This window comes from Hippoglossus hippoglossus, chromosome 22 (assembly GCF_009819705.1).
Source record: "Hippoglossus hippoglossus isolate fHipHip1 chromosome 22, fHipHip1.pri, whole genome shotgun sequence".
NCBI classification, from domain to species: domain Eukaryota; kingdom Metazoa; phylum Chordata; class Actinopteri; order Pleuronectiformes; family Pleuronectidae; genus Hippoglossus; species Hippoglossus hippoglossus.
In genome coordinates, this window is record NC_047172.1 from 16,882,484 (window position 1) to 16,954,572 (window position 72,089).

General features: G+C 43.3%; 1 protein-coding gene and 1 long non-coding RNA gene across 2 annotated transcripts; both read left to right on the forward strand.

Moving 5' to 3' along the window:
* The first annotated feature begins 439 nt into the window (after positions 1 to 439).
* foxa2 (forkhead box A2) lies at positions 440 to 3,184 on the forward strand. Its single transcript, XM_034576976.1, has 2 exons — positions 440 to 856; positions 1,567 to 3,184. Exons 1-2 carry the CDS (start codon positions 785 to 787, stop codon positions 2,737 to 2,739), a joined length of 1,245 nt encoding a protein of 414 aa, XP_034432867.1. The 5' UTR covers positions 440 to 784; the 3' UTR covers positions 2,740 to 3,184.
* A 13,958-nt stretch (positions 3,185 to 17,142) lies between these two features.
* LOC117756427 lies at positions 17,143 to 20,634 on the forward strand. The gene is made up of 2 exons (XR_004612808.1): positions 17,143 to 17,238; positions 18,833 to 20,634. It is a non-coding gene; the product is annotated as an uncharacterized LOC117756427 (long non-coding RNA).
* The last annotated feature ends 51,455 nt before the right edge of the window (positions 20,635 to 72,089 follow it).

The window sequence follows — 72,089 nt, forward strand, 5'->3', positions numbered from 1 at the left end:
TGTATGTGCGCATTTCACTTCAGAAACGCTGTAACAATATTTAATGTTTTTATGTTACTGGTGTAAAAATATATATATATATGGTTTAGGGCTATAATTTCCTTGAACGCAATAAAAGTGGATCATGATTTGAGTTCAGACGAAGTGGAATGAGCAGGCTGTGCTTATTGAGGATGTGCGTAATGAAAGGCGCACCAAAGGAAGAGCGCCACACATTCCTTTTATGGCTCTCTTCTTTTTCTTTATCCTTTTCTCTTTTTTCTTTTTTTTTTTTAACCCGAGCCAAAATACAACAAGATTAGTTTATAATGACGCTTTTCATATGAAACTGTTCCTTTCAGGCAGCGCAGGTGTACAATTGGGGTTGGTTGTCGGTGGGTGGGTGGCTGTGCGAGGAGGTGGGGTGGGTGGAGGAGGAGGAGGAGGAGGAGGAGGAGGCGGAGGAGAGGGGGGGTGAAGCTTGAGGAGTCTCGCATCTAGGTGCGAGGAGATTATTCAAATAGGGCCCAAGGCGTAGAAGTAGGGATTGGAGGCTTGCCTGTGCGCACAGAGCTATATCACAGCGTTAGCAGGCAGCTCGGAGCGTCAGTTGAACTCCAGTCACCGCACAGACGCATCTCAGCGGCTGGCTCCGTGCAGACACCACATGCGCCAGTCCTCCACGACGGGACACGCCGGCCGACGATCCAAACACGCCCAGTGGTCCCCAGTCACCTGCTATTAGGGAGACTTTTGGGCTTTTCCTCAGCTGGGAGACGCTTCGTGGGGAAAAAAACGTTCCTCCATGATGCTTGGAGCGGTTAAAATGGAAGGACACGAACACACCGACTGGAGCAGCTACTACGGAGAGCCCGAGGTGGGTACCTTAAATATATATTTTTTCCCTCTCTCTCCCGCCGTCTAAAGCCGATCCCATTTTATACAACTCAATATTAGCCCTGAGATAATATTAACTTTGTGATCAAATATTGACTTGAGGCGCCTCCAAATCCTCCCCCATCTCCGACGCGGCGCACTATCCTAACAAAGTTGCTTGACATGTAGAGGGGGGGTGGAGGGAGGGCAAGGGGGGGAAATACTCTTTTCGCCGGGATTATAATTTCATAAATCCATTTTCTTTTTACTAAATCAGATTATTCCATTTGTCGCGTTTCCACTCGACAAACATCCGATTTGAGCGTGTGTGTGTGTGTGTGTGTTTTTTTTTTTTACGGAGATTGATTCAAATATTTGTGCTCGCTATTTGCTGTGTGAACAGTCGTGTTAGGTGTCAACATTTTCATCAACATTATTTAGCGGATTATTTAACCTAATATTAGCTGATTATTCCACATGTGTAACTTTGTTTTGATTCTCAAACCAATTCATTCAATAGGCTTTACGGTCATTTCAGCCTTGATCTGCCAGTGCGCATTCAAAATCAACCATTCAATTATTGTTGCACTATAAATAATGATAATAATCTGGTTTTATGGGGCTTGAAGGAAATATGACTCTGGTGTAAAGTTGTGTTTATTTGCCTGTGCCAGATGAAACTGATGATTGCTTCTTTCCCCTCGCTGGCAGTGTTACACCTCGGTTGGCAACATGAACACCGGCCTGGGGATGAACTCCATGAACACCTACATGAGCATGTCGGGCATGAGCACCAGTGCCAACATGACGGCCAACTCCATGAACATGTCGTACGTCAACACGGGCATGAGCCCCTCCATGACCGGCATGTCGCCGGGCACCGGGGCCATGAACGGCATGGGCCCAGCGGGCATGACGGCCATGAGCGCAGCCCTGAGCCCCAGCATGAGCCCCATGACGGCGCAGCCTTCGTCCATGAACGCCCTGACATCCTACAACACCATGAACGCCATGAGCCCCATTTACGGACAGTCGAACATCAACAGGTCCAGAGACCCTAAGACCTACCGCAGGAGCTACACGCACGCCAAACCGCCGTACTCCTACATCTCACTGATCACCATGGCCATCCAGCAGTCTCCCAGTAAGATGCTGACACTGGCCGAGATCTACCAGTGGATAATGGACCTGTTCCCTTTTTACCGACAGAACCAGCAGCGCTGGCAGAACTCCATCCGCCACTCTTTGTCCTTCAATGACTGTTTCCTCAAAGTGCCCAGGTCGCCGGATAAACCGGGGAAGGGCTCCTTTTGGACTCTGCACCCGGACTCCGGGAACATGTTTGAGAACGGCTGCTACCTGAGGAGGCAGAAGCGCTTCAAGTGCGACAAGAAGATAACCACGAAGGACTCGGGTCGCAAGGGAGGGGACGGCGGCTCCTCCAGCTCCGAGAGCTGCAACGGCAACGAGTCCCCGCACTCCAACTCCTCCTCCGGCGAGCACAAGCGGTCCCTGTCGGACATGAAGACGAGCCAGGCGCTGAGCCCGGAGCACGCCACCGCCTCCCCGGTGTCGCAGGGCCAGCACCTCATGTCCCAGCATCACTCGGTGCTGGCGCACGAGGCGCACCTGAAGCCGGAGCACCACTACTCCTTCAACCACCCCTTCTCCATCAATAACCTCATGTCGTCGGAGCAGCAGCACCACAAAATGGACCTAAAGACTTACGAGCAGGTGATGCATTACTCCGGCTACGGCTCCCCGATGGCCGGGGCTCTTTCCATGGGCTCCATGGCGGGGAAAGCCGGCCTGGATTCTTCATCCATACCTGACACAACGTACTACCAGGGCGTCTACTCCAGGCCGATCATGAACTCCTCATAAACTCCCCACAGCCTCCACGTGGACTCTCTCTCTCCCTTCGATTTGTACATTTGTAAAGAAAAAATATAGAGTTTGTGTACAATATGTATTTCAGATATTTTTTGATGTTTGCCACCGTTTTAGTTGTCGAGTTTGTCAGTAGCCTAATTACTTTCAGAATAAGGGAGTTGACAATGATTATAATAATGATGATAATGATTAAAATGATAATGATAATGTGACGAGATCTGTTCAGCGGTCGGCTTCAGGAATGGACCCAAAGACAAAACATAAAACTTGCTGTAAAATAAAATTGCCTCCATGCGCATTGTTCTACATGAATTTAAATGCCTCGCAGGATTTCTTCAATCATTTGTGTAATTCCTATTTATGGCTTGTATATGTGTATTCTTGTAGTGACAAGAACAGAATCTATATTAAAGTGTTATTGGTTTTGTTTCCTGAATATGATGTTGTTTGACTTTTATTATTATTATTATTATTATTATTATTATTATTATTATTATTATTATTATTATTATTATTATACTGAGCTAGTGGTTAACTTCTCTAAGAATACATTTTGTTAAGAGCAGCTGAGGGTGAACTAAAGATGAGCGTTACTTAATAAGGTTAAATGAATATAACAAAATACCACATAATCGTCAGCAGAAATATTTCACATTAGATATATACATACATTTTAATTCGTTTACAACCGATACACATGAAATGGAAACATTCTACTCAATTAAAAACTAATATTTCTGAAGAGGAAGATACAACCCAGGACAGTCATTTATGTATTGTTTTAAATAGTTATCCAGCAATAGGATCCAGCTGTTTATGACATGTTTATGTATCCAGCTGTTTATGACATGCTGAATAATTAGTGGATGAAATTAGTGGCATAATAACGATTGTTTTCTTTTTAAATTCTGGGCATCAGTATGTTGTTATAGCGGGGCGCATATTTTGAGCAGGGATTAATAGCTTTGTTGGACAACACTGAGCACAATGCTCTCGGTTTGTCTTCCGGGAAAATGTAAACAAAAGCAACACACTCTCATTAATCCCAAACATAAATTGGGATTTTTATAAAGTTTATCCAGCGCATCCGCTGATTTGTAATATTTTGTTCAGACTGCAGCCATGACGAATATGGAGAATATACTTCTGCAGAAAAATGAGTTTGGAGAAAAGAGAGCAAACGCAAACGCTCGCAGACAAAAATTAGTGTTTTCTGCAGAGGATGACATCATGCAATTAACACACTCGCGCACATACACGCACACTCAGGCTACAATTTAATGTTGCTGATATGCAGCTTACATGGAGTGTGTGAGGGTGTTCAATCAGCCATTTAAATTCCCCCACACGCACATACAGTGGATGATTGAAACTGTCACACACACACACGCACACACACGCACACGCTGCAGAAGTTTTGGATCAGTGACTAAAGTGTCATTGTCACATAAAACAGCCTCCCCGTGGCGCGGGAGAATGGGCGCTGGAAAAGGAGACTGATTTGGGAACAGGCGCCTCAATGTGCTGCTCTAACTTCCATCCACACAATCTGGGGGCTCCATTGTCTCACTCCCTATTTTTAAAGGAGCTGGACCCTCCCCTCTTGTTAGATAAGATAGGCGATGCTGTCCTCCAAAAGAATGCAGGACCCCCCCTCTCCTCCTCTTCTTCTTCTTCTTCTTCTTCTTCTCCTCCTCCTCCTGCCTCTTCATCCCTGCTGAGCTCAAATCCAAGGCCATGCAGGGGAGTCTTGTGTGTGTGTGTGTGTGTGTGTGTGAGTGTGGGTGTGTGGGTGGGTGTGGGGGGGTACATTACTGCTGCTCACCATGATGACACCCCTTCGCCTTCTGAACACGTAGGGCCTAAAAAGTGTGCGTTTATTCTCCAGACCCTCTTTACAGATCGCACTTTAAACAGCATGATCTGCGAATAAACAAAGCCAGTAAACAATAGAGTGGAGGCTATGCCCACATATAGGAAGAGTACACACACACACACACACACACACACACACACACACACACACGCACGCACGCATGCACGCACACACAAGCACGCACGCACAAACCAAATTGCACAAGTGTAAACTTTGAATAGGACGCTGCGGCTCTGTAAATTTACACAGACATTAAATTTCGCTCTATTCATTTTAGACATATAATGCTAAGCTGATTTTTTTTTTATAGCGCACTGATCGATATCTCTGTAAAATAATCATTTTTTTTTTAACTAGCGGGGCAGTGAAATCTTTGCTTTGTGCTAAAGTCAACAGTGACAGAGTTTGAGCTCAAATAAATGCCGTGATGTCTGGAGCCCTTTGCAGAAGGCAGAAGGCGAGCTTCTACAATGGGCTCCTGTGTGGCGTGCCAGCAACAAGCACCCGGCTATTTTGCACAGGTATGAAGCTTTTTTATTTTCTGTATTTCCTCTCTCTTTTCTTTTTTTTTCTTCTTTTCTTTTTTAAAGGAAACTGAATTCATATTTTGGAGGGTGTGATGGTTTTGGTTCTGGGACATGCATGTGAGAGAGGAGGAGGGGGGTGAGGGGGGGGTGGGGGGTGGTGGGTGCAGGGGGAGAAGAAGACGGGCAGAGGCTGATATCCTGGATTCATGAGAAACGGATTGGGTTTCACGACAGGGTGGCGATCGGAGCCGACCTGCGGGTCGTGTGTGGTTGCGAGGCTGCTGCGCGATGGAAGTGGGATCCGGCTGCACTGCAAAAAAAGAATATTCAAAATAACTTTAAAAGGATCCGAAATCATTTTCTTTTTGGGGGTGAGATAATTCCAGATGTGCTCAGTGGCTGGTTTTATGACTTAACACAAAAAAACACCACGACACGGTAGTAACATCTGGAGAATGCACATTGATCGCAGGCGAGGAAACTATCGCGGACCCTTTCACCTGTTCAGTGAAATATGAGACTCTGCGATGGCTTGTTTAGATGGATATTTTTTGCAGTGTGCGGCTGATCGATATCATCGTTGCTGCACATGCTGCAATGAAAACCAGCTTTGCTGCAGCTGCTCTTATATGACACCAGCAAACTAATCGATTCAGATTTTTTTTTTGTCAGGGGGATTTTATATATTAAATATATATATAGGCTGCATGAAACCAAAAAAAGCACATGGGGATATTAATAAATTAGGATAATAGCCAATTCATTTTATTTCTGTTTCTTGTTTAGAAATAGGAAATCAATAAGGTGTATTTTAAATGTATTTAGAGGTAGCTCTGATATATGCTCATTGCTAATCTTTTAATCCTAATTTATCAAATATATATACAAAATATCTTTAACTTATTAACACAACAACAATATAATAATAATACAAATAATACAAATAATACGAATAATACAAATAATAATACAAATAATACAAATAATACAAATAATAATAATAATAATAATAATAATAATAATAATAATAATAATAATAATGAATAATGAAATAATATTAAATCCTAAACATATTGAGAGCTCAGTCAATTGTCCAACATAAAAGCGCTGTGTCCAGATGCGGCTCTCCCTGCGATCCCCTGAACGCGGTGTAACCCCCCCAGCTGAGCCCTCTCCGCAGCGCACTGAGATGGGAATGGCCTTTCGCAGCTTTGCCGGTTCAAAGGTAGCCAACCTCAATCTGTACCGGCGGACACGAGTTCGCCGGGGCCACATCTCCGCACCTTCCACACACATCTCCCAACTTGGTGCAGCGGGATTTTCCATCAGGGGGAGGATGTAGTAGTTTGTCCATGCGCCGCGCCATCATATAGGCTATAGACGGGCACATCTGTTGTTATAGCAACAGAATAAAGGACGGTGCGGCCTGTTGATCCCTTTCTTTTTTTAACCTGATTTCGCTGCATTTCTTGTGGACGCATTTGCATGTTTCTTGATTAAGGCCTGGGAGTCAGAGCGCACAAAGACGCATGAGCTCTCTGACTCGCCGCCGGCAGCCCGTGTGGATTTGGCTGCAGGTGGGGTGACCAGAAAATCTGCAGTTAAAGAAATATCCTTCTGATAAAACAATCCATGCTTACAACTTAATATAACAGACACAATATAAAATAATACAGTCATTCATCAATCATCAGTATTGTGACATAGCATACCAATACGCGATTTGGCCCATCTTCTGCCCATGACTTTTAAATCCCATCTAATTGTACCAGACCTCCTAAGTGAGACATTTTCCCTACAGCAATATATTGTAATGCCTCGGCGAGTTTGGGCCTCAATTTGCAATGAATGACTCAGTACATTATAAGCCACGTTGCGCATCCACCCATGGGCGTCAGCTGAATATACGAGTGCCAACATTTAGCTGCAGATTTACGCATGACGGCCATTCACAATAATACAAATAATACAAATTATAAGAGAAATATGTGTGTATATGTGTGTTAGAAGCAGTTTATTAGATGTCAGTGCAGAATAGTGTGGGCTCCTCCTGCAGTGGTCCTGGTAATAACGATGGTGCAGTATAATGGCTCTCCTCGTCAGAATGTATGGCTGTATGTTATTAAATCAGGTGTAATGTTGTTCTACACGGTGTCACATGGTGTTGTATACACACAACAGGGTGTCTGCAGCACCTATAGGCTCCGTGCATGCGCTGCAGCCCGCGCACTGGAACACCCAAGTAGCCGTGTCTCCAGGGCGACAGCGGGACACCGGTCCAACAAGCTGTAATTCTGTCTCAGCCTTTTGCAGGGGAGGGACCGTCCACACTGGCCCGACTTAACTCCCCTTTCACTGGAAATACTCCTAATCCCATATCTTAGCAAGGCAAACTGCCGACCCTCAGTATATTAAAGGGAGCACAAAGTCAAAACTCAAAAGCCACCCATGGTTTCTCAGCAGGCGGCCTCGTCCCGGTGCGTGACGCTGCTTCGTCCCGTCCCGTCCATCCATCCGTCCTCACCGTACGTGTCTCCACTTTTCTCCTCACTGAATAAACCTGCTTGGCTGTTAGCTGACATTACAATATATGAAAGGTAGTGTGTGTGTGGGGGGAAAAGCAGAATAGGGTATATTATTATTTTCACTCAATAAATCAACTTAGTAGAAAACATATTTAAAATAAAAATATGTCTGTTTATCTTGGTTAATAAATCAATAATTGTTTTGTCCTCAGTAGACCTCTGTTTTCAGCCTGCTTGAATAATTCCCTTTTATTTTCCAATACTGGTAATTGGCCTCTTGTGAATTTTGGAGGAACGCACAGACGAACAGAATTTTAAAGTTTGTCTAAACATGATCCAAAAATGTTAATTATTATTCAATTTCAATTAAGATTAAATTAAGCTGAATTGCTACTTTGTAATTAAATCTATAGTATTGTGTCTGTTGTAATGGCTAAACATTTATATTAAAGTTAAATGATAAATAGACTTCCATTACTTCATTCTGCTTATTGCACATTTTGTCAGTGTTTCCAGCTATTACACACATATAAAAATAAATGTAATTGGCACATTTGGGGAAGTTATTGCATAATTTAGGAATACAATTCAAACTGTTCTGTCACCTTGTATTTCAGCTCTTGTTCTTATCTTTAAAAGGCATCAAATGCATTTACACTGTGGTTATAGCCTGCCGCCAAAATCTGTAATTTTGTTTTACAAAAGGAAATCAAAACATTTTTCTAAATAAACCTGTGATTACACTGCAACCCTGTCAGACTTTGAAATTATCAAGGAACTCTCAGATTGGAACGGCCTTTTCATAAAGACTTGTGCAAGCGGCCCACATGTGTAAATTATGCCTGTATGATTTTATATGACCAAAAAATACAGTTAATACCTTAAATATACGGTTATTGTTTGTTATGAAGGAACGGTATTTTGAAGAATATAAAGTAGAGAGCATAAACTAACTTGTTGAGAGGTCTGTTCTTCTGCTCTGATCCTGAAACATCCTTTCAAAGTATAATCAGGGATTTACAGATGTGTACCAAAGACATACATATACTCTGCTCCTTTTTCCTCCCTCTCCTTTCTGTTCATACAAAAATTTGGCACTTTCCCCTTTTCTGTTTGGGCCATTTGGATTTCAGAGACAATTTACAGGAGGCAAATCTTTTCAGCATAAAAATAAACTTCCTGCCATTACTTGACTGAGTGATGTGGCTGTTATTTAGAAAATCTATATGAGGGCCAAGTTAGAACATGTTGTGATGGAAAAGTGTGTGTGTGTGTGTGTGTGTGTGTGTGTGTGTGTGTGTGTGTGTGTGTGTGTGTGTGTGTGTGTGTGTGTGTGTGTGTGTGTGTGTGTGTGTGTGTGTGTGTCTGTGTGTGATAGAGAGAGAGGGATCATGAGAGACAGAAAGTGAGAGAAGGATGGCAGGATGGACAGGGTGAGAATGCGGCCGATGACTGTGATGTGTCTGCACTCTTCTGACACGACTATGTGACATTCCAGTGCAGGACTCCTTCATGTCCTGAGAGAGGGAGAGAGAGAGAGGGAGAGAGGGAGATAGAGAGAGAGAGAGAGAGAGAGAGAGAGAGAGAGAGAGAGAGAGGTCCATCAACAATGCCCATTGAGCACTGTGAGGCAGCAGCTGGTGGGACGTGCACTGACCTAAAGGCGATCTATTCAGGCCAGCACGGGGTGCCTCTCACTACCCTGCAGCTTTTATATGGCTGGAAGTGGATGGATGGTCCAGTGTTTATCCTCGTAATGCATTGCAACACTGGTCGGTCATCATACAAATGTAGGGGAAGAGGCCCCTCAACCTACCACACTAACTTGCATGGGGATTCATTTGAGGGGGGGGGGGGGGGGGGGGGGGGGGGGGCAAAAATCAAGGGTATAATGGAGATGATGTGAATGTCTGGTGAAGAACTTTCCTCATGTCAGAGCGTCGGAGATAAAATGGAGATGACATTCAAAGCTTTCGTTTTGTCGCGACAGCTGAAGTGAGACTCAAGAGGAGGAGGAGATTAGCTTCTCAAAGCGTGAAGAAGAAAGAAAGAAAAAAAACTCCACGCCAGAGACAATATATGTGTGATCAACCAGGTAGAAAGAAACTATATTGGATGGAGATTAAAGATGCTCGAAATATGAGGTTATTGCTTGGAAACATTTGTGTGCATGCACGCATCCGCGCTCATGTGTTGAGCCCCTCTCTGGTAATTCCTCAGGCATTTCCCAGTGGGTCTCATGGCCGTCTTGAGATCAAACCTTGTTGGGAAAGCCACCATAAAGCGATATGTCAGTCAGCTGTGCTAAAGGGACGCCTGCTTGGCTGTGATTGATCTTCCAAGGTTTCTTTATTCCCCTCGAGGCCCGACACCCTCAGGTTTTTTAGATTCAGCAGTTGCCAGTGCTGATGGATATCTTTGTGGGGCTTCTGCTCTTTGGACCAGTACCACATTATATTTTCCTCTTTTTCTCACCCATTTCCACCCGCTGTGGCACATTCAGCAGCACATGGCACATAACGCAGAAGCCAACATGCTGCAATATCTCCTCACTTCCCCCTCGGCTGCAGTTCCAGGAAGTGAAGGCAAAGCGTTGCCAGCCAATCACGGCGAAGGACACCCAACTCATTAAAAGTTAATGAAACCTATAAACGTGGTGCGCCAGCGATTCATTTAAACCCCCAATCCAATCTCCTCTCCCAGCAAAGGCAAACAAGCCCGGTGCCCCCGGCGCTGTCCTCGGAATAACAAACTACGGAATATTTTGTCCTGCATATGTTCCGCTATACAGAAATGTGCACTGTGATAGGCTATCTTACAATGGGACTTGTCCAATTTAGTGAATGCCAGGACGGTGTTCTGCAGGGGTGAATTCTGTAATCTGCGGCCGAGTTGAATTTAATGCCTTTACTTTACACCGCGCAGCTTGTCGGGAATGGCGGCGATAGATATGCCATTTCAACATTCATGAGAATCACTGACATTCAAATAATGTGCTCATTTTAATACCGTATGAGTACGAGCCAAATCTGTGTGAAAAGACGTGTATTTACTTCCATGCGAGCATCAGGAACCCGCCTTGATCCGTGCAGATAGACGAGGCCAGATGTGAGGGTAAGCCTTTCGCATAAGCCCACCTCTCTCTCTGTGTTCGGCAGCCGTCGGTGCATTTCAGGACCCTCGCACCTAATAGCATTGCCGCTCTCAATTTGATAACAACCCATCAACAGCAATAAAGTGCCACCTCAGTGTCCAAATCTAAAGAGTGGAACAATATCCCCCCTTGTCTGTTAGACCTCCATTTCAGCGCCCCACAGTTCTTCCCTTGGGGGATTCAAATTAAATTCTCCCCATGTATAGCGCCACTTTCAGCCCGCTAATGAATTCCCATACCCTGACTTGAATCAAATTAATCCCCAATTTAATCCCATATAAATGGCTGTGTTATTTATAATGGGGAGGCTGATGCTCAGTTGAAGGATTGAGGAAAGCTGGGAGTGTCTATAGGGCTGTCGAGCAGATTACGGTGAAGGATGAGGCCTCCATGTTTCCTACCCCCCCCCCCCCCCCCCCTCCACTGCAGAGTAGTCCCTTGATACACACTATTTAACCCTCGCCTGCTTGACGCTGACAGAAGCATCACGGCGTTCGTCACTTAATATCCTTTCAGATTAAGGAGTCAACTGGCATCTTTATTGGTGAGAGCTGGGATACCCTTATCTTGAAGTGGCCCAGCGGAAGGATAATGTGGTGGGAAAGGTGCACGTGTTGTGAGGGCCTTGGTTACAGTTAAATCAGCTGTGGCCACGGCGTCAGAGACAGTTGTGCTTATGCTTTGATGCAAATTTCCCATTGACTTCCATTCATATGCAAACTTTTCATACGTTGAGAAACGTGTGTTTTCTTGAGAACAGCTCCCTATCAGTTTTTAGATCAGAGCACCACCATATTTTATTCTTGGAGTCAGCAAGGGGTGAATGACAGGTAGTTTGTCAAAGGGCTTATTCATACAAATAGCGCAGTACCCTGCCTTATGGTGAAATATTACTAATTCTTTTTAGATGCAAATACAATGGTCCACTATAATGTCAGATGCAAAGAAAAGCAAAGTCCAGATGGCAGCTCCAGGTTATTGACGTGTGGCTCTGAGGACTGGAACTGTTGGGCCGCCTGCGCCTGTGTTGTTTTTGGCCTGTTTATCTAAGAGACATGCCAGCAGGGCGATATTTAAAAAGACTAGAGCAATTTTCTTACTTAAAAAAAAAAAAGAGAAAAGCAATCGCTGCACAGCAAAAGTGGGATATTTGGGATTGATACTGGATCGGAAAGTGTCTGAGCAGCCAAAAGTTATCAACAGTATCAAATGTGTGACTTTCTTTAGCGCTTTTTTGGAAATTTAGTGCAAAGTTTGTGCTAAAACTGGTCGTTCAAGATCCCAAAGTTGCCTCTTAAATGGAGCTAGGTTGAATATATGACTCACAGACATACAGTGCATAGATTTGTAAATCCAAAATGTATAATATAATGTGTATAGTTATCAAATAAAGCGGCGGCGTAGGAGCGTAATGTGGATGACAGACGGTTCTAAAGTCACTTTGGCAGTTCAGGGGACAGTTTGGAGCATTTAAAGCTCGGTCCACCAAATGTCTGAACAGCTATGGTTTATTGAGGCATCTGTAAGCTTACTCATTCCACTGCCAAGCTTGGCTCGTGTACCTACCGTCATGGAGAGGGACGGGGGAAAAAAAAAAACGCAAACATAAACACACAAACACACAAAAGTTTGCTGTTTGCCTTCATTTCACCAAATCCTTGACAGCCGCGCTATAGCCCATCACTATTCACACCATTGTGCTGTCACAACAACTAAACACATCATTCGTGTTGCAGAAACTCATCCTGTATGTATCCAATACCAAATGTTTGGCGACTTGAGACAAGGCAATGGTGCGTGGGGCGGGGTGGAGGGTGGCGACGGGGAGGGGGTGCATAATTTGCTAGGAAACATTTTACCGAACATTTGGTGATAAAAACGCCGGCGTCGGCCCCGAGGCTTAAAGCAATTAATTCAGGATCCTGACATAAACTCTCCAATCCTTTGACAGCTTGGAGCTGAAATAAAAATGCTAGTTCTCCTGGGAACGGCAGGAGATAGCTGGCTCTTTTCTGGACTGTTTGCTCACTGGCCCTGAGAGCAATCTTCCCCAGTCAGAATGAAATGCAAGGACACAAACAATGTACCGGCGAGAGAATGGGAGATGGGGAATGAACAGTTTGGACTATTTGCTCAGCAGAAGGGCAGCCACAATGGCCGGCCCATGGCTTTCCCATGCATCAAGCCTCTTAGTCTTAGGCCTCCCTTTGTTGCCTGGTTTCTTCTTCCCCGGCCAGATAAGAGCCCAGCTGCCCTATACTTTTAATTCCCATTGTAGGCCATACTGTATGGTCATTTATCTGTGCACATTGTGCCTGTCATGGCGGTGTTGTCTAATTGCACGGGTTATCGCGCGTGTATCTCGGTTCACCTTAGCGTGTGTACTCATTTAAGGGGTTGAATCGCCACCACTTTGCCATAAAAGGCAGGGTGGCAGCCGGGGAGGGGGGATAACGGCTGACCCCTCTTCTCTCCTTAGAGGAGGCAGCACAAGTCAAGCACGCAGTGCGATAACGATACCCAAGCGGGTTTTTTTTCTCCTCCTTGTGCCCGGGCTGACACAGAATTTCCATTTTAGAGCAGTTTCCATCATACAGAATGAAAATGAGAGGGAGCTGGACTTGGAAAGTGAGAAATTGAAATTTAAAAGTGTGTTTGCAACAAAAACAAATGGCGAGGAGATCCCGACAAAGATGTACTTTTCCAGCCAAAGTCAGAAAGCTTCTGAGGGCTCTTGAGAGAGAAATGAGATGCAGCCATTATATGACCTAATGGCAGCTCCAGCCAGAGGAGAGGGCAAACAGAGCGAGTGTAGTGGCTCCGGCCCGAGAGAAGGATCCATATTGTGCTCTTTTGTTTTGGTTTGTTGGTTTGTGTTTGCATTTACATTGACCAGTTCTCTGCTGAATGCGTATTCGCACTCAATAGATGTGATGTTGTCTGCGGGGCAGGAAATGGAAGTAGCGTGCTCCCCTGCTGAAGTCTGCCGGGAATAAAAATAACAATAGTAAATGTGTCTGCAAGAAATAAATAAACAAACAAACAAACAAACAAACAAACATGGACGGTGGGATGTCACGGGAGGATCAATACACATAAGATGAAGGAGCATATTCATGCATGGGAGCAGACACTTGCCTAAACACAAACACACACACTCACCCATCCCCCTCTGTAAAGGTTGTGGTGTCAGGGACCCCCTGGGTGGTCAGACCGAGGATGATTTCTACACAATATGATCGTGAAGAAAAAGAATCATTGTGTGTTTTCGCTCTGTCACATTTGTATAACCACTAACATATATCTATATGTGTATGTGTTGCCTTTATTTTCCTAAGAGTCGCAATGTATTTGAAGAGAGCGGCGAATCTGTTACAAGCGGCTTTTGCTCTCAAAGAAACTACAGGAAAAACTGTTCTTTTTCCACCACAGTGAAAACACGACCCACGATGATTCCACAGTGGTTTATTGTATCAGCTAAGCTCTTAATCTGTCAGATCAGATTTCAAAGTGCCAGTAGCTGTGCCAAGACAGGCCCCAGGAAGGACAACCCTTTTGTTTGGGGCAGAATTTTTAAAATTTAAGACGAGACTTTATTCACAAGGGCCCTAATCACACACACAGAAAGGTAGGCTATATGAACCTGTTGCGGAAGCAATGCCTCAAAGGGAAACGTCATTAAAGAAACAGTAAGTGCTTGTTTTCACATCCACCTTTCGAGCACCATCAGCGGTTTTTTTCTCCACTGTCAGACTTCAGGTATACGGCGAGATAAATAGCTGTCCTACTTGTGCCTGTGAGAGCCAGGCTGCTTGTGGGGTGTTGCTCTCAGCGTCACGCTCCACTAACGCTGAAATAAAGCTCTGTTCCAGGCATTTCAACACCGCTTAAGGTTGTCCGCGGCCGTGTAATTTATGAGTCGAGAGGACTCTAACTCTAAGTTCACTATACGACCAGCAATCCTCCCAGCATTCATGGGTGGAGGGAAGGAGATGTGTGAGTCATAGGAAACTTACAACACTCCAATTACCTGCAGACATTGGTGGTCTGAGTGATACCTGCAGTGGGCTCTCTCTGCTGTGTGTGGTTCAGTTGCTAAATCTTCATGTGATGGGACTTAAAGTGACTGGATGTGTACAGGCACTGTGACAGGTTAGGTCTTCTGTCACCTGCAGGTCAGTATGTGAAGCTGACAGGAGGAAGTTGGAGCGGCTCGGTTCACGTTGTTGCATGGTTCTCGGTGGGTGGTCACATGGACGGACAGACAGACAGAGAGACAGGCAGACAGACTTGTACTTGCAGGCACTGGTAGCCTCTTTAGCAACCCACTGCAGAAGACAAGGATAACCTCAGGGTGACTGTGATAAGATTCCTGGTGTTTGCAACATAGCATTACTAAATATTAATAGTGGCATATATGTATTTTGTTAAGTTGACATAAATCAGCAAAAATGTGCTGCAAGCAATAAATCTTTTACTTTATTTATTACATTATTCAATTTGATTAAGTATAAAATTGTGTGATTAGTATTTTTCTTTTTTTCAGTATTTAAATATAACACATCTAATTTTATTTTTCACTGTTCTTCATAAAATGAAATTACTGTAACCTTTATGTGTGTTAGAAAACAAACAATATAATTTTGAAAATCTGACTTTACAACCACAATTTGTTGAAAGATCGTGTGGTGACTTCAGCTGCTTTGTCGGGAGAAACCATTAAAGGTTTATATTTACATATCTTGTGTTTGCTCTTTGTTACAATGAGCCGATATATGGCTGGATAATTGTGTTTTTATGGCTAAGCCGTCACATAAAGGGAAATGAAACCACACATTATCAAGCTAATCAGTGATTCCACATATTACTGTCATTTTATTTACAGTCAGAGTCCTTTTATTTTGTTTGTTTTATGACCACAAAAACAACAGGTTTAATATAAACATATGGGAAAGTCATAAAGACAATAAATAAGTGTTTGTATAATGCTTGTATAAAAGGTCAATAATTATCTTTAAATGTATGATTTTATTTAATTGTGGAAGAAAATAAATTAATTACCAACAACATCAAACTACTTTTTAAAGGAAAAGCATTTTACCTGGTTAATATTATTGATCCAACACTTTGTCACTATGGAAATTTATACATTTTGAAGACAATTAATTCATTCCACCGGTAAATGAATTGAAGCTTTGATGAATGATCAAAACATGTGAAATATATAATGGATGAAATAAAGAATTACATTTAAATATTTAAAAACATATATTTATCATAATAGTTATAAGGTAACAAGTGAATTCTTTATCAAAAAAAAACAAAGCAAAGAAAAAAAATACAACAAAAATAGAAACTGAATTATTTTTTAAACAAATAAATATGCTCCTTATATTGTGTATTTAATGATTTATAATTACATGGATTTTAAAAGGACATATTTATTTTGTGCTTCTTAGCTAAAGAACTGTTTCCTGCAATAACAGTTTTATATTGTTGCACAAGTAATACATTACATACAAAATAAATACGTGTTTTAAATTGTGTTCATACTGGAACATTGTTATTTCATATGAATTGTGTTGCACGTTTTCAGGCCCCTGCAGCGGAGACAGGCACACGGCTGCACCGTTCACATTACCTCTCTGCTAGAGTGTGAATGTCAACACCCTGTAAACACCTTTGACACACATGCTTGAATGCGACGGGCGAGTTAACTAAACATTCCTGGGTGTTCCCCGTAAAGGTCTCCCACTCATCCACCTCGCTGCAATGACCCGTCTCAGACACTACAAACTGAACTCATGGAGGAAAAAAAGAGCATTTCTCTATTCATATATTTACATTTTTCCACATTTATATATTTTTTAAGATATGATACATATTAAATATAACACATTAAAAGTGATATAACAGAGATGGCAGTAATTTACCTGTGTATATGATCTGGTTTTGTTTTGTGCTGTGCATGTGTCTTAAAACGTAATGGACCAAATGCTCTGTAAGGATTTGGGAATTTGGGAGTATAATTCCAGCCTCGTGCTTATCGCCGCACCCAGACTATTTGAGTGTTTTGAGATGCGGGCTCCCTGAGGACGGATCGAAGGCGTCCTAGTAGAACTGCACATCAAATAAATAGGACGACGGGATTTATATGGAGGTTGTGTCTCTGTCAAACAGGGCTCTGCTCACTGAAGTGATCCCCACGGTCCGAGTGGAGGAGAGGAGGGAGCTGAAGCCTCAGAGGGAAGAGGGATGACTGCGGAAGAGCTGCACACACACACACACACACACACACACACACACACACACACACACACACACACACACACACACACACACACACTGAAACACTCACACAATGTCCCTCTCAGTCCTGGGTTGTGACCGGCCCATGGCATTGGCCAGGTATGTCAGCTATGTTTGCCAAGCCATCCATCACCTATCCACCTTCCCTCCTGAAACAGGAACTTTTGTTTGAAGCATACACTTGTTAAACCCATCCTTTGACTCTGTTCAACCTAATTTATTTCCTCATGGCCTAGACGGGGATTTATTGCCACCTATGTTTTGTTCTTTATTTTCCTCGTATTGTGGGCAGCACAGTGCACATGTGTTGGTGGAAACATGGGCGTGCTGTCACTAAGAGAGATTGCGAGCTACAGTTTGGGGACGCCGATGGCCCTTATCATCGGTGGCCAGGGTTAGCAAATAAACACGCTGCAGTGAAGTTGAGCCGCATGTAAGGAAAAGAAAGATTTGTGGCTGCATGACGCTCGCACATGACAAAGAGGATATGAAATGTGAGAGTCTGTTCATTGAAAAGAAAAGAAAATTGTTTATATCTCCGTGATGCCTAAAATTGCGGTTTTAAGTTTGAGTTTAAGTTATTTTTCTGGGCATGTTTTCTCATAGAGAAAACCATTTAATTATGCATAAACCACTTAGAACAAGGAAGCGTAAAACAAATATAAGAATCTAGCCTATTTGATGGTGGAAAGGTTGAGATGTGAAGAGGTTTCCATAGAATTCAGCAAGTGTCATTCTGACATTGACGCAAACACAAACCTGAGTCACTTCCCCATTGTTGGCCAGCTTGAGAACACATTGTGTGGAGTGAAACTCTCACATGAGAACTGGCAGCAAACGTCTGAAAAGAAGCCTACGTGAGGGCTGGCATGTTTGCTAAAGCACCTAAGTTGGAGCCGTTCTCATTCCCCTGAAAACACAACCTTCATTTATCTTTCGACTTCTACTCTGTGCGAGAGAGGGAGCAGATATCGCTAAAAGTGCCTCGTTAATGATTGACTCCCAGTGCACCGAGCATCCTGCGTTGAGTGGCCACTTTGCCCGCTCTTGTGCTGCATTTCCAGCCGTAAATGTTTGTGGTCCCACTATCCTCTCCAAGTCCCATACAATATTATTAGCACTGGGGGAGGTTAGGGTGGGGTCGAGACTAACTTTCAATAAAGAACCATTGGCATGCTGAGGTAAAAGGGAGATAAGAGTTTTGTCTCTCACCCTTTTAGTGCTTAATAAGAATGTGGCTGTGTAAACCTAATCTCCCCCCTTTTAGATAGATTCAGCCCTGCTTTGTGAAAGCAAGTTCATGCATTGCCTTTTTCCCCTCCTCTTCTAAAGCCCACTTTGACAGGCGTGAAATGAGTCCTGGACTTTTCATTGACAGTTGAAGATGGAGAGCAAACTGAGATTAGGGCATGTTAATTAATTGTGGAGCTGGAGAATTGGCCTCTCTTTCCATGGAAGACTTGTTCCGCTCATTGCCATCCTGCCAATCAGGGACTGTGGTGCAATCACGAATTTGTCGTCCACTTTTTGGGGTTGGTATCAAAGGATTTCTTGTGTGATGTAGCATATTTATTAAGAATCAAGCATTTATTGATACTTACAAACACTTTATAGCAGCGATACAATTATTATCTTGAAAAAAACTTTGGATATTGGGTAAAATTGACCTGTGTGTTCTCCCTGTCCTCCACAGATGCACGTGGCTTTCACTTTAAGGACACTTTTCCACTGCTGCTTCCCGTCTACCTCCATCACCCTGCATCCAGCGACCTGAGAGCACTTTCCTGTCGATGCACTTGGCCATATCTGCGTCTGACCTGTCTGCCATATGTAATATCAAAGCCTCTGTCAGCACGGAGCTGAATGGGAACAAAAGAGAGACCTCCATTAATGATTAACTGTTCTAAAAGCCCCGGCTTTTGTATTCCCATGGTGCCCAGGCTATCTGGCCGCCATGTGACATGCTCGCAGCATTTTTCGAGCAGATTGGGGGAAAGCTAGTGAGCAAACACAGGTGCTTTGGAGCAGCGTTGCCGACGCTGTCAGGGACAACCACAAACAAGAGCAGCTATGCCTGGCTAAATGAATCCCCACCCCTCCCGACGCCATCACCACCTCCGCCCCCACCCCTTCTCTCTCTCACTAGCTAACTTGTTTGCTAGCTCCTATAGCGTTCTCCCCGTAAAGGAGAGCCCCCACCACCACCACCCCCACAAGTCCAACGTCCGCTCCAGCCGCGCTCCACAACTTCTCACACCCTCCAAAGAAACAAACAAATAAAAGTGAGGACGGCCGACCACTTCTTTGAGGTGATGGCATTTGCTGTGGTCATGACTAGTGGGAGAGCAAACAAATTAATGGTGTTCGAGTTTTCACTTTCAAACCAAACTAAATGTCTTTTAGTTCAAGTGGGGCAATTCCACTGACCCTGGTGTCAAACGCTGTATAAGGGTTGCACACTCTTGCACTTGAAATGCAGAGAGGAGGCCATAAGAAAATTAAACGGAACTCGAGTCCTGGCCTACGTGAGCCCGGTGTGGTGACACCTGACAAATGAATGTCGGATAAATTGTGTGTGTACTAAACACTGCTTATTTCTGCCCTCGATGTATTTTGACCACAAACTTTAGCAGGGGGTACGTGGGGCACTTAACCTTTTCATCCAGGCTGACTGATTGTTCACAGTGACTGTGGGGGCGCCGTGTCGCTCAACTTTGATAAGACAATCAGATGATAGGATGGCGTTATCTTAACACGGCTTTCCGGCTGGGAGACAAATGAACAGCGTGCGATAACAAGAACAAAAAGCTCGCCTCTCGTTGGCCGGCTCCTGTGAAGAAAAGGAAAATTATCAGGGTGGAAAATTCACAATAGGTGCAGTTTATTTCATTTTCAATTTTCTACTTACCCCTGGTCACGAGAAGAGCTTTTTTTTCCTCCATCGCTCAAATATTTATATTGTCTCTTGTTGGCCTTTTGGTTTCACAGTCTGCAATTACCCGAGCCTGCAAAGCAGTTATCTCTAGAACGATGATAAAAATGTTTCAAAACAAACTATTTAAATCCATGGGAGAGGAAATTAAGTTGTAAAAGTGAGAGAGACAGAAGACAAAGACAGAAAGAGAGTAAAAATACACACTGTCTTTTTTTTTTTTGTATATATTGAAAAGGATAGAAAAATGCTGTGTGTGTGTAAGAGGAAGAGGTGGAAACGTGGAGAAGGAGGAAGGTCAGAAGTAGCTTCCACAGAGACCATGTGTCTGATCAGTAAAACACAGCTTGTGTCTGGGCTCTCTGACGTTCGCAGGCTAATTCTCCGAGTCAGAGAAGGGTGTGTATGCTCAAGGATTCACTCAGGGCTCTGTTTGCTCTATTCCCGAAAAATGACTGGAAGAAATATTAGTGCCCTGCAAAGAAATGTTAGGACTTTGTCAGAAGTATAAAAAAAAACTTTGGAACTTTGTAGAAAATGTATAAATAAAAAAATTGTCATTGTAATGGAAAGTGTTATGTGTTATTGAAAAAGTATGGTGTTCTCACAAAAGACAATTACAATTTAACAGCCTTTTAAATGTACAGGATTTTAAAGTTGAATTTAAGCTGTTCTCCCAGAGTCTATCAGAGAGGGTTTAAAATGGGCAGAGACATACTCGGAGGAGCTCATCTCATCCCCTGCTCTGCCGCCGGTTCCCTGTAGGGATTTACCCTCCGCTGGTCGTGAGCTGAGTCTGATCAGAGGAGTTACAAATCCTCACTTTTAGGGGTCTTACTGTAATTCACAGGCCTGTTGGCCACAGTGAAGCGTGGGGGCCCAGACTCTCGAGAGGGATTTGAGACAACATCTTTGTTGCCTCCTCATTGTGCCGCAGTGAAAGTCGTCCAGCGCCCATTGTCTGGCCAAACTCCGCTCAGACCTCAGCTCAATCAAAGAAAAAGTTTTCCAGTAATGAGGTAAGACATGAAAGCTCATTGAGCGCAGCGACATGTTGAAAGGGCCCTTTTGATCTCGCCAGGCACAATGGTAAAAAATTGAAAAGAGCAAAGTGTGCTTTAAGCAGCGATGCACTGCATTAACCCCTTGTCTTTTGACAGGCCCACACCTACAAAGACGAAATATTCCGCTCTATGGAAAATGCAGTTCATGAGGAACGGCCTCCTTGAGTGGGAGGAGACCTTTGTGCTGATTCTACCTGCTGCCTTTAGAGGTCGGCGGAGACGGCCGCAATTCAAACATTTGTCATAGCAACATTCTCTCTGCTCTGACTAGAACTGTATTAGTACAGGTTTAATTAACTGGAGTGTTTACAAAGTCGCATGTCCGTGAATAAAGTCTAAAGATGAAATCTGTCTCATCGTGTGATTCAAGATCACAGAATCAACTTAGAGGTATTTCAAAGTTGCCTGTCTTCTTTTATGAGAGATTTAATGGCAGCATGATTCAGTGTAGGAAACAGTCTGGTTGTTTGAAATTACTCACTCATTCATTACGCCCTACTCACTGTGGGGTTACACGTAAAAGGATGTTATGAAAACTTTCCAACACGGGTTCATTTTATAAGTTGGTAAGTATGTCGGTGTCAAAACTTGCCACATCAATGTTATCAATGGTAGGTTCATATCATACTGAGCATATTTTCCCACATGAATAAACAGAAACATATTCAGTGTCACTCTCACTTCTTTTCAATCAAGGCTGTTCTGTTTGCCGCTGCTTCTACTGAGTCACATCTGAGGCTTTTTATGTGCTGCCCTTGTCAGACCAGCAAGATGTCAAATTGTAAGTGAAAAACTGAAGTTGATCCTCGGCTTGTACATTTATGTTTAAAATAGATATATACATACATTACTGAATTCTCAGTGTGAACAACTATCTATCTCATAGTGTCCTACTTAGAGCCTGACCAATGCATTGGCCATTATGAGCCTTTCACAGACATATCATTATCAGCATTTATGTTTGTCCATATGTGCTGATTTGACATTTTTTTTTACAGAAGAAACAAAGGAAAAGACGTGCATTTGAGTTTTCTTTTTATTTATAATAACTGTTAAATATCAAACCTCAGTTACATTTCTTTATCATAAGGGTCTTGATAACAACATCTTAGAATTCGTATATGTGGGCCAATATATAATATATAAGTATTCTAAATAAACATTAAGGCAGCAATGCAAAATGGCAAACTCACTTATTGACTTTATACTGGACTAAATGTGAGGAGTGAGCATCTGTCTCTTGTCTGGGCAGAGACTGCACGGTTGCATTGATCATATTTGTTGTTTAAACTCACAAGTCACCTTTTTCTGCTGCCGACTTCTCCGCTGACACCGCAACGGGTTAATCAACCAGCATCAGTGTGCACCACACACTGAACATGAGCACAGATTTGTCCGGAGACAGTAACAATAAAAGGTTATTGACACAAGATGTAGGCTGTATCCTCAATATTGATTAAAAAAAGAAAGACAGGCATTTATCTGTGCAATTCTGTTAAGAAAAGAAAAAGTAAGAGACGATAAAGTGACTCACTTGCGACACTCTCTGAAGTTTCTGTGTTTTTTTTCCCAAAATAAAAAGGGTTTTTCACTTGAGGGTAACGAGCAGAGGATGCTGCACTTTGTTAAGCCCTGTGAGGCGAATTGTGAAATCCGACGGTTGAACTCCTCACACTGAAATAGAGCGAATCAAAAGGACATGGCATGCCAGAAATCCTTTCAGCGTCCGGAAACCAGATCATTAATTGGTGATAAATCAGGTTCAACAAACTGCACGTCAAACAACATCTGATCTGGCAGTTATTCAACCCAGTTCTGAAATTTGTTGGGGCCAGAATTTGCTCAGGGTCTGTGCCCATCAGACAGCTGTAGTCGAATAACTCCCCGGAGAACGCAGATGAAATATACCTGTCTTCTACTTTGAGATGCAAGTTCATGGTTTCTGTGAACTGATGTAGGTTATGGGGATTGATGCACCAAAAGCTTAAAAAAAAATCTCCAAGTTTAGTGACTTTTAAAAAAGAACATTGGTCAGGCAGCAGCTAAAGGCAGTTCTCTCCTGAAACCACGACACAAAGAGCAGGTGTTGCTTGAGTAACTGGATGTAAATGTGGATATATGAAAATATGCCGGTGTGTTCTCGACAAACAAAAAAGCATACATACAAAGAAACAGTCCTGTGGGATGAGGTGCTGGTCCACTCAGGTAATGGAGCACTCACACTCTGCTCAGGTGGAAGACCTCTGTGCTGCCAGCGTCACGCCTGAAGTGCAGCCCAATGACAGACAAACCCACTCAAAGCAAAAAAACACAAAAAAAAAACACATCAACCAAACTGCCAGGAGCTTCTGTTCCAATACACGTCTCTTCACTCACCTGTCTTCCTGCCTCCTTTATGATTACAGCCTTCAGTCCCTCGTGTTCAATTACCTGAGTCAATATGAATGTATTGAACCCCAACATATGAGTCAAATCATAAAGTGTATATACAAGAGCAGGGATGTTATGGCCGTCTCAGAGGGGGCAGTGAAAATTGCATCGGTGATTTGCAGTCCAGGGAGTAAACAAAGCGGTAAGATATGAGGGTAATAACGCACAAATATGGCTGCAGTGTGGGGAACATCTGGCCAGCTGTTGCTTTCCACCGTGTGCGTGGATGCCCGTTGCATCATAGAATCTCCTGTAAAACAAATGAGACGATAAAATACAAGTCTATGCGCCACAATAATGCTTGTGTGAGAGGGTTCATGCGAGACCCTGTGTGCATTGCGTGTATGAGACAGCTGCTGCTTTTTGGCACACGCACGCACGCACGCACACACGCACACACACACACACACACACACACACACACACACACGCACACACGCACACACACACACACACACACACACACACACACACACACACACACACACACACAGGTAGCAGCTGGGTAGGCTCACCTGTCATATTAATAAAACCAGACAATCCCTTCCATCAGCAGCACAGCGGCGGCGGCTGCAGCAGCAGCGGAGGCCTGAGCAGACAGAGAAGACAGAACAAAAGAGCCGGCAGCCGCAGAGACGTGAGGGAGAAAACGAGCAGGATGAGATGATGAGTTGGTAACACTCTCTAGGACGCCCCATACCAATAAGACAGTAATGTTAACAGCCTTACAAGAGCTGCTGTAAGCCCCCGTGATGTATTATCACGTCTCAAAGAGAATTTCAAGGGATTAAAAATACGGGGTGTGGTATCAGCACAGACACACGTTTGATGCTCGAGTCCCATCCTGATCCTTAGTATGTTTGCATCATATCATACATACAATACACTTAATTGTCATGACAGCATCATGCCACAATCTGATTCCATCATGATGAAATTAGGCACAACAGTGTTCGTATGACAACAGAGAAAGTCATGCAAAACAGAACTATGGGAAATTATTATGTTAATTATTAGGTTTTATATCTATGTTGCATGTATATTCCTTAGGAGTGAAGTTGGTAAGGAACATATAAATATTATTACCCATTATAATTGAGTATAGCAATTTCCACAATACTTTTTTTGAATCATACATTATTTAGTAATGTCAGTAAACTGACTGTACATGGCGGCCTCAGAAGGTTTTACAGAAATTCCTTTATGCATTTTTTCACATAAAAACAAAAGAAATCAATAAATAAAAAAGATTAAATAAAATTAAGTAAAATAAAGTGGAAAAAAAACAACAGTGAAAAAATATGTATATAAAATGAATAATACAGTAGGAATACATGTATTTACTGTGTGGTTTAGGCCTGTTTCAACTCACAAGACATTAGTTAGTTTTATCAAACAAGATGGGGACATACAAATACATAAATTCAAAAATGTATAGGACAGGAACGTCTTATTATTCTAATTTATTTAAGCATAAACTTATTCCCAATCTCATCCTGAGTATAAATTCTACTTCCTTTTTTTGGAGTCAGTGTTCAATCAGACAAGAGGATTGGCTGTGGATGATAGAGCGATGACAATACTGATAAGATAAGAAAAGCTCTTTAGAGACTTTCTGATTGTGTGTGATTGTTCTGTGTCTGTCTTTATGTGTGTGTGTGTGTGTGTGTGTGTGTGTGTGTGTTGATGTGACGGTGCATGTTGCTGCTTGCTTATGTGTGTTCTCTTGGCATCAGAAAAGGCGTTGGACGGAGTGAAGAGAGGGCCCAGGGGAGAGGGAGAAGGAGTGGGAGAGCAAAAAGAGAGAGAGAGAGAGAGAGAGAGAGAGAGAGAGAGAGAGAGAGAGAGAGAGAGAGAGAGAGAGAGAGAGGTTAGAACAATAAAGGGGGTGGTTGAAAATGACAGGCCGGGTAAAGGAGGGCTTCCTGAAAGCCTCACGTCTCTGTGACCATCCGCCTCCTCCTCCTCCATTAACCCCTGAAGCCTGGTTGCGCAGGTAGAGCTGGTTCATTGAGGCCGACAGCTGCTCCATGGGTGGGATCCTGCGTGTTTACTTTTACCTGTAGACTCAGAGGACTCATCCTAAAGCCAATGAAAGCTCTAATGTGTCATAACTGACAGCGAAATGAAAACACTCTCATGGACCCACAAGCTCATCTGACAACCTGGTGAGATTGAAGCTGATTAATCTAAATCTATTGCTGTCAGTGCAAAAAAAATATTTAAAAAAAAAACACTGACCGACTTTTACCCTACTTATTTGCATAAATTAAATTAGCAGATCATCCATATTCCATTTGGGCTGGATGGTTGGTTTCCTGGCAGCCTCAAAATCAGCAGCGTGCGATTAGGCTGATTACCTACATGGGTGAATTGACAAAACGTGTCCAGGGGAAGAAGTAGGAAATGCTCCATAAAGAATCTTTTGACACCGGACTGACAGCGACCAGTGAGTGAGCACCAATTTATGGATGGAGGCACAAAAAGGAAAGTTCCCAGTGTTCATCGGAGGCCCGTGAATCCAAAATGAACTCTTTTTATGAGGCTGACTTTGCCTCCGTGATGCCGCTCGCACAAAGCCGCCAACAAAGGGCGGCAGTAAAAGGGGAGTTGTGACAAGATAGCGGCACAAAGGGAGAATCAACTTTCACGTGGCTGAATGCAGACAGGAGCCCGGCCCAGCTGTTTTTAATGACGACGCATTGACAGGAGGGCAGGCTATTTTTAATCGCGTGCACTTCTTTCAGACGCACACAACAAAACCCCCCTTTCACCGAGCTTTGTCAGTAACCTGCGGTGACCTGCATTCAAGGCTGCGTCAGGGTCCCGTGCACAAAAGACACCGGAGGAGAGGGGAAAGGGGACGTCTGCAGATGAATGTCCAGTCCAGAGCCTGGAGAGTGCACCCCCCTGCACCACCACAGACCACCGCAGACCACCGCAGACCTCCTAAGGGCCACCACAGTACACTTCAGACCATCACCTCAGATCACCTCAGACCTCCAAAGGACCACCACAGACCTCCTAAGGGCCACCACAGACCTCCTAAGGGCCACCACAGTACACTTCAGACCACCACCTCAGATCACCTCAGACCACCACAGACCACAGCAGACCTCCAAAGGGACACCACAGTACACCTCAGACAACCACCACAGACAACCTCACACCTCCACAGACCACCACAAACCTCCTCAGACCACCTCAAACCACCACAAACCACCTCAGACAACCTCACACCTCCAGAGACCACCACAAACCACCTCAGATAACCCCACACCTCCAGAGACCACCACAAACCTACTCAAACCACCACAATCCACCTCAGATAACCTCAAACCACCATAGACCAACACAGACCACCACAAACCTCCCCAGGCCACCTCAGACAACCTCACACATCCACAGACCACCACAAACCTCCCCAGACCACCTCAAACCACCACAAACCACCTCAGACCATTACCACAGACCACCAAAGACCACCTCAGACCTCCACACACCCCCTTAGACAACCTCAGACCACCATCACAGATGATATCAGGCCACCTTAGACCTCCACAGTACACCTCAAACCTCCACGGACAACCTCAGACCACCACAGACCATCTCAGACCACCACAGACCACCACTAGCCACCTCAGCCCTACAAAAAACCTTGTCAGACCGCCTCACCTCCACAGACCTCCACAGACCAACTTGGACCACCACAAACCACCTCAGATCACCACACCACCACAGACCAGCGCAGACCACCACAGGCATCTAGGATGCACATGTCAATAAGAAGAAAAAAATGTGAAACTATAGGAATAATTGACTTAAGGATGTGTGCAGAAACATGTAAAGCCACTCTAAGTTTGCTGCAAGCTAAATAAATGTCAAGCTAAATAAATGTCTAAAATGCCTCTGCAAACACACATGCACACACACAAAGAATGTACAAACAAGTTGGAAAACAAAAGGCTCTTGTAACAGGGCTCGGGATCTTGATGAAAAATTCAAACAATATTAAATGGGGAGTGTCAACAGCAGACACACTTCTGCTGAGGGCCCTTCAAACAAAACAGAGTAACTCGGCACACACATTACGCCGCCACAGTCCAACCTCTTAGTGTAATGATGATGGTGGCTTTAACTGGGGCACCGCTTTTAAGATCCCTCTCCTGCAAACACTCTCCCGAGGTGTGTTGTGTGTGTGCGCGGTGGGGGAGTGAGGAGTCTCTGTGTCCGGGCATGTTGTTTCCCCACTGATTTACCTGCCAGCGAAACGTCACGGGTCACCTGGATCGCCTGCCCCCACCCACCCCACTCTCCCTCCCTCTCTAGTGACCACTTCATCAGGAGTCGCGCTCCTGAAAGACGCAGATTAAGATTTCAGTGTGGAGGGATTCCAACTGTCCTCCTGCACGTAGACGGAGCAAGTAATGCCTCCTGACAGGCGAGCTTTAGAGCCCGGCCTCAGATTCTCACATCCGTCAGTGATCCCTCAACTCGAGGGGGGTCGGAAAAAGAAACAACTCACATAAATATGTGGACTTCAGTGTGCACATAGAGGAAGAAGTGCGTGAGGAGAGGATGAGGGGCTGCTCAGCTGAAAGTTTGCATGTGGAGGTGGATGATACCCATTTCACTGAGGGTTTGATCAAGGAAGATTTAAAGCAATAAAAATGCACAGACATGCATTAGGCAAAAAAACTACAACACAAAAAACAAGTAAATACATAGATGATGAATTGTGTGGAGTCGCAAACAGGTCAGGCGTTCGGAAAGAGTTCATGTTGTACATTGAGTGCAGTAATATAAATAAATAAATATTCTGCCATTACTGAGAATTTCTTGGAAATTAACTGATTGAAAATAGATAATTTGCAAAGGTTTATGGGATGCATAGTTCCTGTACTCATGAAAGATGTTGTACACATGTTTGCACCTTTGCCTTTTTCCATAGTATTTTGCTCCAAATCAGATGTTTCATGGTCACCATTCATCTCAGAGCCCGTCACCCTGGTTCCAGACTTTACACTCCTCTTATGAGGATTTTCTGAAACATCCATAGAGAAAATAAATAAGAAATTTACTTCCGGAACCAGAGCCGTTCTAAAAGTGGGTGCTCACTTTACACCTGGAACAAGCAGCCACAACCTAACAAATGCTGGACAATAGACTTGAAGGCCCTTGGACTTTAATTAGATTAGATCGGAAAATATTACCTATTTCCTTTTGGCTCATTTCAAATTTAAAACTGAGACGTGACGAATCCCAGAAATTATATTGATGTTGAAACGTAGATTTCTGTTGTTACAGCTGTTTATGAGCTGGTAATGAATTAAAATGTCGGAAGCACTTACATGTTTTCTCTGCTCTGGGTTGTTTAAGGTTGGATGGAACTGGACTTTGTACCTCAGGCCGGTGACATGTCAGTCAACAGTTTATTTTTATGCTAAATTATATTTTTCGACATTTAGTTACTCTCTCTAAAACTCAGCAGAGACGTCCCCATTATTTGTACCACAATGCAAATAAATAGGGTCTTTAATGGGACATTATCATTTGTTCCAGACTTTGGAAAGCCCTCGACAACTTTTTTGAGCAGTTGCTAAATCACATGTATAAAATCGCTGCAGTGTTCCTTTACGGACATATTTCAAATAGTTTACCTGTTTTTGGAAATGAAGGTGACTGTAGACAGTTCATTCTAGATGAAAACAATTTTCCATAAATGTGTGTGTGCGTGTATCTGACGCCGCTGCAGGGTCAGCAGCTCCTCCGCCACCTGTAGGCACACGACAATGCTGACTGGGAGGGGCTCGAGCTGTGGTCGGACGCAGGAAGCGGAGACAGCAGGTGCACTGTTATCACCTCCATAGAAAGGTAATGAAGCCACATCACAATCAGCAGGAAATGAAGCAGAACAGCGGCGTGTGATAGCCCATACTCTGTGACACTGAACATTTCAGACAGTGCATGGGACCAGACATCAACACTTGTGATAAGGGGAGAAAGAAAATTCCCAACTCCTGTGCCTCGCAGTTGTATCCCTATTGTTTATGAGCGCTCCACGTAGACTCAAAAGTGGTCTGACATTTATGGGCGCCCGCTTTGAAGAGGAGCCAACTGCTCTCCAAGCTGTAAAAGAGCCACCTGCCTCTCCTCACCTGCCCTTCTGCGGAGGCTTAGTGAATAAAAACTCCCCGAGTTCCAGTGTTAGCTACAGACCCTGCCCACGAAGCTCCTGTACACCTTCAAAATCCCCCCACAATTTTGGCTCTTGCAACACATAGAAAAAAAAAAGGTTATAAAGAAGGAAGGCGGTTTTCTTTTCTGTGTCTCCCCTCGGCTAAGTCTGGGGTAAGCCCGCTAATCCCGCTTGGTGTGATGACTCACAACGGGTGTGGCCAATGTGTTCCCAAAGATATCTTCTCCACAGTGTGAATATCAATAGGAATGTTTATGCTGGCTTTGTGAATCATGTTGTGTGGCATTTAATAGTTTCTAGTGGTTGCCGCTCACCTATTCTTTCATTCGTATTTACTTGAACTACGTAAAACACAATACATTGTGTATTTGTCAAATTTTTTTCTAAATGTATGTTGTATGAGGGGCTCTGACACATGTGTGTGTGTTTGTGCATGTGCGAGGGAAAAGAGGGCGAGGGAGAGAATTGGGCCAGTGTCCCACCTAATTGTTATTGCGTCTGTGTTTGGCCTGGAGACAGTCGATAGGAATCAGCAGAGAGCCCGCTGGTGGCGGCGGCGAGGGGAGGGGGGTTGTTATGGAGGGGCTGTGTCTTCCACTTCCCAGTGTCTTAGTTGTAATGCATCCCTCCACTAACAGGGATCAAGGTATTAGGGATTCAGGTTATTTGTATTGATTTTATGTGCTGTCATGCCGGGGCTCGAGGACGCCCTCATATTTGTGGAAATTGCAAATTCCGCCTCGGAAATGTCACCAGCGTTTAATCTCTTCCTGAGTGGTCAATATGGGACCCTCACTCTGGTCCGAATCCACGTTTATTAAACAGAGACCAAGCGTTGGCCCGGTTGCCATGACACTGCGCGGCTTGGAGCCAGATTGGTCCGGACGAGAAGGTAACAAGGGAGCGAGGAAGTCGAACTCCAACATTAATAACTTTTTATTAAAATGTAAGTCAATGGTTGTGAGATTGTTCATGGATACAGAGAGTTAACTCTGGATTAGGTTTCAGCACAGGGAGGTGTATTCGTAGTTAGGTTTATAAGAATATGATCAGAGGTCATTCTGTGGAACTGCAGACTTACCTTAAGTATTGTTACCTATTTTCAAATTGGGTTTTATTTCCTGCTAAATGCATATTAATTTCCTGCCGTCAGTGCAGACCAAGAGAAGAGTTACTACGTTGTCCAAACCAGCGTTGGTGTCATTATTCCACGAGGACTCTTCAAGGTCTGTAAAAGCAAACTGCTCTGTTGCATCGGCCAACATTTGCATGCTATTATCATCTTTGCTTTATCCGTGTCATAGCAAATGTTTCTCTTTCTCCCGTGTTTACAGGAATGGCCGGGCCACCCCTCCTCTCCCCATTCACCACAATCAAATTTACTCTGGCTTGAGTACACGTTTTAGTGGGGACCATTTGTTTGAGGCAAACACTTAGGGCCCTCGTATGTCATTGACCAGTGTCCACAAATATAATCCTATCAAGTTCAATCTTAGGATGTTCTACTACGCTGCTGTTTTCCTAATGCAATAAATGGAAATAATCCCATCTGGCTTGTTTTAATATAGAGCTATCTTCGTTTTTTTAGCGAGTGCATTATGAACTTCCCCGAGCCGCTCGTCTATTTGTTCCAGTGCTGTACAAACCTTGTTGATGCTATAGAGATGGTTTTCACTGAAATCCTACTGTTGACATCCGCCACGTCGGAAGTATTTACGGTACAAGTAGAGCAGCGGCACAGCTGACAAACACCAACCTGCTGGGGGTGGACGGCGTACGTGACCGTACCCTTTCTTGCTTGTTGATAAACCCCTGCTTCTTACAAAAGCCCTCAGTTGACATGTACCTACAAAGAAAGCCTTAGCAAAACAAGCCGGACCCTTGTAAATATGCAGTGTCCAACAGTGGCACACACAGTGTTGGTTTACATACTGCTCCTGGTGTTTTTCTTTTTACCTCCAAATTTGCTCGGAAAACTAATCATGGTCTGATAAAGCCCACGGTAAATAACGGAGAGATTGACACCCACATGTCAAAGTTTACATAGCCGGAGCAAGTGTACATACAGGGCAGGAGAACTGCGGGGCAGAGCGTGGCTGAACTGGCCTGACCTCGGCGAGTCCATACCAGTGAAACAGATACTTTGTAAGAGGAAGAGGAGGAGGAAACACTCAAAAACCTGGGCCAAGAAGGGCGACCATGACAGATATAAATTCCGTCTCTGCGGTGACGATTACCTAAACACTTATTATATAAATATACATATTTATATATAATATCAGAATATCAGAAAAAAAGGTTTTTCATTTTTTTCATGAAAATTTTAACGTGGTTATAACATTTCCGCGGGCCTCCTTTCTACCCGTCCTTTTGGAACACATTAAAATGAAGACTGCGGACGGCTTTCCTCTCGGCCCCTCGCTGTCAGCCGTCCAATTGCTTGATAATCCACAGCAAAGACAGTGCAGCTAACAGAAAAGGTTAACCCCTGACTGATGTGTCTGATGTTAATCTATAGATCAATTAGGGAGAGGCGCACTGGGTCAAGCTACAGATATTGCGGTGGCTATTAGTTCCCCCTATCTGCCATTATTACACAGTCACATGCTCAAACATTGCGCCGGGTTGGTATGCTAGGCACAGATGCCTAGGGTAAACAGACAGGCCTACACGGCTTGCACAAAATATTGATCTGACAGCAGATGGGAACCTTGATATCAGCCGTCCACTTTGCTGCATGTGCAGTGTGTGTTCCTGTGTATGTGCATGTGTTAGAATATTTATGGCAAATGTGTTTAGACATTGACATTAAAATATTTTAAAGCGCGTATTGTGTGTTTGTTTTGTCTGTTGTAAGTCCACAGTATTTCACGTGCAGTTTCACATGATGGTATGATCTGCTTGCCCATCAGTAATATAGACGAAAGCATTTGTGCTTTACAATCCCCTTTTTGATAATATTATTTACAATTTTACTCAACAAATTGATGATAATATATAATTCATATATGAGCTTTACATGCACTATGAGGTCCTTCGACTTTTTTCCAAATTGAACCTTTGCTCTCCTTCATAATCCAAACGCAGAGGGCATTTTTTTTTTCTCCCTCAAAAAATACCAAACAAAGCATGAAACGCATGCATCAGCTTCTTTTGTTGCATTAAGCTGCGTGTAAAAGAGGGAAGGGTTGCGAGTGAGAAAAGATGGATTGAAATTTTCCATGACTTCACCTCAAAGCTTCCCTTTCAGTTTTCCGTGAATGAGCTGCGTGGTGAAATAACCGAGGGGATTGAATGATACCTTGTCTATCAGCTGAATGAGGGAATAAAGTTCCTAAATCCCCTGTTTCTTTGCGTCTAGATATGTTTGGGTGTTGGAAACAGGCTCACGCTGGGAAAAATGTCAACAGGAATGACCCGTTTTATTGGCAAGGGCTGGTTTTCTTCTTCTCCAAAGCTGGCAGTGAGATTGAAGCACCACCTCATAATGAAGAAATGCAAGTGCTCTCAATGGTTATGAATAGAGAACCTCTACATATGAAATTTGGATTTTATTGAAAGGGTTAGGCTGGGTCACATTTTCTTCGGACTATCCCCGGGTGCCACAATGCAGCCAACTTGTCCGAATAGTGCTGATGGGTAATCCAGCATTCCTCAATGCGACAATCTGGGGATCATCACAGCAGGGTTACGGAGGGATATTCATGACTAATTATGTTTCTATATCTTCCTTCTCTGCCTCTATGTTTGGAGCTCAATAGCGCGTTCTGACCCCGGGGATCAATCACCCGGAGATGCTTGGCCAAACACCACTGACAAGGCGGACGTGATGCAAAGCTGGCCCAGCGCCTCTATGGCATACCACCGTTCAATTAGTCTTGGTCAGCAGGGGGCATGATTATTCCAAAATTAGTGATTATTTCCCTGGGTAAACAGAACACATCGGGCGGGATGTAGTCATACCTTGAGCTGATCACTGGGCCTCCACAAAGGGAGGCTGGGGGCCTACAGAGTGAGAGGCCAGGGTACAGAAGACTGCTCCTCCTGAAAGAGCCGCCCGCTCCCACCTTCTCATGGCCGGACCCCGCGGCTCGACACAGCCCTCCCTGATAAAGTGGTATTTCCCGCATACAAAGGAGGCATCGGGCTTAATCCTCGGCCGGCCCACACCCCCTTCTTTCTTCCCAGCAAGACAGCACAAAGAGCGTGGACCTTGTCTTAATCCAAAGGTGGGCTATCACAGTAATCTGATAATACACGCTGATCAAAGTCTATTCAATGCTAATCAGGACAGCAGATCAGCATTATGGTCTAATTAGGGGACACCCCATGTGCCACTGAAGTGAAATGTCAGGGCATTGTAAACAGCAGAGGATGGCATTGAAATGCTAGAAGTAGAAGAATGGGCTGAGTGTAATGCTGTGGCATTATGCATGCTCAGCCCCACAGAGCCCAAATAACTAAGTTAAACGAGACAGAGTTGAATTGATACCAGGATTATAGATATATAGTTTTATCACCTTTGAAATTATCAATCAAAAATGACCTGATTTTATGTGGTTCTTTTAACAGGTTGTGTTTTTTTTTTTTTTTTTGCAGTTCTGTGGCATCAAGAGGCCATTCATGACATAACAGATGATGAACAGGTCAGAGGTCAGCCATGGTGGGGCACTGTCTCACAACATGTCATATGCTCTGCCACCAGCCACAGGAGGACAAAAAGAACATCACTCTCCTCATCAGCTGGAAATGAGATATTCATCGAGCCCTCTCGGTCGTTTTTGACTTGTGTAAACCCATTCTGTGCTTTTGTTTGATTTTGCCACTCACGGCATGCCCAATTAGCCCAGAGCTATTAACAAAGCACCAAATCAATTACCCACTTGCCTTTTCGGAAGTTGATGTTCTCCTCTGGGAGGCGCATCAGTCACGCCTTGCCTGCAGAGTCATCCCCTGCAAGCTCCAGAAATCTGGGTGGCCACGGCTCTTTCAAAAGCAGCACAATGCAGCTCCTACATTTGGATAAACTAAGACTCCTGTAACAAGGCTGGCAGCAATGGCTAATCCTATCAAAATGGACTCCTTTTTTTTTAGAAAAACAATAACAGCGAGTGCGCGCTAATGACTGTGATAAGTTACGCAAGGAATGCAGGGAAGGCAGAAACCGTCACACGCGCTCACGATGTAAAATTCCTCGCGCGGCGGCCGACATCCCTTCCACCTGGGCCTAAAACAACAAAGTCGTTTTCGAATTCAGCACTGTTTAGATACTCCTTAGCTACGAAAATAAAGGCCAGATGTGCAAGCTGCAGCCTCGTGTGGCTACATGCAGGCTACTTGTGCAGCCCTGTCAACAGCCATCGCTTTGCAAACTGACTTTCCCTTTCAGACAGTGTACAAAGAAAGGTTTAACCCTTTAGTACTAACTAAATGTACAAACATCACTGACACCGTGAGAGTTGAACTTGGCAGAGCTTCAGACGTGCCGTGTATACGTGTGTGCGATAAGACACATTTAAATGGCGTTTTTCAAAATATAACATTTGACGCTCAGTACTTCAAGGACATGTCTAGATAACAAAGTAGATTAATTGTATTTGTCATTGTGCAAATCTGAAATAAGACAAAAAGAAAAAGAAGGTGGTCCATCGTTTCAGTTTAACCCCAAAGCTGCTTCTAAATTTCTTGAACTTTCTACGTTGTCCTGTGTGGGTAAGCACAAGGCGCCGGCCCCACCCCCATCCTTAGTCCAACTCCCACACACAGGCAGGGACAAAAAGACCCACCTCAGTGTGGCCCTATCAATGTCACCGCTTTGTGCAGCGGTCTTTCAGGGTACATGAAGTGTCTTTAGCCACAATGAGATCAATAGCGCGGCCAACTGTGCAGCGGCTAGCGGCGGTGGCGGTAGCAGCAGCCGCGCAGAGCCTCATCACAGAGGAGATAAAGCTGATCAGACTCCACACATTGTCAGATCTCTATCTTTGATCTACTTGTGCACGCTCTGCTTTTACATGGAAGTTTTCAATCCTGTCGCAGTTCCCTGTGCTAAGAATGGAGGACTGCAGTCCAGCTGCAATATTGATGTGCCATATCTCCGATTAGTTGGAAACGTCCCTGAGGACCTTTCAAAGTTTTCTGTGTACTCTGCTGAGCCGGATCTTTCCTGACAGTGACCTCAGTCAGCCTATAGGTACACTGGCCTGGACGGGTCAGTTCCATTGATTTCCCATTTCCCTCTTGGCACAATAAAGACTGTCAACGAACCACTGAGATGTGTCCTTGACCAAGTGTAACATATGCTGTTTTATCATGTCTGCTTCGGAGCTTTTAAACCAGAAGGAAGCTTCCTCATAGTGCAATGATCCATTGAATAAAATGCAGATTTAACCCTCCATTACCGTCACTTTGATCGCTGCCTTCTGTGATCATGTAAACTGTGGATGGATATATCATTATGAATAAATGGGGACCACCAAGTTAGACTATAGAGGTTTTTCCTCTTTTTCCCAACAGTGAAAAGCCAGAGCCTAATTTGCCATCATCAGCTTCTTTTGTTCAAACAGGGGCTGGTATTTGGGAATAATCCTCCCTCCATAGATGAAATAGTGGCTCGACAGGCAGCGGCAAGACTCTGTCAAAACCTTTTCCAGAGGCGAATCTTTGTGAGATCTGCAACGTTCGGGCTGAAATATGTCTTGTTAATGACAAAACAAATGATGTAAACTTGCCACCTGGCTTTGAGAACAGGAAATGTGCAATTAAAGCTCTGGCAAGAAGCTGGATGTTTGCTTTGTTTGCTGTTCTACTGGATGATTTCCCCAAAGTGGAAATATTTTTTTCCCTATTATACATAATTAATGCATGTTATAAACAGTTTACATTCATTTGACAGATTTTCTATTATTCAGAAACTTGAAACGAGTTGAACAAAGGGTGAAATGGATGCCTTTATTTTATATTCAGCGTCTAGTTATCCTTTCAAAATGCCAAGTCTAATGTCATGCAATATCTGACAAAATGACCTTAATTTAAAGGGCCGCCATTGATGTCAACAGCAGGTAAATACCAAGTTGCAAATGCGCATTGATTGTTTAGATGCTCCAGTGACACCGCGCCAGCAGAGACAACTTTTGTTTACCTCTCAAATTTCACAGAATGTTGAAGTGGCACTAAAAAGTTATTGACGTATTGCTAAAGTGTCGGTGCTAAACGGCAGAGTGAACAATAAATCTTATACATCGAGTTAAAAGCTCTTTAAAAAAATGGTGTTGTTTTTTATTGTGGGAAAAAACAGCAAACATGCCCTCTATAAAAATGTGTTTTCCAGCACATTGTCATTGATGTTTCAGTGGTTAGAATAAAACCCAGGATTTAAATGTGCATACATAGAGAAGTATATAGTATCCAGGCATCCTCACTATTCTTCTGGCTGTCTCATCAAGAGCCAAGCTGGCTGCTGCACACAGTGCAATTCAATAAGTAAATGAGATGCAAATTACTCCATACGTCTACAGCATATTTTAGAAACGTTATTCAGTGTTTTGATCTGGACAATCCTTTTGTTGGTTAAAATGTACAAACTATTCAAAAGATTTCTTTTGTCCGTCACCTTTGTTAGAAAGTGGAGAAAATATTTGGAATGCATTAAGTTGTGAAAACCGCCTGTCATGGCAGACAATAAGGGAAGCCTAATAAATGTTAGCATTGATGGTGAAGAGGACAAAAAGAAGCAGCTCTCTGTTGTGCACAAACTGCCTGGCGCAACTAAAAATGAATCCATTTACTTCAGACTGTTTACTTTGTACTTTGGCTGTAAAGGCAAAGAAAATAAGAAAAAAAAAAGAACCCAATTCAGGAGGTGCTGGAGCCAAGGCCTCAACTCCTCTTTCACGGGCCACGTTTTTTTAAGCGTTTTAAAAACTCACACGCCAAGCGCCCTGGCAGCCGAGCGCTGACAAGACGCAGGGGGTGAGAGAAAAGGAGACAAAACCAAACAAAAAAACAGTAACATCTGCAGCCGCTTCCAGCCAGACAGTTTGATGTGAATAACTCAGCACTTTGTGCCCTGACCTTGGCGAACAAAGGGGGGGAGGGGGGGGCTGGGGATGCCTCAGGAGCAGAGCGGGACGCCCCGGGAGGCGAGCACCCAGAGAGCACCCCTGCTTGTTTTCGCTTGGTGTCATTGCCCCCCCCCCCACCCCTGGTCAGGGCGGAGAGGTGCCACCGGGGCACCCAGGCACTGCATGCCACATGGACCGTCATCGTTTCAGCGCAAAGATGGCTGCTTGTCAGATGAAGCCGAGCGGTGCAGGAATAAAAATGTTCAGACTGCTGCACTGCTGGGATTCCTGAGCCACATGAATGAAGATCAGGGTCAGGCAAATAGCTATGGAAGCGCCTGATAAATTTCCAGATAAATCAGTTGAAGGGGGCGTCGATGAATATTTATCAATCCTGTCAGAGGATGCTAATATATAGAGAGATTTATTTCACCTCAGTCCAAAGTTAGAAAAGGCAAATTCCTCCCCATCAAATCAAAGGAAGACACAACAAAGCAACTGTGTACTTCAAGACTTAAATCTTACAAGTTCCTAATCCTTCTGAAGTCCACACGGGACCTTCTGTCTCCATGGCAACGGCAGGGCATTCAACCAAGTGATTGCCTCCAATGAATTTCAGATAAGACAAAATGGAAGAGAATTGATGTGATTTTAATGCAGAAGTGAGCGGCGGAGGGGAGGTCCACTCGGTTCATATTTGAATAAAGCAAACAGAGCAGACAAAAGGCTGACAGCCGTAAATGACATTGTCAGTACAAAAATTATCAGCCAGTTTACAATCTGTTTGCTCATGTAGAACAAACAGAATGTGTGTGGCATCCCCGGGCTTTGTGAACGGCGGGGCCGGCGGCCGGCGGCGAGAGAAAAGCAGATATCAGCTCCCCCTGCAGCCCTGCAACAATTAGATAGCAATTTGACAGGCACACTCAAAATGGGAGTTTGTTGTTCTCGTCCAAGGGCACCACATCGCTTTTTTCTTTTTCTTTTTTTTTGGGAATCAAAAAGGAAATACATAATTGAGGCATAGGGAACAAAGACAAATTGTGTGACCTATGGTCGCAGGACTCGCAGGGTGGGATATGACAAGAGCAGGGAGACGCATTCCAAACATAAGACCCTCAGTTACCTAGCAAGGACTCGAATCAAGGTCCCCCTTTTTCCCTGCCTTGCCCTCCTTTGGTGGTAGGGGGACAGGCACGGAGATCCTCCCTAAAAGACAGCCCCGTTAGGCCCCGTTCACTCCCCACTGCCCTTTGTTGCATTTTGTCACTTGTTTTGTTTTGAGCTTGTTAACTTCTCTATAGACGCACGGACAAGCAGCAGCTGGTGAGCTTGCGGTGGGCCGTGAGGCATCAATTTTAGCCCGGGGACAAGGAGGGGAGAAAACAGGCCAGGCTCACGTTTGACAACACCTTGAACCTTCTCACTGTAATGTCATTCGTCCATGTTGCAGAGCAGCCGTGAGTCTGGCACAGAGTGTTGACTGGCGAGTGGCGTAAAGGTGCTAAAGTGCCATGAGCAATGTCACCTGTCATTGGTAACGCAGAATATTTCACATTAAAACCAGCTTTGGGAAAAAAATACCCAATGTTTTTAGATGAATTTGCACAAACAACTGCGAAAAAAAGTTCATTAATTGTGGCTTCAGGGGTTCACAGAGTTCGGGCGTGTTTGAGTTATGATGGGGAAATGCAAAATAAAAGGCAAATGGATTCAAACGACGTCAGCAGCAGACTCCTCTCAGGGAAGGTGTGAATTCAGCTGCAGCAAACAAAGCAGCTCTGGAAGACGTCCAGCTGAAAAAGTCAAGTCCAGCTATGTCGGCTCTTTTCTCGCTGATGAGCGCTAAGTAGCCTAATGTGCAAGAAGCGCCGTGGCCTTGTGGAGCACAGCTTGCCTGACAGATCTGACAGCGACAAACAAAGTCAGCTGAATCTTCTTGATACTGTGTCAAACTTCTCATCGCGGGGAAAGCGGTGTCAGGGCTTTAATTGATATTCATCCCGAGATTCCCCCCTCGCTGTGCCGTGAAGCCCCGCTCTGTTCTCTGGTGGTGGAGATGCTGTTTAGTCTTATTAAAAAGTTGTTTGATTAGCCGGCCCTGGAATGGAGGCTGTGGAAAGGTCTGGCAGCAGCAGATAAAAGGGGAATGATAAATAGGCGAAAAGCCAGCCGATTGCCAGTCAGCCACTAGAGCATCAAAACACATCCATTTCTCTGCAAAGTTGATCCAATTATTGTCGGCCTGCGCACAGATAGCTACTATGCTTTACTCCTTTTCATTCCGGGCTAAATTGCTCTTCCCCTTTTTTGCCGATACGGCAATCGGTCATAAAGGGCCAGCCATCATTAGTGATGTTTGAATTGGAGCCCTGTAGTGTTTGGTTAAGAGGGTAAATGCAAATTTGATGAAAGAATAAGGCTGCATTTACATATCAGCCTCAGCTCACATGGGGAGGGTAAACATTCTGTTTATCTCAAGTGTCAATTTATGATTTCAGTCGAATATAAAACCGACCTTGGCCCAGTCGGAGCAAAAGACCAAGGAAATGTACTATTGTTTAAACACGATTTATTCAAGTAGAACTTGTCAACAAATCTTCTAGAACTGGACAAATAAATGAAGAATATCAGGATGTTTTTTCACTAAAGGTGGATTTAGTGATATCCGGTTTTAAAGTTCACGTCTTAATAAATGTTTCCATTTTTAAATAATGCCGTAATTATAAAATAATATTCTTATTTGATACGTCTACAAATATACATGAGAAAATGATACCGTGTTTAAGAACCCCTTTTATCTATCATATCACTAACTTTTATTAAAGCAAAAATATACAACATTTTAAAATAGAATAAAAATAGACAGTTGACCAATTATAAATTATATTTCCCAACATTAACTCAGGGGAAACCACAAAATTACACATATAGTTTATATACAAAAACCTCTAAATAGGATAAATAGTGTCTGATCTGATATTAGGATGTAGAATTTAAAACTGTGAGACAACACATGAGACACGTCAATGTACCACGTGAAAATTACTATTTTCATTTATTAATTATTTCACAAATGCAGGAAATGTTCCTTATGTAGAGTATAGAAGAGCAGACAAAAATCTCAAATAAAATGCAAAGCTCAACAAAAAATAAAAACTCGTAGTATTTCACACAAAGAATATTTAATTTCTGCACAGCCCCAGAGCTGAGTGGGCTGTTAAAAATAAGGCAAAACACTGCCATCTATGGCTATGTTCCTAGGACTGCTGAGGTCCTGTGCACCCAGCACAAAGGCAATCAACTATTCCGAGGAGAAAAAAACCCCCACTATCACTCCATATTTGTAAATAAGATTAATAAAATATAATTGTAATTATAAAATTGTAAACACATGCCTGACAATTCTCGATGTAGTAGAAGTGGAAAAGTGTTTTGGAACAGCGTTTGCACCAAAGTTTCTCACGTCGCTCACAAAGCTGACACGTTTTTGGCTTCCGAAATTGACAGATTAGACTGAAACCTAGATTTTCATCCAAATGGGCATCTGGTGGCCATATCCTTTAAGCAACGCAATTCTGCACAAATCAGGGGTTCTGTCAGAGATTTCCGTACCACCTGCTGTGTATCTTCCCCTCAAAATGATTGAGCCTGCCTTCATTGTTTCATCATAATTTTATCTTTACACTCTGTTGGCCAAAACGCAACACACATTGCACATTTTGTACTTAAACGGGCCATATAATGAAGCTGTAAGCGTCATACACTGTATGTCGGTATAACTTTACTGTAAATCTTAAGGCGGATACTTTCATATCAAAGATATTTATATTGGCAATAAAAACACATATCAGGACTAAAATTTGACAGCGATTCAAAAGCGCATTAAGGCACAATAATGAAGTGCATATAGCTGCCAGACTGGGGTAGCAGGTTGGCGGTGAAGCATAGAAGAAAGCCAGATGTCAGGGCTTCTATAGCTTAGGCCTTGACCAGGCCTTCGTCTGCGGCGGCCCTTTATGTAGCTCTGTGTGTGATGCACTGGTCCCCTATGGGAGCCCCGAGGCTTTATTGGTGATGAGACGCGATCTGTCCCGTCTGTCACCTCTCTGCAAGTTATTCATACGCCATCCATACAGTCAGTCCTCCAAGGCCTCTAATCCCCGTCTCCCGAGGTGGAGCATAGACGGGGAACCAGACAGGCGGGCGGGTTGCGAGTCTGTTCATAAGATGTTTAACACGCCGAGCATGACGGGGCATTTCACATTTGCAGAATTACAACAAATGGTATCAGCAAGAGGCTGCACGACAACCCGAGTGGAAATCCAGTTTCATACAATGATGTACGAAGACTCACAAAGGAGACATACTGCAGAGTGGGCTTCCCATCTCAGTTTGCAGATGCTGTGAAATGGCTTTAAGGGTTCAGGGTGGGAGAATGTTTCAAAGTCTGACGGGGCACCTAAATTTTCATTAATCTGCTTTTTATAAGTAATAGAAATACAATCATTTCCATAGTCGGTGCAGAAAAGAATGACTCCACTTAATTTTCCAAAAGCCCAGATTGAGCTGGTCCACAATGTTTGCACACTCAATCTCCAATTTATGAAAAAAAAGCCGAGTCCAAGTGGAATCTTGAAACGGCGTTGTGCATTAAAGTCCCCCAGCTGTGAGGTGGCATTATGAATTGGAGCTACTTCAGCAACCCCCCTTCCCCCCCGTGACCACACACATGAGTAAATTTGCTCAGCACGTCATCTCCTGATGTTTACAAACAAATACAGAAAGAGTTTATGTAATGCATTTATTTAAACAAGACCTAAGAAATGAGCAAATAGATCATTCTTAGGGATTCTTTGCTCTGCAAACACGCCTATTATAGATTAAAGTTTGACAGTATGCCAAAGTTATCAAGGTAAACTAGAACTGTGACTGACAACTGAAAGTGGTTTCTCTTTGTTCCAGTGTGTGTGTGTGTGTGTGTGTGTGTGTGTGTGTGTGTGTGTGTGTGTGTGTGTGTGTGTGTGTGTGTGTGTGTGTGTGTGAAAGAGAGAGAGAGAGAGAGAGAGAGAGAGAGAGAGAGAGAGAGAGAGAGAGCAGCAAGAGGAGCCACTGAATAAAGAGATTTAACCAGTCTCACTGTGAGGCGCTTATTTTACCTCCCTCCTTCCTGGAAACACCATCAATTTACCGGGGACAACTTGACCACTCCCTTCATGGATCAGCACAAAAAGACTGACCTGGGACAGACACACAGGGTTCACCTCAGAGCCCATTAATCAAGTGTCACGGTTTGGATGAGGTCAGATTCTGGCATGTAGTGTTGCAACTGCTGTAGGTCATGTACGGGGCACTGGAGTACACCCGCAATGTCTTAATAATGGAATAAAAAAGGAAAGAAAGAGAAAAAGTGTGATATCTGTGCGGCAGTTTCCCTGTTGAATATTGATTCACTATGTGTGATCAGGGCTGTTTGTCAAACTCAAATAGTATTGTTTTTCCTGCAGAGATTAACCTGTTTAATGCAGAGAGCAATCACCCATTGAGGTTGCACTGTGTTGTAGTTTGTGTGTGTGTTTATGAGAATGTGTGTACGTGAGCGAACTTGTTTGTGTGTGTGTGTGTGTGTGTGTGTTTGTGAGACAAAGACCACCTGTGCAGTGGAGGGAGCCAGTGAATTTGGAGCCAAAGTGCGCTCTGTCATTTGGCGTTTGATTTGTCACTCTGCAGACTCGGGGCTCCGGCCGAGTCACTTAGCAGGGCCCACCCGCTTTTCTCCTTTTCTCTCTCTCTCTCTCTCTCTCTCTCTCTCTCTCTCTCTCTCTCTCTCTGCCTTTCCCTTTTTCTTCTCCCTGCACACAAGGTGTATCCAAGGGTTCACCTGCAGGCCAGCACTGTTGACACACATACCTCATTGCGCGTGGCTAACACCCATGTCTTTCAGAGACTTGCGTTAAGCTGCAACGAGGAAAAAAAAAAATCACCATAGAACGTAAACATGAAGCTCTTCACCATCTAGATCTGGTCATGATCCGGTGTTGATTAAGATTCTCAGGGAGATTATTCAGTGTTGTACAGATCGATTGGTGGAGTGGCGTGAAAAGAGCTCACTTATTATTAATTCAAAGGAGACAAAATAAATCATTTTTGGTCTTCCAGTGAACTTATATTCTCCACTGGTTACCGTCCAATGCGGTAACTGGTGGATCCACGGATAGAAGAAGTTCTTCCTACAAATATTTGGGGATCTATGTGGACGCTGCTTCAACATGGAGTGCACAGATGGACTACATTTGTAGCGTGATACAACAATATATCTATTTTCTTCGGAGACTAAGTTTCATTCGGAGCAAACAAACACATTATGTTATTATTTTTCCCGTCTATTATCGAGTATGGAATCAGTGCATGGTTCAGTTGTCTTTCTGTGCAACTTAAAGGCTGAGAGACGAGACTGCTGCGTATCTGCTCAAAGATTGAGGTTCAACCGCTTCATTCGAGCTTTCAAGCAGTGTACACAAAAAAGAATGTTGTCACTGGCACGAATATTACATCTGACCTCAGCTCCTGCCATCTAACAGAAGATTCAGAGTCCAGCACAGGCTCCACTGATCAGACTGAAGAACTCTTTTGTTCCTCAGTCTGTCAAATTGTTAAATCGGACTTTGAACACTAAGCAGGCCTTAGTGTTCCGGTGTGGTCCAAGCACTGAATGTTAAAGGAACTGCGCTGCAGCCACTTGTTTCTAACTGTTCGATGCAATGTCTTGTAGAAATCTTTTTTGTTCTGTTGAGTAATCATGTTTGTCTCTATTTGAGGCAAAGGACGTCTTGGGATGCGAGACAGAAGAGAGTCTGACTATAAAGTATAACCCCAAAAATATTTTTTCATGGTGCATGCCAAAAAAACTATTTATATTTGTGACCCTTTTAAAATGATAGAGTTCCCCATCACATTTACAGGACCCGGCACCTCTGTATGTTGCTGTCGGCCGCAATGTGACCATCTGCATTTACACCGTCCCTCAAATCACAAGAGATTGCATGTTGCAGAGACGGCTTTTATTTCACCCCGCACCTACCAATGTAAGGCACGTCTGAGTCTGAAATAAGAGGACCATGGCACAGGTATTATAGTAAAAGCCACATCTGAGCGGCACTGCGGTGATGCAGGTGGCAGACAGGGGCAGAGAGAGAGCTGAATGGATATACCACAGCCAAATAAGAACACAGATGCACACAAGAGCCTGTTTATTGTGCACGTCGTGGCTTAGAGAAGGTAAAAAACACCTAAGAGACAGAATAATAAAGGTAGTGGAAGATAACTGGAATTAATCAGACTGTTAAAGCTCAGTCGGAATGTGCTTTCTTGATTTTTTTTCCATTATTAATCAAAATGCATTCCACACGTACATGACTGCATACAATCAGGACAAATATAGCAGTGCAAATATATTAGTCTTGCAGAGAAAACAAAAGAAATGTCAGAAAATTCTTGACTGAAGTTGCTGCAACGGGTTCATTCACGGAGGCTTTCAGGGTGTGGAGCAGAATGCGAGGCCGACCACATCAAACACTTGATCAACTGACGCCGTGTTGCAGGAAAGGGGGGTTGCAACACGGCTCGTCTCTGTGCAATGTTCTACACGATGACTCGATATACTGGTCACCTGGACCTCGTCCCACGCGTTACCACCATGGGCCTGAATCCGGTTTGAGAGTGCAACGCCAGCACGTAGCCCACCACTCCCTTTCAGCAACAATGCGCATCAATCTGTGGCAGAGCTGAGGCACAAAGGGACAAAGCATGTGTGTGCCGTACAGATGGGTTTCAGAGGTGATCTCTGAATGAGCTGGAAACCTCCCAGGTCAGGTGAGAGTAAGTTTCCCATGACAGAGAGGCCTCCGAGGAGACAAGTTTGGAGGCTTCACACAAAACCGGTGCATATTTCTTCCATGAGCATCTTTTTTTTTTTAGAAAACCCTCCACGTCACTTAAAGAAAAGGATAAATATAACACACAAGCTGCACGTGTAAAATTTGTGGCTTGGAGAGCTGGTTTTAAAAATGCAAGAGTCAGCTTTTCCGCCTGTGGAGACAAGCATGAGGGGAAGGTGTCCATTGCAGTAAGCAGCTAATTGATACGGTGGCCCAGACAATAGGCGGGTGCCACCCGGTCACATTCCTCACATGCCAGTCAGTCTGTCAGTGACCCTGAAACGGAGCCCACTTTCCCAATTAGGGTCATTAGTGTGAGCCGGTAAGTGCCCCGGTCACACATGGCTGCCAACCAGGCCCTCTCTGGCACTGTGGAAAGACCCCGAGCACAAAACAGCACAAAAATAAAGGGGGCGGTCTCAGTGTTTCCACTGAAAATGTCCATCAACGCAGTCAGGGGTTATTCAATGTAGACGCAAGGGGGATTTATGCACCTAGAGGGGACCCAACGCAATTTTGAGCGAGTGAACGTTTTGTGAAAGAAGAAGAGCTGCGTTAATGATTCAGCGCCAGATGTAAGAACGTGAATGAGATGGATGTCGGCCGTTAAATGCACCAGACTGACAGTTGTGGCAGTTGCTTCTTTTCCCACTGTTGTAGAAAACAGCCGACCACAAGATTCACACATGTCGTGTTTTCATGGACACCGACCTGTGAATCACCTCCTAACCAACGATCCTTGCTGGACCAATCTGAATGAGCTTGTGAGGCCTATTATCACTTTCATGTCATATGGAAATAGATAACGATTCCGTGAATGATATTTTCCTATTCCTCATAATAGTCACGACAACGATGGGACCAGGTGAAGTCCAGTAATTGAAAAAGAAAAATAGAGGCATTTGAATCTGCGGTCACGTCTTTTTTTCGTATGTCGTCTCTGAAAAATTGTTAGCGTGGAGCAGATGTTGTTGCTCATTTGACTGCTGCTTTGGTTGCGAGCTTTAAATGCAGCTGAGAAACATCCGTTTATGGATATGAGCAAAACGATTCTGATCGCAGATTTAGTCTGATGTGATTGGCCGTTGGAGGGCCGCCTGTGAAGCCCTTTATTCGGATCTTTGGTATCGAATAGAAACACTGGAGTAAAGGATGGGTTTTCTCCCTGATGCTGCTGAAGCGTCATCACACTTATGGTTGGCTGATGCTTTTCGGACACAGAAGCTGCTGCCTCGGTGTTGTGATGGTTTTTCATTGAGAATTTAACCTGTTTATGCAACAAGTCGACTGCTAACACTAACGTCGGTTGCTTTCAAACATGCACTGAACTCCGGAGAATGGCCGGACATTCTTCTGAGGGGCTGTAAAATGCAAATGTCTGAGTGACAGCCTCCGGGCTTTCTGCGGACTTTCTTCGCCTGGCCGCCTTGTAAGAACTCATGTGAGAATGTAGCACGAGATCCTCCGCAGGATTCACCACGAGCAAGTTGACGATGTTGATGACGTTTCGAACACGCGACTCAAATTGAGGAAAAAATTCCAAAAGAATTCAAATGTCTCTGAGCCATACACGTAGGAGACACAGGCAAAGATGTCAAGAAAGCTTTTTGTGATGAGGGCCCACACCGGTGTCGATGTGCTGAAAACAGCTGCAGTGTGAAATCTTAATGTGTCTGCAGAATTATTTACAGCACACACAGTTTGCTGCAGGTTTTTCTATCGATGCAGTTGCTATGCTTTGCACTGAACACTATGTGCACCTGCATTCACATCAACCATTAACAGGAACTGGCGTTTATCTCTAGATAAGGCCCACAGAGAGATTTGGAAGTTGGCAGCGCACTAAAGTAATCAATCTTCCACTTTCCCATTTGAAATAACAACGAGGTGAAATGACTGAAAGAGAAATCAGGGGAGTGACAGATTCGTGCTGAAGCCGTTGCCAGGATTGTTGTTGAAACTCTCTCTGTAGCGCAGGTGGTCGGAGTTTGTGCAGATTCATCAGGTGAGACTCAGATAGCGAGTCGAGCCGGCTAGCAAGGTGCTGAAAGCTTAAGCCCATGTAGAGAGAGAAGGCACCTTCCCAGTGCTGTATAAACACTAAATGCTTCATAATACTACAAGGGTCATGCAAGGAATAAAGTCAGCAGCTTAGGATCTTATCAAGATCGGAGGGGGAGATGTGAAAAAAATGCTTTTTCACACCTAATACCTGCATTGTACCATGTAAAGACGAAAACTTGAAATTACTCGGCTTACTGTGGTTTTTAAATTAAGAAGATGATTGAATGGTTCTGTAAACTTCAGTGTACAGTAGAAGTATGTCCTTCATATAACCTTTATAAGTTTCATTTGTAAAGTTGCCCTCAGTACTTAATTCATGGATGGCAAAACACAAGATTGTAAGTTTTGACCCTGAATGGAGGCTGTGCAAGTAAGAAAACAAGGAAAAACATACGTGAATGAAACAGTGGAGAACTTTCGCCACCCGCTCACTTCAGATCTATGTGAGTGAGTAGGTGAATGAAATCTTTACTTCCTGTGGCACAGCAGATCTGCAGTGTGGCTTTGCCTGTAGTTTAGTTTTAGTGAACTTTGACCTGCAATATTCTCCTGCATTCGTGTATGTGTCCAAAAACTGCAGGTTTTCATGCAGACCGGGGTCTACTGATCATTTCTGCAGGAGTTGTGTCCACTTGCTAAACCACCTCTCATGTCTCATCACAGGAAACATAAAGCTGAGTGTTTTGGTTGGATATAGCAAAGACATTTTGGATCTGCAATAACAATGTATTTGCTCCACTGACCAGAATGTCACTGGTTCAATCCCTGCCTTCTTGTGTCCTTGGACAAGACACTGAGCACCTACTGTGCCATTTTCAGACATGAACTCTGGAGAATGTCTACACAATCGTGTCCAGACTTTCTCCGGAGTTTGCCTTTCACACATGAACAAGGCAGCAGGAGATTCTCCGCTCAGATGCATTCACGCAACAACTCTCCGGAGTGTTCAGGTGAGAGGTGGCACGAGATCACGTGTTTTTGTTTACAGCACATTAACCACAGCGTCTGTCTTCATCACAAAAAAACTCTTGAATCTTGTTGTCTTCCCAAGTTGAGATCTCCGTCTGCGTCCTCATCTTTTTCGTCCAGGGATTTTTTGTATTGTCTTTTTTCAGTTTTGCGTCTGTTGTGTGTTAGAAACGTCATCAACACTCCCAAAAGCACTACATACATGCATTAACCATTTACATTTAGAATTAAATTTGGTAAACGTAAGTGACACATTTCACAAATATGTTATATATTGCTTAATACCATTATGTGTAAGTCAAAATAGCGGTGTGTGAATGTGTAAATGCACAACATCAGCATTATAGTGACTGATAGCGAGCTCTCATATTGTACTATTGTCATTAGGCGCTCTAATAACACAAATCAGATGGTACAGAGTGAGTGTACTCAGTGCCTTTAGTGTGTTTGTTTGGTGAGTTGTCTGGCTTGTAGTGTCTGAAGCCACTCACCTCGCTCTCTGTCATAAAGAGGCTGTTTGCACAGAGATCCTCAGACTTACCGCACATCATGCCGGAAAGTGGGGCACTCAAAAAGAGCTGGCTGTTGATCTGTTGATCTCGAATGCATGTTGGTAAATCGAGGCAAAAGAAAAAATAATAATCAGCCAGGTCTGTTTGTGTAACGGCTAAGCTGACCAAACCACCGAGCGGGCGTTGTGTGTGGGACTCCAGCTGTGATGCAGATACCCTCAGCAAAGTGGGCAACAGGGAGCAGGGAGCCATATTTGCTTAATGCAACCAGACTGTGTTCAGAAACTGAGAGTAGCCACGTCATTCTCAACCTTTTTCTTCTCTCTCTTTATTTGAAATCTCCGTCTGAGGTTTTTAGTCTAAAAAAAGAGAAATGAACCAGAATGATGAAAATAATTAATAAAGGTTCCCATGACAGTGAGCAACACTGCCCCCTCATGGACTTCGCAGGCCATAGAGCACATTTGAACCCTACAACATCTTGTAATTTAAGAATTCTTAAATACATAATTCTGTAAATTTTACCCCAAAAAATACATTTGACCAGATTAAATGAACACAATCATGTGGATTGATCCAACGTGGCCACAGACATCCCACACGCACACTGTACTATGACCTCAGTCATATCCAGACCAGTGCTTGTCAGGCCAACACATACAAAACAATCCCTCCTATTGTTTTATCACAACTCCGACAGGTGGTCTCACCTGGCCGTGGTTGGGAAGCAGGGCAGATATGAAGGGGATGTGCGGGGGGCAATAAAGCCATAACCGGCTGCTTGTATGGAGGGGACGTTACATGTGCAGCACCACCTGCTAGATGTGAGTGCCCTTTATCACCAGCTGGCCTGTGTTTTATAGCACTTCTTTTACAGTGGCCGTGATTAACAGGAAAGGTCAGGGGGGAAAATGGAGAAGCTGTCATCATGTTGATGTGTGATACAGAGTTTATGTCTGTTAGAGAAATACTCCACCAGGCTTTAGTCTGTGTGGGACAATACTGTGTTTTTTTAATGCTGGGGCAGGACTGACACACAGGCCTCACCTCACCTTATTGTGTGGCACCACCTTGTGTTCGATATGGTGTATTGCCAGGGCAATGCAACTCTACATGTTCTATAAAAGATATAGAAGGCATCATCACAAAGTGTAAAACCAACATAAGAAAATTCCAAAAAGAAACAATCAGAAAGAATTCTTTGAGGATAGTTCAGGTCAAGTCAACTTCCTTGTCATTCATCCACATGCTGGCGTTTCTCACAGGCCACCATACAAAAAAGAAACTGTGCAGCATAAAACAGAGCAATAACTTCTCCATTTCAATTTTCATAGTACTTAAAACCTAGAAACACCTTTCCATTGTGTTCAAATCTGTTTCTTACAATCAATGTTGTAAATACAGTTATTTTGTGGATGTGTTCAGTTACACGCGACATATATTGTACTTCTGTCCGTCCTGGGAGAGGAATCCCTCACATGTGACTCTCTCTGAGGTTCCTACATTTTTTCCCCCTGTTAAAAGGGTTTTCTTTGGTAGTTTTTCCTTACTCTTGTTGAGGGTTAAGGGCAGAGTAGGTCACACCTTGTTAAGCCCTATGAGACATTGTGATTTGTGAATATAGGCTATACAAATAAGATTACATTGATTGATTGATTGATTGGTTGGTTGATTGGAAACACAACATATAAAACCGAAAAAATCACAACATATGGGGGTGGAGAATAGGCTGTTGGAGAGCCTCGTGGTCCTTTTGTTGCGAAAACCCTCTGCCTGATGGTCGTAGGACAGTCTGGGTGAGGGGTGGGAGGGGTCCTTCATGATGGAAGAGGCTTGGCTTTACAGAGACTCCTATGCTCTTCTCAGCTGTCCTCACTATGTGTTGCAGGGTCTTGTGTTCTGCTGCTGCCAGGACGCTCTCCACAGTGCCTCTGTAGGAGGTGGTGAGGATGGGTGGTGATAAACTAGCTCTCTTCAGTCTCCGCAGGAAGTGCAGGCGTTGTTGTGCCTTCTTGACTGCAGAGTTGGTGTTTACAGCCCAGGTGAGTTCATCTGAGAGGTGCACTGCTCCTCACCCTCTCCACAGTGGAGCCTTTAATGAGAAGTTGTCGGTCGGCCTCCTCCTGAAGTCAACAACCATCTCACCAGTTGATCCACTTCCGCTCTGTGCGATGTCTCATCATTGTTGCTGATGAGTCCCACAACTGTCGTGTCATCAGCAAACCTGATGATGAGGTTGGATTCAGACTTGGTGGTATGAGTTCATAATGTGAACAGCAGAGCACACAGCCTTGGGGGGAACCCGCGCTGAGCATGGTCGTGCCTGATGCTCGGCTGAAAATGCGTAACATCAGTCCAGTTACAGGGGGAGGCGTTGAGGCCCAGAAGAGTTTTCTCACCAGTAGCTACAGTGTCAAGGTGTGATAGAGCTCAGTTAAATAGATGATGATAAATAAACAATAAAATAATAAGAAATACATGAGTAAAAGTAATGTCTCTAGGAGGAGATTGTTCCAGATGTGTGGAGGATAAAAACACTGCTCCTCCATGTTTAGTTTTGACTCTGGGAACAGAGAGTAGAACCTGTCCCAGACGACCTGAGGGGTCTGGGTTGTTCCTAACGTGGCAATGGTATATATATATATATATATTTTTTTTTTGGCCCTAACCATTCAAATATGATGATCATCATCATCATCATCATCATCATCATCATCATCATCATCATCATCATCATCATCATCTACCTCCTGACAGAGGCCTGATCAAAGAGGTGAGGTTAGAGAGGTTGCTGTGTTATACAGTATGAATTTAAAAAAGCGAAACGGCTCTTAGAAAAAAGGTTTCTCACCCCTGATCTAGTAAAATCTAAATATTCAAACTAATCAGGCTGTAATGTTGCTTTATTATTTCACTTGGATGAAACTGAATACATTATCATCTAATCAACCAAGTAAATTATCACCTAACTTGACCCGTCTGTAGTCATACATTATTTTCATGGCCAAAATACGTTGAGTGAAAGACTTGCATTGACAAATTTATTGTAATTCAAAAACCTTTCTGGGTGCAACAGAACTTCTAACTGGCTACCAACTAGTCATAGTTTTGTCCTTTTGATTGCAACATTCCCATCATCCCACTGTCATATAACTGGAGACTCACATCCTCTCAGTCACGTCAGCTTTAGTCCTTATGAAGGTCTCTTTCATGAAGTTGTTTAAAACTGTGAGTCCGAAGAAAGAGAGAAGCGATCCAGTGTCACACTAAAACTCTATATCCCTCACTCCTTATAAAACGTATAATGTGTCACACAGAGATGGGAGTTCCTGCTGTTTTCAGTGACTCAGATCTTTTACCTCAGCTCACCATTGACTAGTTTGTCTCCACCAGCTGTTTCATCACTGTAGGATATTTTAATTTAGGAATTTTTATAATGTCAGTCGACATCCCCACAAGTGTTTCCTCTTATTCTGCCTGAGAGGCCCTGCATTCTGCCCTACAGGTGAGTTAGGGTCGGGTCACAAATAGCAATAGACAAATGTATCAGTGGTGAACCATCGCCTCCTGATTATTTCCTAACCGCTTCCTGTGGTGAGGCAAATCGCAGCGTGGCTTTGACCCACGTTCTTCGCTTTATAGTCACCAAAGTATGATCGGGTCCTAAAACTGGAGAGAGTGTGATGTCAATCAAACATGGTGTGTACACGCCCATCCAGAGAAGAGGTCTGCTACTACTACTTTGTGTCAGAGCCACACTGAGACTCTGCTTGTTTAAAGTTAAATGAGGAAGACTGAGTTGTTGATTTCTCTTCCTTTTATTTCGTATTTTTTCACTCGCACCTCTTGGCTGCTTCATATAGACATATTTATAGTCCCACTTCACTCCATTCAAACCAGTGAGACTCACGCACTTTTACCATCTTTTACCAATGACTGATCGCCATTGTCTTCATCAGTCCAGGTACCTGCATCCGTTCAGCTCCCAGCATGAGCATTAAACAGCATGTGTCATAGAAAAAAACACTATATAAGTTATTAATGATGAATGGTCTAATGGTTAATACTATATATTTATATAGTTCTTTACAGTACCAGTTTTGCCATCCACACATTCACACAGTGCATCTAGCCTGCACAGCTGTCAGGGGAAATCTGGAGATCAGTATCTTGCCCAAGGACACTTAGGCACGAGTAATGGGGGAGTCTGGGAATCGACTGCAATATTGGATTGAGTGATAAACCAAAATCGAGTCTTTCCTGGCCACACTGTGGATTTCGTTATTTCAGTGAATCTTTTATTGATTTAACTACAAAGAAAGATTAACTTGTAATGTGATGCAAAAGACATATTTTAACGAGAGCATTTCATCGGAATCACTTTCATGTAATTCACTTAAAGTTGCAGTGTGTGGAGTTTAGTGACATGAAGTGGTGAAGTGTCATGTTGCAGCTGAACACCCCTCACCTCATCCTCCCCTTCCAAAACATGACAGAGAACCTGTGGTAACCTTCTAATGGTGTTTAGTTTGTCCAGTCTGGGCTACTACAAGAAACATGGCGGCAGGTACACCCCCCGATGTAAATATAAAGTATTTCAATATAAAGGGCCCTTTCTAGGGTAAAGAAAACAACAATTTGATGAAACACACTAGTGAAAACATCAGTAGGATTATTTTATATTACAATTTCTGTCAATAGATACATTTCAACCTAAATCTTACACACTGGACCTTTAAATAACTCTTTAAAAAACAAATGCTTTACAATAGCGCCATCTGCTGCTGTAACCATGTGACTGTGTTAGTGACACAACCATGTCCTCCAATGAGCTGTCTTGTTTCTGATGAGAGGCTGAGTGGACATTTTGTGTAATTGGCTGTGAAACTGTGCCTCTGCCTTTGCGAGGACTCATTTATGACTCATTTGCTCTTTGAGTGAGAAAACACTCAAAACACTCAAAGTTGTGCAGAATTTAATCATAAGGTTAAGAATTATAATGTGGACTGTTGGGTGCTGGGACTGTAGGGTGCTGGGAAACGTGCACCAGCCTGAACAGAGTGGTGGGTCACGGCTTGAAAAGTTCGAGAACCAGTGGTCTACAGTATATTACGCAACCTCAGGGTTGTTTTCAACTGCCAAATGAATCCAAGTCTCTCATGAGCAGAGGCATCGCAAGTCAGGGATCAAACATTGTGCTCCCAAAAGTCTCCCCGTGTTATCTTAGGTTGTTCAAAACAAAATAAAATTTGATATTTCTGTTTAATTCCCGCCTGTACTTTGAAAACCAAATTCTGAATTTCAACTAATGTGGGGGCAATTGAGGAGCATCTTTGAATTCTAATCAGGAGGCAATTAAAAAGCTCTTTGGTTCGGCTCCCTTTATTTTTTCTGACATCCATGTTCTGCTAATGGCTTTGGATCACGGCTAAGCCTTCCTGCAAATGGCTCTTAATCCAGTGGGCCTGCGTTTGGTTACCTGAGGGAAATACTATCCAGGCTCTCCGCTACCCCCACCACAAGCCTCCAGATTAGTCCAATATATATTAATCCCCCCATTTATCTTTGTCAACTAAGGGCCAAAAATAATTTGAGAGTGAGTAAATAAAAGCGAGTGCAATAAGAGAGGCATGCCTGAAGCAGAAGGCAGGTGCTCGCCACCTCACGCGGCTCGTCACTGGGATTGGCTCTCTAATGAGCCCCTCCGCACGGTAAATATAGCTCCGATCATTTTGCTCATCAACATTTCATGGGTTGGGTGATTATCCTTTTTGAGCAAACAGGGGATGTTTCAGAGTTTCTAAAATGGAAAAATTGTAATCAAAAGGCTCCCTGGCCACGAATGTTTGCTCAGGAGATGAGAAGAAAAAGAGAATTTTAAAAAGAAAAGTGATATTTAGGATGAGATCTGAGCATAAACGAAACAGAGGCGAGAGGTTAATCATCAGGCTGGAAATAAAAACATCATCACACGTCTTTATCAGATAAACCTCTGAGATAGTCGAGGGTCAGGAAAAGACGGTAGGCAGACGGACTCAACAGACTCCTTCTTGGTTCTGAGGAGAACAGTTATATTTACACTGCTCACCAAAACTCAAGCAAAAATAACATTCAGAAAAACAACAGTCAAACTATAGAACTCAAACAAACAGCCCATACTGGCAGCAACAGCTTCCACTCTCATCTTCTGTAGAAGCAGGCAATTCAACTGATTAAATAGGTTGTTCAATTCCCACCTATTAGCTTGAACCATCAAGAGCAGGTAACTGGACATTATATTCTTCCTGCAAACACAATCTTCTTTTCCATTTTTTTCTGATAAAGAAGTTCATTCACATTATCCAGTGGCTCTCTAAAATGGACATGAATTGAAAAGTAACTCCCGCCCGACAATCACAAAAACAAACTTTTCTGAGGAAAAAAAATCCCTTTCAATTGGTTTGTCCCAGTGATGTCATCCATGACATCACCAAGAGTTTAAAAAACCAGGAAATGTTTGGCATCTGCTTCTCGAACACCTGCATGGTGGTTCAGAGCAAAGGAACACACAGTAAGTATGAACCAAGGAGCAATTAAACATGTTTGAACCTGCAACATGATAAAAGGCAACTAAGCTAACTGATGGTTGTGTGTTTAATTTAACCAGTGCACTGCTCATTCTAAACCTGTTTGGAATGAGCTGTTTGCTTAGACTGTGTTAATGCTCCGGAGCTACATCAGAATTATTCCTTGTCATTAGTGAGTCCTCCTCAAACACTTCTACATTATACTGTCCCATTTTATTGTTTGTGTGCTGGACATTGTGTGATGTGCTTTTTCTTATAAACTTAGTATTCATCCTACCTGGTTTATCTGCACTGAAGAATTTATCGTCAATGTCTTTCATAAAATTAAATGTGTTTTATATATTCGTTTGATTTATTAACCTAACTGGTGTTGTTTTTTTCATGCATTGCATCTCGACTATTTCAGAGGTGTATTAAACAAGCGACTTCACAACTTAACAACTCTTAAAAATAAAAGATGTGTAATTCAGCTCTGTATAAAGCATTGCAGCGCCAAATTATTGTTGTGCTTTGACTTTACAACAGCAAGTTGACAAGTTGCCAAACAGGAAGTGATTCAATGAATGTTGTTGCCATGATGGGAATCAGCACTTTTGACTCTTGTGAATGTCTGTCTGTCCCATGTGGTGACATGAAAGGTTCAGTTATTCAAATGATCTGGCGCTGTTTTAGAAGACATGTTCACCTCGGTCCCCAGACTGAAGGCACTGTGGACCAAAAAAAAAAAAAAAGAATGTAGCGATTTAGTAGCACTTATATGGCACTTACCTATAGCACTTTGTAGTTTGGCTTACTTGAAGACAATTGTACTTTCTTGATTCTTGTTGTCCTGGGTTTGTACCCCCATGGTTGAATGCACTTATTGTCGCTCTGGATAAAAGGGTCAGCTAAATGTAATGTAATGCTCTGTCCCCACTGACTGCTTCAGAGCACTGGTTTCACTATTTATAAAAATGTTCTACATGTATTGAACATACTGGATGTTCAACTTGACCCTGGTCCACTAAAAATACACATGTCAAGTTTGAAGTACATGAGTTGAACCGTGTTCCACAGATTTGGTATAGGTCGATAAACTCATGTTCTTTGATTGAACTGTAACATAATTGCCTATAGAAACAAATGCTGGATTGTAAGTGATGCAGTGTTACAAAACTAATGGTAATAGTAAAATGTGTAGAAACTGAGTGCGGTGTGAAATGTGGTCAAAGGATGCCAGGGACAAATGGTGTGTGGAGGGGTTCTTTCTTTCTTTTCTTGTCAAATTTGTACACACGGAGCAGCCGATCGAACCCTGCAGGACACGTGCAAAGTTTGACATTTACTGTTAGGTGGGAGACTAATAAATAAATACAAGAGCCGTAGGAATGGGTGTGATGTCTTGCCAAACGATCGAAATATGATTTCAGGAGAGGTTGTAAGCGTCTGACTTTTTCAAAAAAAGAGGCATTAAACTTCGGAAATAGAAGCAACAGTCATCGGTATGTTGTATTTTTTTCTTTACAGGCGGTTTATTTGGGGACAGCTCAGCAGAAATGAAAGTCTCTGACTCTGGTGCAGTGACGTCTTTCTCTCCTGCCAGTGGAACTCATTACAAGTGGCACGCCTCTGCAACACACCCACTGAGATGCTGGCAAGGCCCCCAGTTCCTTGACATGGTGCAGATACACCATCAAAGGTAGGCACACTCCTGTAAAAGACCTCATGAGGACCAGGTATGCTGCTGCACTGTGCTTTCAACATTTCACAGGCTTCAGGGTCTCCCAGCGAACTTTGTCAGAAAAAGTCGAAATTCCTGCCTCAGTAGATGTTTCTTAGTGGGTCATGAGTTTGAAATATACAGCTTTTGCCAGATGCAAATTTGGTTGTTTGACTTTGATGTTTTCTGTAGACATAGGTAAAGCAACTTTATTTAAGCACATTTCATTGAATAGAAATTGTATATGCTTTTTATTGAAAGAGAATGTATGCAATAAAAACGAGAATACAGGAAGTTGCTTTATAAAGTGCATACAGTACTTATAGGTCGCAACTAATCAGGTGAAGAACTCCAGAGAGCAGGTCCAACGTAACTAGAGGCACATTTAACAGGGGTGGCACAGCGGTGCAGTGATTAGCAAGAAGGTTCCCGGTTTGAATCCTGTTTTGGCTGGGGTCTCTCTGTGCGCAGTTTGCATGTTCTCCCCGTGGCATTTGACACTCTAAATTGGCCGTAAGTGATGGGAAAGGGTAAGTGATGTGGATAATGGATGGATGGACATTTATCAGCCCCTGATCTTTTTCTGGTTACAACCAAGACGTCACTGTCTGAAGACCTGAGAGGTCTGATGGGGGAATAATATGAACATATGGCTGTTTGCAGTCAAGAACTTTTGCAACAAGAAACTTTTACGTAATGTAAAAGTGGCCACTCCCAGAAACAGAACTATCTCTTGACTCAGTCTCTTGCAGCTCCATTGGCACTCTAAAGCCTTAATCCTTAGTGATTTGGACGCAGCAAACGATTGTTTTAGGTGTAAAAGCTCTGATACAACCCCTGAGCTTTCTCTACCCTGCACCAACTGACTGGTCAATATGATGGGGGTAAAAAAAAAACAGAAATTTCCCTCAGGAGCTGGAGGAGAGATGAAAAGGAGGATGGAAATTGGACTTTCATATGTCAGACTCGAAATTAATATAAATGGTACGGGATGTGATTATTATTTGCTAACATCATGAAATATGTTAGTGCCTCACAACAAGGAGGTTATTTGTTTTAAGTTCGACTGGGGCTTTTCTGTGTGGACTTTGCATGTTCTGTTCATGTCTGTGTGGGTTTTCTCCAGGTGCTCCGGCTTCCTTTCTAAATACATATATAAGGTTGAATGGAGATTCTAAACTGACTGTATGTGTGAATGTGAGAGTGAATAGTTTGTCTCTAAATATTGGCCCTGCGGTACTCTGCCTCTCGCTCATTGTCAGCTGGGATTGGCTCCAGCCCCGTGCTACTCATTACAGATAAGTGGTAAAAATGATGGATCGATGGAAGTTTGTCAGTGCTTGTATGTGTGCGTGTGCACTTGTGCGGCTTTTAGAATCAGTTAAAAAGATTGCATTGATCTAACCAATTTTTTTACTAATGATTACTATTGTAATTCAGTGCGTGAATTGTTTGAATCAGTGAATTGTTTATATAATTTTGTTTTTCAATTCAATAGATTTGAGTTTAATTGCAAAACATCTAACAAGAAAATACAAACGTACAGTGAGTGGGTCAAAAGGAAAGTTCATGAGGTGATCTGTATCTTAAAATAAGTGAAGCTCAGAAATGTCTTCCAAGCAAATAAACTCTGAGAAACTCTTTTCCTGGAAGTACCAATGAATTTTCTTTCCCGGGCTGTGGTGAAGTCACCAAAAAGTAAACAATTTTCCTTTTTGGCAGAAACGCCTCCCCTTCAAAAAACCTTTTGTTTTGAAAAGTGTTTATTTTCTGATCCAAGATTTATGCGCTACCATCTGCCTGTGGGCAACGTCCAAGCTCGATTATTTACCCAAAGAAAATATGGCGGTGAAAAATTCATGTCTGCGTGTCAGTCTGACCCTCGGTCATCTCCTGGCTCCCACCTCTGCCGCGATGAGAAAAGCCCCTCATGTGCTGTTGAGTGATTGGAGGGGGCTGGAGAGGAGGTGGGCCAGACGGTCATCTCTCTGCAGCCTGTGACATCCTCTCCTGCTCTCTCTTCTTCCACCTTTTCAACACGTCAGAAACACAGCAGCCGCTGACAGCAAAAGCATGTTCCTTCTTTAAAAGTGCATGTGAGTGGGAATTATACATGATTTCATGACTGTTTATCCCCTGTATCATTTCAGGGAGCCAGCAATAGTCCTGTGAAATAAAATGTGGTGAATTATTTCTTCATTATTGAGTACAAGACAAGAAAAGTGAAGTCAAAAAGACTTCATTTGGTAACACACAAAGCAATTGTATTAGTATAACTTCTTAAATTGAAGTTGAACAAACTTAACTTGTGTGTTACCCACTGAAGTAATTTTTAAGTTGTTCAAATAGTTTTCGTTGTGTGTGTGGTTTTCAATTGCAAATAAATTGACAAGAGCATAAAGAGGGAGATTCAAGAATATGTACTACTAATAATAATACAAGTAATAATAATAAGCTTGGAGAAAAATGTGCATTAATACTTATTCTAGTCTTGCCACCAGTAACGTTACTAACTGTAGGCGATGCTGTATCCTCTGCAGCCTCTGTGTTGATCCACTTTTCTTTCATTGGTGGAGACTTAGGGATTCATGTCACTCCAGTGAGTCCTCAGCCTTCCAACTAGCAATAACTGTCAAGTTCATAAGGAAGTCAAATATTCAGTGTGGAGTGAAAAGCAGCCCTGTGCATGTGACTCGCTCAATGGGGGTTTGGGCCTGCCAACAGATTAAGTGGCCACTGAAGCCCACATGGCGTGTTCTCCGTATTTCATATGAAAGCACCATTTCCATAATCCTACATCTCTCTGTTCACCACTTGTCTAAATAGTCATAAATCACCACTGAATTCCTGATTATTATTTTTTGGAAGGCACCAGCATCCAGAGCTGCTGTGAGGAATCTGTGACTGAGACCTGCAGAAAATTTAATATCATCAAATTATCTCCTTTGCAGAAAAACAAAACACAGCAAAGAACCAGTCACCCAAATTACAGAAAATGATTGTCTTGTCTGATCCAGTCTTGCACATGCACGCGTGTGTGCACACACAAAAAATGAGTTCCTCGCCTTTCAGTTCTACAGTAACTGTTCATGTCCTCTGGGGGAGGAAACCAGCCACCAGTTAGAAGAGAAGACTTACTGAGTGATCCGTTCTTCCCCTCCACAGATGAGAAAGTTAATAGGTTATATCCTCATCCTCAGCTGGGATTCCCATTTCCTCTCCCAGTGACCTGTACATCAGACTTGTGCAGGAGTCGAAAAGAAGAACAAACATGGACGCTGAAAACTGGGAGGCTGCACCCTGCCTGAGGTCTGGGTGCAGGACTCTGAGGGCTAAAAGGGTTGTGGGGCAGTGGGACGTGGGGCCGCCTGCTCTGCTCCACTTCGCCTGCCAGCGTGTGCATGAGGGACGATTGGAAAAGTCATCAGCAGGGCCTCTGGCCAGGGCCCCCGCTCAAACGGGGGTGGCCACCGACACGTCTCTAAACAAATGGCTTTTCACGATGTGATCAGTATCTTGTGAGCTGCGAGGGAGGGCGAACGCAACATAAATGGCGCTTTCCTGTTGAGAGAGAAACGGTGGATGATATAACAGAACTGTTTGAGGGTGGCCACGGAAAACAGAGATGAACAAGGCACTGTTTGTCTGCTGCCCGGGCAGGCGGCCTCAGCCTTGTTATGTCCCTGTATTCTGAAAGACAGTTGTAAAAATGTTGTGCCAGGTGAAAGATAGAAGTAGCCTTGCAGACTTCTCCATGTCGAGGGGTCAGTCGATAGGTGGCAAAGGCTGAGACATCTGTCAAGTTAAAGTAACTGCCTCGTGCTGCAGAGAAACTATGAAACAAAATCACTGTGTTATTTCATTTTGCCATTTGGAGCAAAACAGAACAACAAGCAGGCTAATTTATGCATTTGGATGATTTGATGCATGCAGGAGTCATGCCAGGAAAATACAGAGCAGCTTGACTATGACTGTAATAAATGCCATGTTTAGACCTGGCTCCGGTTCATCCCCCTTCAATGTGACCCTCGCTTATGAGACTGCATGACACAATTCCTTACAATAAACGAACTGCGGAGTTGACTCTGTGCAACAAATTTTTAGATCGTATGATTTGTAGGTAGGGGTTGCCACAACCTCTGCCCAACATGCCAAATATTGTGTGGTGCAGCATATTTGACCGCTGATGTAAACCAGTTCCATATGGCACAGTGGGATGTGGAGTGAATGCAGAGGCCACTAGAGGTCGCCACATGCACACTGCAGATCACATGATCAGCCAGCAGCAGACAGGCCTGGGCACTGTTCATCTTTATGGGGTTGCCATGCATGACAGATCCCTCAATGTGTGTTCAGAGGGACAAAATGTAAAATAAATACATTACAGCTTTAATTAATCCTGAAGGCAATTAAAAGAACAAAAAACTAGATACAGACATACAATAACAGTGAGTTGTTCGGTTGCATTGAGCTAAAGGTGCTATTTGTTTAAAAATAATAAATGAATTAAATAGTTTACATGGTACAACAGACAAGGTACATCACCCAAGCCGTTAGCCAACACTCACCAACGCCCCCCATAACCTATGCAAGGTTAAATCAGTGTAAAATACATTCTGTAAAAAGAATGTATTTTTCTAACAATCATATTTACCTTTTCTAATAAAATGATATACAAAGTCAAGTGTGTTTTCCATCTTTGCCAATGAGAAGCCTCCTGTCACCTGCAGCCACATGTTGCCCCCTCCCCTCCCTATAAAGACATGGCCTTCTGCGTGCTCTTTGTGGTTCACGTCCCTGACCGTTGGTCCTCAGGTCAGACCGGTGGTCCCTCAGGAGACAGGTCCTCACCTCTCTCCCTTTAAAACAACAGCGGTGTCCGGGTCAGGGCTCTGTTTTTCTTTTTCTTTTTTTCTTACCAACTTTTCCTCTCAAGATGGCTGCCAGCAGGAGCAGCTGCAGGTAGAGGACTAACCACAGCTGGTGCATAAACATAAACGCAGTAAACGTAAAGGTTTTAAAACATTTATGTAATCGTAATGCCTCCTCTCTTAACATTCAAAAAGGCTTGGCTAAATATACAAATTAAAGATTATATGGTTAATGTAAAAAGCTTAATGAGAACACGGCTTGAATTTGTCAGTTCTGCTAAGTTGCAAGTTGGTTTAACTATAAAATGCCCTTCAGTATTTTTATGTATCAGTGTTACTGGACCAGTATGACTCACAGTCTGTCTCACACATGTGTGCATATGCACATACGCGCACATATGCAGACGTAGACAAATATGTTCACCCTGCTCTCTCTTATTTTTGGAGGCGCACTGAGATCTTTTGCCAAATACAGCTTTATGCTGCCTGGCCTCTCATCCAAATGGCTCTCTAACAGTTAAGAAACCTCCAGGGCCCACAAAGACCAAAAAGAAACAGAGGAAAAAGCGCAATTGGCAGCCAACCACACATATTCACTGAGCTCATCCCACCAGGCAGCAGTAAATCATTATGAAAGCATAAGGCGTAGTGGTCGATGCTATCATCTAAGACCAATAAAGCGCCCGTTTGTACGGACAACCTCCTCACATATAACTGTCACTGGCTGTCATGTCAGTCGACATTTCACCATGTGGCTTTCACGGGATAGCGCTGTTTTAGAAATGGGACAAAGGAAAGGACACAAATGTGGTCTTCAAAGACCTCAAGTAAGAGGCGAGTTGGCTCGATCTTTTCCCTGCTCCTGGGATATTATTCCCCGTTGAAAAGTTTGATGTCCAAACAGCTCAAATAAACAACGAGAGGATATGATTAAGAGGCTCTGGTATGTAGCACACAAGAGATTTGATTGTTCACTTGTTTTACTTCAGTTTTTCACATAGTTTTTGCTCTATGGCTGCAATGATACCACAGGGTTTCAATAAATTCGCCTGTTTTCTGAGCATGTATGCAGTACCCTCCCATGATGCACCCTGCCTTATGTTGTGTATTAAAGGGAAGAAAACCAAGGGCGTCATCCTGTGACACGGGCGTCAGTAGGCACCTCATTCCCTCTGGGCCTCGCTCTGCCTTTCGGCTCCAGAGGGGCGTGAGCGGTTTTGTCTTCTGCTTGAAGGATTTGGGGCTCTGCCAAGTTCAACCCAGTGCAGAGGCATCGTCTGCCATTAGCGTGGCTTCCTGACCAGGACTGGGGGATTCACTGTTGGGCAGGGAGGGGGGGGGCTGGCGTCATCGTCCTCTCTGCCTGCTCCAGCCTCCTGCCCCTGTGTAATCTGGAGGGGAGCTGAGATCGCCGAGCGCCGCCATCAGACCACAGTTTACTCTGCGAGCGAGGGAAGGGGACGTGGCCGTGCAACGGTATTTACTTCATCGCTGCCTTCATGTGGGTGGTCCCCCCCCCTCCACCCCCTTTGCTTCAATACAATGGCTGCACCAGACACTGCTCACTCACATACTGTCCTGCCTCATTGGAAAAGCCATAAAACACGAGTCGTCCAGGGCTCCCAGGCTGTGCATGATGTATTCTGAGTTTTCTGTTTCCTCACAGATTGCCTTCCATTTGCTGGGTGTCTGCCAGAAGAGGAATTAGCTTTATCAATCTTTTCCACCATTTCTCTTTAAGAGAATCTGACAAATTGAGCTCATTATTGTAGCTCATAAATAACTACTACTTAATATAATTTATGCCCAGTGGGGCTTTTTGTATTTTTTTTCCATCCACCAAACAATCTTTCAGGTCCTCTGCAGCAACGTAGATGTTGTCGTTAGCTCTTAGCTGCCATGTGAACCTGAAGACGGCGAGAAGGCACCAAAACCAGCTCCACAAAGAGTGTCTGCGATTTTATTATATTGATAAGAACCAAGAATCAGCTTTATCTGTAGTGTGTGTTTGTGTGTGTGTGTGTTTGTGTTTGTCATCGCGCTACATGACCTGAGGCAGTGGAAACTAAGCAGACCAACTTTGTAATTTCTCCAAATTGACATCTGACCAGAAAGGAAATCTTCCGGTATGGCTTAAATTAATTCACTTCCATTTTTCAGGCCTCACTGGAGATGGGGAGCTGCACCGTTAAAAAAAACAAAAAAACAAGGTCAACTTACTTCCTTATTTATGTTAAACACATCCAAATGAGTAACTGTCACTTGTATATTAGATCACCAGTAAATCAAGGCTGTGTCGGAGCAACAAATATAACACTATACTGATTTTACCGTTGATAAGTTCTTGGGTGATTTGGTCGAATACCAAACTTCCTTCAACAAAAAGCTGCTTCAGTATTACATTTTCACAGGCTTCTTCCTCATTTTCCTTCGTCTTTTTATTTTTAAAGAGAACTAACACGCACAAGTCCGACATACAAACACACACATGCACACACGCAGTAATGGAGATGTAACTGGGAGTGTTCCTGCAGCATATGGATGCCATTTGTAAGCTGCGCTGAGAATGTATAGGTCAGTCTTACCCTTTGGTATCTCTCTATCCATCTGTTTTCACATTACTTGCAAATTATAGTGTCCTCCAGACCCAAATGACCATAAATCAGGCCGCTGAAAGTGCAGAAGTTTTCCCATCTGTCATAAAACAATGATTTAAAGTACGGGTTGTCAAAATATGGCGCTGTGAGTTCGCCCCGCTCCCCAGCAGTAGGAACACAAAGCACCATCTCATCGGAGTAATTTATGGCCTCTGAGGGAGCGGCGGGTGATTAGAGCCTGGGCCACCAACAGCCAGAAAAACAGTAGGAGCTCCAATAAGGATGGCTGGAAAACCTTGACCGAATTTATCAAACAATTCAGCGAAATCTATTTCTGTTTGGAGAAGGGAGCGAGATATATGGCCTGTTTAGTATACTGGTACATCACTGGAACATTTGGTCATACTGCATTTGTGAGTTTTGGAGATTCTACATTAAATAGTCGTAGCCCGGGCCATGTGATGTATTGGTCAGCTGGGGTGGCCGAGGCCAAATCAAATATACAACGGGACGTTCTTGGATTTTAAACAACATCTTCGTGTAAATGATGTCACCGGGTCTCTATAAAATTGTTTCTTTTGAAAGGTGGAGTTTGAGGGTGAAAGCGGCTGTGTTCAACAGTGGCCTTAGAGTTTCTGGCATCCACAAACAATTGGACTAGTTTTAGCTGACTTTACCTTAAATGGCCTTTTTAAAAACTGAAAGGCATACGTGGTAACTAAAAGGGCGCAGTGGGACATGGCTTCCTGTATGGTCAGCTAATATATTATGATTAACTTGGTACCACCATCAAGTTGGAGGAAATGCAGGAGCAACGCTTGGAATAACACCGTTACTGTTGAGGTGAAGTTGGGTGGCTCCCAATTAATACTTTTGCTTATTGACGCTTTCATGTGTCCCTAAACAAATACAGATTTCCTGTGAACCAGAAACTGGTGCAATAAAATGAACTTAGGTGGTCCCGCTACTATAAAGTGACCACATATCAATATGGCCTCATTCTGTCCACCTCAACGTTTTATAAAGAAAGCCTTGAGGGGGTTTCGCCTTTCTCAAATTGTCTAAAAGGAAATTATGGATTATAGAGATTTAAAATTCCTTTAAAAAAAAAAAAAACTCTACAGTGACATGTTGTATTTACATCATGTCAATTCATCACCTGCTGCTTTTTCTCTACATGGGAGGTGTTCGCCATGACTGGGCAGGTATTGTTTTTGCATCTATTTTTACAACTGCTCTTCTGGGTCCCAGGCCAGTCATCAGCTCCGTGTGGAGGGAGTCACGGCCTCGAGCCCCCACACAGCGTACAAAGTGTGGAGCTTGTCCTCGCAGGGCTGAAGGTGTTTTGCTTGTACAGCTCTCCTCCAGAAGTAAAACTCTCTCCCACTACAACATCACCATAAGGGCACTGGTCAATGTGCTGTTTTGTGCCCTTATTCTCATCATTCAATATGTTGTTTCTTACGTGAAATGCTTTTAAAAACAAAGTGTGGAGCTGAATAATTTCTGTTCGGTTCCTGTAGAGAAGATAACTGAGCATAATTTACATAGTCAGCAAAGGCCTGATGCACGTTAAATAATCCTCCTCCAGTTTATCACAGCTAATTGTGCGGCTGCCTGGCAATCTCCTGAACCACCCAAGCATCGGCTCCCCGGAGGATATTCTGCATGTCCGCTAACCAATCAGCCACCGGGTTCTGCATCGCCGCCGGCGGTCTGCGCAGGGATCCAGAGGCTGTTCTGGCCAAGTAGTTCCTCATTTCTCCAGAGAACCCCAGTGCCCTCGCTGGGACTCTTAAACTTCTGACGCTGGGCGAAGTTCAGGGGCCTTTTTGCAGCAGTGGCCACACAGGCCCATGCTATCTGTTTAAACAGCAGGTAGTCCCCCGGCCCTCCTCTGTTTGTGTCCGTGGCTTCCTTCTCCAGTTAGAGGGGATTTTCCCATACAGGCCCATCGTTCCGAAGGGGCCCTGCTTTCCGGGATGGAGCTCGATGGAAACAAAAACACACGTTTATAATGTGAGCAAATTATCGTTTGTGTTTATTCTCCGCAGCAGGAATAGGGATGCAGCCGATGGTAATCAGCTAAATTGATTCGGTCAAACGCAACAGGAATGCTATATTTGTGTATTTATGCATGACATTTAATGACACTTTAAAAAAAGTAGAATTACCAAAAGTTTAATATCATTGTTAAATAGCCGTAAACCAATGAATTATCAGAAAAACACAGGCATAGACAAAAAAAACACAGAGTATCCAACATGTCTGGGACTGACTGTGTACACTGTGCGGCCCAACAGGTCTCCTCCACATCAAGGTGGCCTCAGCTGGGTTTCTATTGCATCCCACGTCAACACCACTGACAGCAAAAAGCACTTAGGGACCAACAGATCACTTTACCATTCCTCCAGCAGAAAGGGAAGCCTCGAGGTGGGTGGTGGGGGGTTGGGAAAGGTGGGGGGGGAGGACCGCAAGGGTGCACACTGCCAGACACCGGCCACTGGGTGGGAGTATTGACGCTGGTTTATTGTCCCAAACGCTGAAGGGACTGAAACTGTGCAGTGAATAGGTACATTAACATTTGTGTTCAGAGAAAGATTGTTTTTGATTTTGAAATAGTTTATCACCATATCATATTGTTCCCAATCCCCTGCTTTTTCTTTAATATCATCCCATAATTGTGTTGCAATGAAAAATAATATAAATGTATGATGGCTGGAAAATACCTGCGGTGTGTTCAGAGACATCAGGTCAATGTTAAGATCAGTATCTCCCCTGAAAAAATGTTTTGTCCCACATTTTTTCCCCCCTTGTAAACTTCCCACAATTTTAGCTTTTTTTCTAGTTAATAGCTTAATTGCCTACATTACGGGTTGTTCTGGGGCACAAGTGGAAGACATTATTTCATTTTAATGCTTCATTTGCAGCTACGTAAATATAAAAACACCACGTGAAATATTTGCGGGCTTTTGAGAGGTTTTGTCTGTGATAGAAGCTGCGGTTCTTTGAAATGGGACAATTAATAGAACATTTGTCAGGAAATGTTGATTTTGGAAAATAGGATTTGAATTTCATCCCTAAATACCAAATACAACTCTATTATTTTCCATATATATATATATCAAAAAATGGCCACCATGCTCAAATGAAACCCAACTAAACAGATTATTTAAAGTCAAAAAAATATATAGTTTACATATGTAATAGAACTTTATTTTTCTAGTGATTGGTCAAACATTATATTGAAGTAATGATGCATATCCAGGAGAAACGGGTAAATATAATGGAGTCAAACTAAGAAATCCCAGAACTTGAAATATTTATAGTAAGATTTTGAGTGTTACTCAGTCCTCGGAAATCTGATCGTATTTGCGTGTTTGCTCTCAGCAATCACCCGCAGTGGATGTCACCAAGCTGTGTGAATCCGCCGAGCGTGACCCAGAGTTTGTGGCCCGAGGCCCACTGCTCCCTCTCTTTTGCGGGTTACCAAGGGCGAGCATACTCCCTGTGGTATCACACACATATGCACGAGAGCAATACATGCATTGAAATATGCAAACACAGATCCATTCATGCACCTCTACAGTACGCAGGCACACGTACATATTTTAAATGAAAGATATATAAGCACAATTTATATGCACTTGAATCTAGTTTCAAATAAGTCTAATTAAGTTAAGGGTTGGACATTTATATGTGTGTGTGTGTATGTATATATGTGTGAATATATATAAATATAGATATGTATAGTATACAGAGAAGAGAGGGGTCTATATTTAGAGCGTACACTCTAAAATATTTATGCTTTTATGGAATTTAGGTATTAAAGCAAACCATCAGAAGACTGGGGAACAAATGGAAATAATTGAAGTGTTTGTATTTGGCAGCACTCGTATATACAGTAGGAGTGTGTGCTTGACTATGGAGCTTGTTGGCCTGACCCTGGTGAAGTAACGCAGCCAGGTGAGGCCAGGCGCCAGTCGCAGTGACAGACAGTCTCACCTCCGCTAAGCTCGTCTCTGAAGATGTCTTTTAACGTGAGGAAATGTGGCCATTCACGGCCAGCCGAGCGTTTCAATGAGCCACATTAGCAGTTGCGCCATTTGTTTTTCAAAAGGCAGCTCCGAACTTGCTTTGATGGCCGGGAAGCAGGTCCACATTTCACTTTGTCATTCTGACGAGTCTCTCTTCATTCGAATCTGCTGAGTCTTGCAACCTCCATGATATTGTAAGGTGATCCAGGACCTCAAATGTAGTGCAGCTGCCAAAATGAACTTGGTATTCTCGCTTCAAGTTGTTTTTAAAAAAAGATATGAAGCTGTTTTTTACTTAGTATCTAAAACTGGGATCCATTTAGGATGACGTTCAGAAATTTTACAAGGGAAAAAAGACGAATCCACTTTCACTTTTAGAGGCTTATGTCAAATTTATGATGTTTGTTGGTGTCTAGATGGTTAAATAGAGTTTTATTTGAATATAATCTGGTGGTTGGGTGTGTTCAGTGTGTGTGTGTGCGTGTGCATCGCCTGGAACCCTTTGAGAAGAATTAATATTCTACAAAGGAGATGTCAGCCATCCCATGTCCTCCGTCACTCATTCACAGCCAGTCATTTGTAAGTCACACTTTGGCATTGAAGGGAGTCGGGCACTCACCAGAGAGGAATTCCCTCTGAGGGTAAAGATCCTCTGGATGAGACCTATGATTACAGCTATATTAATGGCTCTGTAAGTCTCGAAAGATGTTTTGTCTGCTCGATCGCGCAAATGGAGCTTTTTTCACAAAGGAGAGGGTCATCTTAAACTGATTAGGTTGCAGAAATATCAGGTTCTTTTGGAAAGCCTGTGCTGTGCCTTTGGTCTTGTTGTGCAGACCCTGATGCCAGATGCAATAAATTATTAGTCTAAATCAGAACAGAATGCCAGCTTTACATCAGGATAGAGTCCATGTCAAGGAAAAGGAACGGTATGTTTGAAGCTGCGACCCAGTGTCAGGGTCTATCCCCGCTAAGTCCAAGGCTGTTATTTGCCGTTTCGCATCGCACATGGATTTGAGCTGTCCCTGAGCGAGTGGAGACCTTAAATGATTTAGTATGTTTTATTCTCAGCAAAAACAAAGAAAACAGTAAAGAAAACAACTAAAGCAAACACAGCAATGGCTGATAAATCACACAGCGGGTTTTGTGGTCGTTCTTTTTCTTTCCACAATGCATATAAGCTATTGCAGAAAGCTATTGATGATTATACTGTATATGCATAAACACGCTGGGAAAAAGATACAACACAACTGTTGACAATATACAATAAATTAGAAATTCAGCATTTTGCATTTTGCAAAGATTGAAAACAATATCAAATTTCAACCGTTTCCATTTGTGTGTGGAACCCAGTAAACTAAGAACATAAAGTAAACCAAACTCATCCTGTGCTCAATTATCATTTTCATTTTTCTCATTAAAGTTCTATGGTTCTGGAATAAGATGCACTCTATTGCTCCCTCCTGCAGAGCAACAAAATATCCCTATGCATTAATAACTATCATAATCATATGGGATTTTGGGGCCTTTATCTATGTGTCATCTTCAATATATCTGCAAACCATTTACTGCCTCAACTCTCTTGTTATGTCACAGCAGCAGAGGGAGGGACCAATGTGAGATTCAGAGTTTCTACTGTATGTAAAAGTTTCATTTAAAATCCAGGATTGCACCCATTCCATTGTTCCTTGTAGAATCTTAAAAAAAAGGTTTTATTTATATTATTTTAAGTTTAACCCGAGTCTACAATAATGCTGGTGACATCTGTTTTGGGTCCAATACGTTGTTATACTATGTCAAAATGAAACAGTAATTATCTGGACATATACGCAATGTTGTACTGGAAAAAAAGATACCAAACCTCGGCATGTAACATGTAAAAATGAGGGAATAAATTAATGTTTGAGAATAATACATGATCATTCTATTATGTGACTGTAATGACAGACAAAGTCCATCATATTTCAAATTCTTAACAATATTACAGCAGTGAAGCTAACGTTTCAGTGCATCATAAACAGCACACATGTCAGTAGCCTATATAATGATACCTGCAGTGCAGTGGGGACCATTGCAGAAGTTAACCAGCCTGTGCCAAACATACAGTAGCTATCGTAGAGCACATTCCTCTTGCACCACTCTCGCCTCTGCAACAGAACACACTCATGCTGGTGTGTGTGGCTCAGCAGCCACACCTCTTTTTCAGGATCACAGTCAAACGGCTCGACACAGTTCAATGACACTACAACACCCTGCCCTCTTCTGTGGAACCACGAGTTACAAAATAGCAGGGCTACACAAACACTACCTAAATTGTTGAACAACTTCACAAGTGTCATCTTAGCAAACAGCGTCCGTGTCCATGGAACACGGCAGCGTATACGGCTTCCAGGATGTACCCATGAGCCCCATGGGAGCTGTCAGACGTCGGCGAGGTCTGGGCGGGTAATATATGAACAAGATTTCCAATAAAACAAGGCAACTCTGACCAGCATGCAGGCTGCGAAATCAAAGCCAGGTGGGCTGCCCATGTTCAAAAATATCAAATGAACACCAGATCATGATGCAGTTTTTCTTCCTCTCCCCATGTGCTCCTACAGGACGCAGAAGTGACGGGCCACATTTAGCAAACACCTCACTTTGCTAGCGTGGCGACGGGATATGTGAAAGTAAACCAGAGCCAACAGAAAAAGATTTCTCAATGTTCAGCTGAGTCCAGAGTCAGTCCGGGGTACTTGTCTCTGAAGCAAACCTAATAAAGGAAAATGCTCTCAGTATGTCAGCTATAACACACTCCTGTTATTTCCTCCTTCACCATACCGTATATCATGTTAAGCCTGTGGCCTTCAAAACATCTCTGAACATTTGAAATGTGTGGGTATCACTTGTCCCTATCAGGAGAAATGTGATTTGAATAAGGCGAGGTGAACTGTTTAAGTGATCACGCATTTGCCATGAAATTCGTCCTCATTAAGTATGAAAGATTGGGTTTCCTTTTTTTTGCAACGAA

Coding starts and splice junctions, on each gene's coding strand:
- foxa2 (XM_034576976.1), top strand. CDS start 785: ATGATGCTTGGAGCGGTTAAAATGGAAGGACACGAACACACCGACTGG. Junction 857..1,566: donor GCTACTACGGAGAGCCCGAG/GTGGGTACCTTA, acceptor CCTCGCTGGCAG/TGTTACACCTCGGTTGGCAA.